The sequence below is a fragment of the Nelumbo nucifera genome, chromosome 8 (genome assembly GCF_055504915.1).
Source record: "Nelumbo nucifera cultivar China Antique chromosome 8, China Antique-T2T, whole genome shotgun sequence".
In the NCBI taxonomy this organism is placed as follows: domain Eukaryota; kingdom Viridiplantae; phylum Streptophyta; class Magnoliopsida; order Proteales; family Nelumbonaceae; genus Nelumbo; species Nelumbo nucifera.
The window spans coordinates 562631-633449 of NC_142656.1; the positions used below are offsets into that span (position 1 = coordinate 562631).

General features: G+C 40.5%; 4 protein-coding genes and 1 long non-coding RNA gene across 10 annotated transcripts; 2 read left to right on the plus strand and 3 right to left on the minus strand.

The window, feature by feature from the left end:
* Nucleotides 1–6274: 6274 nt before the first annotated feature.
* LOC104600451 (alanine aminotransferase 2-like) lies at nucleotides 6275–13710 on the plus strand. The gene is made up of 15 exons (XM_010263370.3): nucleotides 6275–6670; nucleotides 7579–7629; nucleotides 8110–8160; nucleotides 8530–8595; nucleotides 8687–8748; nucleotides 10022–10100; nucleotides 10179–10283; nucleotides 10379–10489; nucleotides 10663–10800; nucleotides 11196–11270; nucleotides 11537–11657; nucleotides 11761–11915; nucleotides 12112–12186; nucleotides 12940–13143; nucleotides 13356–13710. Exons 1-15 carry the CDS (start codon nucleotides 6494–6496, stop codon nucleotides 13470–13472), a joined length of 1587 nt encoding a protein of 528 aa, XP_010261672.1. The 5' UTR covers nucleotides 6275–6493; the 3' UTR covers nucleotides 13473–13710.
* Nucleotides 13711–16872: 3162 nt separating this feature from the next.
* Nucleotides 16873–17401, minus strand: LOC148789554 (uncharacterized). Its single transcript, XR_016079652.1, has 3 exons — nucleotides 17265–17401; nucleotides 17088–17160; nucleotides 16873–17001 (listed from the first exon to the last, which is right to left on the minus strand). It is a non-coding gene; the product is annotated as an uncharacterized LOC148789554 (long non-coding RNA).
* Nucleotides 17402–20026: 2625 nt separating this feature from the next.
* LOC104600453 (proteasome subunit alpha type-5) lies at nucleotides 20027–39004 on the minus strand. Its single transcript, XM_010263371.3, has 10 exons — nucleotides 38837–39004; nucleotides 38597–38636; nucleotides 38419–38500; nucleotides 38243–38323; nucleotides 37112–37225; nucleotides 36931–37032; nucleotides 22776–22834; nucleotides 21942–22044; nucleotides 20504–20569; nucleotides 20027–20378 (listed from the first exon to the last, which is right to left on the minus strand). The coding sequence occupies exons 2-10, from the start codon at nucleotides 38608–38610 to the stop codon at nucleotides 20286–20288; spliced, it is 714 nt and encodes a 237-aa protein (XP_010261673.1). The 5' UTR covers nucleotides 38611–38636; nucleotides 38837–39004; the 3' UTR covers nucleotides 20027–20285.
* A 12121-nt stretch (nucleotides 39005–51125) lies between these two features.
* Nucleotides 51126–53163, minus strand: LOC104600782 (heat shock cognate 70 kDa protein-like). The gene has a single exon (XM_088893735.1). It carries the CDS (start codon nucleotides 52303–52305, stop codon nucleotides 51628–51630), a length of 678 nt encoding a protein of 225 aa, XP_088749861.1. The 5' UTR covers nucleotides 52306–53163; the 3' UTR covers nucleotides 51126–51627.
* A 6032-nt stretch (nucleotides 53164–59195) lies between these two features.
* On the plus strand, nucleotides 59196–66622 carry RAD51 (RAS associated with diabetes protein 51). 6 transcript variants are annotated; one of them, XM_010263373.3, is made up of 10 exons: nucleotides 59196–59354; nucleotides 60833–60977; nucleotides 61117–61227; nucleotides 61756–61847; nucleotides 63193–63287; nucleotides 63362–63475; nucleotides 63820–63949; nucleotides 64137–64258; nucleotides 64335–64472; nucleotides 66216–66622. In XM_010263373.3, the coding sequence occupies exons 1-9, from the start codon at nucleotides 59250–59252 to the stop codon at nucleotides 64456–64458; spliced, it is 1038 nt and encodes a 345-aa protein (XP_010261675.1). In that variant the 5' UTR covers nucleotides 59196–59249; the 3' UTR covers nucleotides 64459–64472; nucleotides 66216–66622. The 6 variants fall into 6 exon arrangements, with proteins under 6 accessions (XP_010261675.1, XP_088750175.1, XP_010261679.1 ...); XM_088894049.1 differs by having other exon boundaries at nucleotides 64335–64435; XM_010263377.3 differs by having other exon boundaries at nucleotides 64403–64472.
* Nucleotides 66623–70819: the final 4197 nt, after the last annotated feature.

Below are 70819 nucleotides of genomic sequence, written 5' to 3' on the forward strand. Positions count from 1 at the left end.
CTTCAGTACCGCAGTCCCTGAATTAATTGAGCCAAAGCACCGAGAGGAAGCTTCAACCAGTGTGGCACCAGTCCCGATTAGAGCAAGGCCAACCTTGGACGAGGAGCCCTGGATCCTTCATGTAGATGGCTCATCTAATCAGCAAGGAAGCAGAGTCGGCATCATTTTGTACGGGCCAAGCGGGGTGAAGCAGGAGTACGCACTTCAATTCGAGTTCGTAGCATCCAATAACGAAGCGGAGTACGAAGCACTAATAGCCAGGCTCGATCTAGCAAACGAAGTGCAAGCAAAGCATGTCGTCATCTACAGCGACTCCCATCTCGTGGTCAACCAGGTCACCGGCGATTACGAAGCTCGCGACCCCACCATGATTGCTTATCTAGCCAAGGTCAGGGAAGTCCTACGCAGCTTCCAATCGTACTTCATCAAGTAGAAACTAAGGTCCGAGAAAACTGAGGCCGATACCTTGTCCCGGTTAGCCAGCACGAGTGACAACACCATGAGGACCGTGTACAAAGAGAACCTGCCTCAGCCTAGCATTCTCGGGGGGGCAGAAGAGGTCACTCCTGTTGCACAAGCAGAGCCGAGCTGGATTGACCCACTTGCGAGCTACCTGCTTCACGGGACTCTCCCTGCAGATCGCAATGCGGCCAGAAGGGTAGAGCGACAAGCAGCCAAGTACGTCATGATAGACGGACGGCTGTACCGAAAATCCTACACGCTCCCCTACTTGCGCTGCTTGCGATCCTCAGAGGCCGAACTCATTTTCCGTGACACTCATGAAGGCCTGTGTGGCGGACACTTGGGGGGTAGGGCCCTCGCCCAGAAAGCGCTATGACAAGGGTACTATTGGCCCACAATGAAGGCAGACGTGCTTGAGCTTGTCAAGAAGTGCGATAAAAGCCAAAGGCATGCCAACATCCACCACCAACCTGTTGCCGACCTAAAGTACCTCACTAGCCCATGGCCCTTCGCACAGTGGGGAATCGACATTCTTAGACCATTCCCGCTAGCGATAGGACAAAGCAGATTCTTAGTGGTAGTAGTGGATTACTTCACAAAGTATGTGGAGGCGGAACCCCTAGCGACAATTACAGCACGAAGTGTACAAAACTTCTTTTGGAGGAGTATAGTATGCCGCTTCGGTCTACCTCGGGTGTTTATCTCTGACAACGGTAAGTAATTCGAAGATATCAAGTTTCAGAACTGGTGTGCCGAGATGGGCATACAGCAGAATTTCACTTCGGTGGCTCACCCCCAAGCAAACGGGCAGGTGGAGGTCACAAACAGGGCTATACTCCGTGGACTAAAAGCCCGCTTAGCCCGAGCTAAGGGACTATGGGTAGACGAGCTGCCCATTGTACTATGGGCTTACCAAACTACCGTGAAGACCGCCACGGGTGAAACCCCCTTCAACCTCACCTATGGCACAGAAGCGGTAATCCTAGCCGAGATCGAGGTGCCTACATTACGCCTGGAGGCATACGACGAAGAGGCAAATGATGATGAGATCCGTACCAACCTCAACCTGGTGGAAGAAGTACGGAACCTCGCATGTATCCGGATCGCAGCCTACCAACAAAGAGTGACTCGGTACTATAACACCCGGGTCAAGAAGCGGCACTTCCGTGTCAAAGACCTGGTCCTTCGGAAAGTTATGGTAACTGAGCCTGGTGTCGGTAAGCTTAGACCAAACTAGGAAGGTCCCTACCGAGTAAAGCAGGTACTCGGGGAAGGTACGCACGAGCTTGAAACCTTAGAAGGAAGACAAGTACCTCGAGCGTGGAACATCAGCAATTTAAGGCGATACTACCTGTGATCGTCGAATTGGAGAGCGGACTGCGAGTCACTCCCAGAAGTCTAAGGACTAAAAGTGTCGAGCTGATAAAAGACCTCGGCATCATATAAGTCCCAGTTGCCTCTTCATCTTGGGTGAACTAGTCCCAGTCGCCTCTTCGGCATGGGTGATCAACAAGTCCCAGTCGCCTCTTCGGCATGGGCACATAAGTCCTAATCACCTCCTCGGCATGGGCATATAAGTCCTAGTCGCCTCTTCGGCATAGGCAAAGTACTTCTAATGCCTAAAGTGTAGACAACTCGGGTGTGAGCCCTACGATGTATAGCCCACTTCAGCATATATCAACAAGTTGGGCCTGTTAGGGACAACCGACATTCAAATGAGTAGCCTGTGCGCGGACAGGTCGGGTATATACCCTGCAATGTCGCTCACCTTGGCGTTCACTATGTAAAGTTGCCCCTACTAATAGTCCAAGTAGACAGTTCAGGGTAACAAACACTTAGATAAATTTTTAGTTTGGTTATCCTTACTTGTTGTCCAGCTCGGTAGCTTGACAATTCGGGTAACCTATACACTTGTTGCCTAGATCAGGAGTCATTTATACTTAGAATATTTTTGCACAAGAACTGCTCAGAAAAATTTATATTTCATTGAAAAAGTGTGAGTACAGAGATTTCGTTGAAACCCGAGCTCGGTGGCCTTGGGGCATACATCCAAAACACAAAAAGAAGAAAAAGCCAGAATCACTCGTGAGGACTGTCATCCGGGTCGGTTTCCATGTGCTCTTCCATGTCCTCCTGACCCGAGGGGCCCGCCTCTTCGACCTCGTCGTCGCTTTCCTCCTCTGACGGGCTTGGCTCTTCGTTCGCCGCCTCTACCACCTCGGGAGTAAGGCCAGACATAGTGATGACTCCAAGATCAAGATCGGGGAACTTCTGCTGCACCAAGTACCTGCGCAACTTGAAGCCGGAACGATAGGAGCTCGATCCATATTCGACTTGGAGATCTTGGAACTCCGAGGATTCCTTGAAGCGTTCGATGGCGTGGCTTCTTTCTTCAACCCGCGCCTCCTGGATAGCAGTCTCGAAGATCTTAGTCCGCTCTTGGATCGTCGCTTCGAGACTCTTGTTCTCTCGTTGAAGCTTCGCCTTCTCCTCGGTCAACATCGAGATCTGCTCCTATTGCTTCATTTTCTCCTCGGTCAGTGGGAGATTAGTTACTACTGCTTCTCCTTCTCCTCAGTCATAGCCAAGATCAGCTCCTGCTGACTTTGAGCTCCATTCTTGGCCCGAAGTATCTCGCCCCGAGCTAGGTCCAATTCGCGATGAAGCTGTCGTGCCTTTTCTTCGGCATCTCGAGCCTGCTTCAGACGGATCTCGGACTAACACATCAACGAATGAATGGCAGAGTTCACCTAGCAATTAAAACCGAGGTAAGTACATTTGAAATGACAAAGAAATAAAATGTAAAGTAAAGTACTTACCACCATGCAATAATCAGCAGCTCGGCTTCCGAGCATGGTTGTAGACATGTCAGCCCACTCCGCGACCTCATCAGGAAAGACGGCGTCCTTGTTCTTACGCATTCTGAGCTGAAGAGTCATTATGCTATGCTTGGAGGGCTTGAGCCTCGGTGCAGAAATGCTCTCCGGCCTGTGAGGTTGGATGCTTTCCTGCTCGGGTACAGAAGTGCTCCCCGGTTCATGAGGCTGAGCATCCTCCTCCTGGTCATCATCCAGGTCCACTACGGGGGGTCGAGGACGAACCTCCTCCTTGGGGAGCTCGGTAGAGATCGGCTCCACGGCAAGGGCTTCGGATGGGACAGGAGCTGAAGGACTAGCCTCCTGGCGAGGCTTCTTCAAAGCCTTCCTCTTCTTCCCTCTCTGGACGCTTTTGAGAAGGTTCTTGGCATTGACGTCCAGCATGGTAACTACAAGAGCAAAAGGTTAGCCGCGAACTAAAAAGAACCTTAAAGTAAAAAACCAAGGTGGAAACCTACCAGGAGGGCTCAGACCAGCTCACACAAGCTTCTCCTCGGCCAAGAAATCTTTCATCTCAAGGACGAGGTCCCTCCACGAGTTGATGATTGCCCTAGTTTCTGCATCCAAGCTCACCCCGGGATCCTTGATAGCTACCCTCCAGTGAGTTGGAAAAGACCACCCTTCAGGATTTTGGACAATGAAATACCTCCTCTTCCAGGCTGGAACCTTGTTCGGGCAGCCAAACAAGATTTTGAACCCAGGCCGAGGTGAAATATAATAGCTTTGTCTGACGTCCCCGCGTAGACAAGCAGAATTCGCTTGATCGCATAGATCGAGCTGAAAGTATCTAGGGACAGAGGCTGATTATATGTGTGAAACAAAGAGATAGTACCAACTATATTCCGAATAGAATTCAGGTGTAGTTGGTCGATGGTAATATTAAAGAACTTGACTACCTCTATAATGAAAGGGTGAAGCGGGAAGCGCAGCCCGGCCGCGAACTGCTTCTCAAAGACCGCGAGCTCATGGTGATCATGAGCCTAAGGATATTGACCTAGGGGAAGGCTAAAAACCAAGCTATCGGGAAGACGATAGCGAGCTACTAGGTACATTAACCTATCCGAGGTCAGAGTAGAAGGACCGAAGTCATCTGTATCCCGACCACGGGAAGAAGACGAGGCCTCCGTTCTAGAGGACGGACCCTCTTTTCGAACCTCGGTCTCCCTGAGCCGAGATGACTCAACTTCGGGAACGGAAGTTTCCTCTAAAGACTGAAGAGGGGAGTAACCCAGCGGCGAGCTGCCCTCCCCAGCAGGGGTCGCAGATTGCACCACGGCACCCTCAACCTCACTAGAACTACCTAAAAGCCTATCTACGCTAGAACTAGACATGATTAGAAGGCAAAGGAAAAACAAACGAAGGAAAACACAGACTCACCGAAAAGAAGGACGACCTCGGAACACAAAGAGAAGAGCGAGCTGAAAGACTCCGATGCGACCTCGGGAGAGCTCTATCGCAGAATTTGTGGCGAGAAAAATGAGTCACAGACCCCCTATTTATAGCCGCTATGTCCGAGAAGTAACAGTCGAGATCGAAGCGATCCGACGGCTCCTAGGAAAACTAGCTGCGCAACCCCCGAGGATAAAATCGGTTTAGCGCATTTTTTTATGTCCGCGGAGTTTATAGATCATGTGACATTCGCGCGTAGGCCAGACGCGACCTAGGTTTTCCTAGTTGAGCCGGGTAGCCAAACAAGTCCGACCCGTGACTCATTTGGCTAGCTGCCTGGACTTCGGACCAAATCCACTTGGCTCGTCATGAACTCCCTGCACCGGGTTGGGACCCCTGGCTCGGGGAGTGGGGGACAATTGATGTAGGGTGATTTGGCCCGACCTAGTAATAGGGGGACACGTGGACACGACCTAACTTGCAGGGTGACAGCTCATTTCGACGCATCAAGTCCGCAATGAATCGAGCTCAGATAACCGAACCACCTCGGGGCAAGTCGACCTCGGGACAAGTTCACCTCGGGGCACGATCGCATCAGGACCACCTCGGTCCCAAGGCACTTCGGCATTCGTACCAGGTCGGATTCAAAGGGCGCTAGCTCGAGTAATATTGACCAACCACCGCTTGGCAACCTCGAGGATCTCGCCACCAAATTCCACGCCTTACGGGATCACACCTCGTAACAGATAGCATTATCTCCCCTGTCCGATTCGGGCGAAAGTGATAAATCTTATCAGCTGGCACCGTTATCCCCAATTAACGCGAAAACGGACCTCATCGTAACGAGGATCCTGGAACCACTCGCGTAATCTTTGCTCACCAGCTCTCTTGCTTTCTAAGCTACTATCAGCTCGCAACATATTATTGACTTAAGCATCGGAGCAACCTCGTCGGGTAAGCACCCCTGGATTCTCTGATTCACCTTTTGCAAATCAACTGAATTCGTCGTCTACTTGGAGCCAGATCACCTCCAACTAGGAAGAATCGGATTGCGCAACATCAAAAAGTAATAGCGAATCAGGTGTTATTTGTCAAAATCCACCCATGGATTTTGATTGATCAAAACTCTTTCCACACTATATATATCTTTAAGGCATCATAGATTTTCCCAACGTGGCTAAGTAATTTACTGTCTTATGTTCTGTTATAGATCGCTTCTTAAGAAGCAAAGAAAGCAAAGCTAACGTTATGCCGTTATGGCGGATACGTGGCGTGTTGACCACGGAGAAGGAGGAGTATTTTCAACTGAAACAAACCTCAAGGAGAAATAGAAGAATCTCGTTAGTCATAACTCATAACATGCACTTTCACATGCGTAATTTCGCCTTCGGAAAAACGTCTAATGTCTACGTGGCAAATTAAGAAGCGGCAACACTACCAGGGTGTGCGACAGAACTGCGGGCGCGTGGAGGTGGAGGTGGCGGCCGTCGTCACCCCTCAAATCTCAAAAGTCAGTATATATTTGAGCAGTTTTCTTCTATATTTTCTATAGAAAAAAGTAAGGAGTTTTGAAAGATACTCCTCCATTTGACGTTTCAATCGAGAGGAGAGAAAGAGGAGCATCACCCTAGACGCACAATTTCCTGTGGGCGTGATTCTCTGTTTTGCCTTTTTTTTTTCTAGTTTTCTGACGTCCCAGCTGATCACGGTTCAACTCACAAGTTGTTTGGTTTCGGCCTGAGTCAAGACAACACCTTTATAAGTCCATGATGCGGAGATTTGTCGCAGGCCGGGCGAGAAATCTGATCGCTTCCCTTCAGCGTTCACTCTCTTCTCAATCTCCTCGAAACTTTTCCTCTGCTGCCGCTGCCGCTGATATTGATCCTTCCATCATGTCTTCCTCTTCAACTACTCCTGTTACAGCTGAAACACTAAACCCAAAGGTCTACCCTTCTTTTCTTTTTGCCCTTTGAGTTTGTTAGATTGGTTAGATGGGTGTGTTGATTATTGTGCTTCCGCACCTGGCTTCATCTTCTTTGTATGTTTTCATAAGTATCGTCGATCGTATTCGGTCTTCATCCCTTCATGATCTCGTATTCTATGCTTTGACATATAAATGATAAATGCCTATGCTTGATGTTGTTTGTATTTCTGCTTGAGGATTTCACTTCATTTACTTATTCATTTTTGTTTCTTTCCTGTTTTTTTTCTGTCGGCATATCTATCTAAGAGGGAGTTCTTCCTTTTCTTATTTTCTGGTTTTCGGCTCTTCGCTTTGATGACTCTGTTTCATTGACCTGTTATCTCCCTTTTCTCGTTACGACTTTTTCGATTTCAGCAATCTGTTTTATTCTTGTATGCTGTTTTAGATGGGATTTGTACCTACATGTAAAGCATCTCAGTTTTTTTTGAGTTTTGAGTTTGACTGGAGATGTGGGAATGACTACATTTGAAGTCTCTAAATGCTACACCAGGAATAGTCCCTTGAGTCACAGTTTCTTGGGGCTTGGTTCTAGTTTATATCCAGCTAGCATGACTGGATTAGGATTCTATCAAGCCATTGAGTGTTAAATGAATTCTTTATGATTACTTAACACAAAGTCTGAAAACAGATTTTATACTCATAAAATAAGCAAAATCAGTTATAATTCTGATTTACAATTAACACATCCGAACAAATTTGAAGAGGGAAAGTCTTATGGGTGCTTTAGAGCTTGCAAGCTTTGTGTGGAATTACAGATATAGCTTGTAGATATAATTTAAGTACTCATGCCATGTGAGCTAGGTGCATCTTTTTTCGACCATCTATGTGCTGATAATCTAAGATGGCATTCTTTTTATCCATTTCCAGGTTCTAAAATGTCAATATGCTGTTCGTGGAGAGATTGTTACACATGCCCAGGTACTGTACCAAATTCTAGAGCATGGTTTGTAAATAATCTTTCCTTGGGATTATTTCTCTTTGTTTACAATGCACTTGTAAATTAATGTTAATAAAAAACCTGCAACTTGGGAAACAACACTTATTTTCTACCATCTCCTGGTCTGTGGAAATCTAGATCATCTACCAATAACATGGAGGTACATATTCAGGTGTGAATGTTGGATAGGTGCAAAATAGGAGGCCTTTTGGACCATTTTTCAACTTAACATTTTTTCCTTGATGACACAGATAATGCTTCAAAAATTTGTTGAATCATTGAATGTTATGTGAAAACCAACTTCTTATTGAACATGTGTTCCTGCATTTGAGCCATATTCCTTTGTGAATCACTTCTGAATGCAGATTTAAGATTAATGAGTTATCTATTACATGTGAATGCATGGTCTTATGGAATCATGTATATCTTATGTGGAGTTTCTCTACTATCCTAATTTGCAGCGTTTGCAACAAGAACTGCAATCAAAGCCCAGTTCTCATCCCTTCAATGAGGTATCTCTCTAACTTCTTTTTCTGTACTTTTTTGAACATGTCAAACTGATTTTATGACTAAGACAAGCTTAGGATGAAAGGTTAGTTTCCATATGTTAACCATAAACCATTGTCTGAGCATTTGGTTTTGCATGTTAAACAACCTGCATTTTATGAGCAATTACCTTCATTGGAAGAAGAAAAGAAATTACTAGAAATGTAAGTAGTAAAGGCCCAGGATCATATGGGCCCTTAGAACTCTCTCTAGCCAGAAAATTTGTGACTGCCTCACCACAGAACTATGTAAATTTTTTAATTAACCCATGTTTGTGACTCATGTTAAATTTCATGCCAAGTTGTTCTTCTATACTGAAATTTCCTCTTCTACAGATACTTTACTGCAATATTGGAAATCCTCAATCTCTTGGTCAACAACCAATTACCTTTTTCAGAGAGGTTTGCAAAAATTAACTATTCATAGAAAGTGTGACCAAGGGTGGTCAACTTTAGCAGTTCTTGATTGTTGTCATGTTTTTTTATCCCCCAGGTTCTTGCACTTTGTGATCATCCAGCACTTTTGAACAAAAGTGAAACACAAGGCTTGTTCAGGTATGCTGGAACTGTTGTTTTCTAAAAAGATTGCTAGTTTGTAAATTGTAAAGATGAACTACTAGACTTTCTACAGGGATTATTGATTTTGTAAGTCAATACTACACCAGGACTTTTCCCTAGATATAGACAAGATTTCCTTATCAAAAACTTGTGATCCTGAAAGTTCTCAATGTCAAGAAATTTTTAGTTATAGACTTATAGTTAATCATCTTCACAGTCTTGGTTGGTAAAATCAGAAATTACTTTGCATATTATTCAAAAAGAAAAACATTGGTAAATATGCATATCTAGAGAGAGAGAAGGGATATTTTAGTATTTTCAAGAAGGAAACCACAGACCATTGTTAATTACTTCTATCAAGTCTGTACTTATCCTTTTCATATCTTCTTCTACATTTCAAACCTCGTTTATACTGAATGAATTCCAACAAGTGTCCAAGCCTGTATTCTAAATCTTTTTCTATATTCTAAACCTGCGCTTCACTAATTTAACTTTTACTAAAAGCTTTTCAATCTCAAATACTTGACTGAGTTCTTCCTTATAAGCTGTCTCTTCTCAGACCTAATTGTGTTGTTTATTTTAACCTTCAAGCCTTTGTCCATATGAAATAGTATCAATTATCCTTTTCAATTTCTATTAAACTCCGTTGATGGCCTAGTCCTTTCCTAGCCCCTATTCCACTCACTTTGCCATTTCCAGGTTTCCTCCTTGAATGGCTTGTAGAAAGTGACAGGAGCCAAAAACTCCAAATGGGATCTTAATTAGTGGCAATTTGATTTGAATAACATTTTTTTTAATTATTTTAACCTGAGATAGTCAGGAAAGTGGTGTTAGCAACTCTTTTTAGAGCCAACTCCTGGTCTTTCTCAAAGGGGCTCATCCTTCAGAACCAATTCTAAACCAAAGGATTGGAGGGAAGGAGGTGATTTGCAGGTCGTTTTCAGAACCAATTCCTTGGAGATTAGGCATTATGTCAAGAGGCAAGTCAGATTGAATACCTCATTCTGATAGGTGCTAAGATTCACTAGTCCAGTTGTCGACACTTCTCCAGTGGTGGAGCTGGGAGGCATTAGAAGACTGACCTTCCAGTGTAGTAGTGGATGTAGTCTGGTTTTTGTCTTTCAGTTTATTTTTCCTCCTGGAGGATCTTTTCTGCATATTCAATTTTTGTTGTGGGGATCGTCAACTTCCTATCTTCCTCTCTTGGTTTTATTTTTCTCATTATTGTTTAAAAGATTTCTGTTCTTAATTTTACCATGGTTTGATCCAGTGCGGATGCTATACAACGAGCTCAGCAGATTCTAGATCAGATACCAGGGAGGGCAACAGGTGCATATAGTCATAGTCAGGTAGTTATCAGACTGCAACCCCCTCCTACTACCATTTAAAAATTACATTAACATTGCCTCCTGTTCACACCATTTCAGGGTATCAAGGGTTTACGTGATGCAATTGCTGCCGGAATTGCAGCTCGTGATGGTTTCCCTGCTGATCCAAATGATATTTTCTTAACTGATGGTGCAAGCCCCGGGGTAACCTTTAATTTCACTTCCTTGTTTCTCTTAGTTTTCACATAAGAGGTGAGATAAAAGGAATGATCACATGATGTTTTATGTTTTCTTCTTAGGTTCATATGATGATGCAATTGCTCATAAGGTCAGAGAAGGATGGCATCCTTTGCCCTATTCCTCAGTACCCATTATACTCTGCCTCAATTGCTCTCCATGGTGGTGCTCTTGTATGTTTAGATTTTTAAGACAGCATTTATATATTACATTTTTTACTGTTTTTAATGGCTTCTTTTGTCTCGTCCAATTTTAAATTTTAACTAAAAACTGGAAAAGTAATTTCTTTCTGAATCCATATGCAACATCTATGATGGTAACCAGAGAACTTGATCGGTTTCTGTAGGTGCCATACTATCTTGATGAAGCTGCAGGCTGGGGGTTGGAGATTTCCGAGCTTAAGAAACAACTACTAGATGCCAAATCCAAGGGAATTGTTGTTAGGGCCTTAGTAGTGATCAATCCAGGCAACCCAACTGGACAGGTAAATAAGCTTTTTCTTTCCTTTTATTTTTAAATGCCAACTTTGTTATGACATGCAAATACATTTGGTCCATCATTTCCCTCTTGTACATTTGCTTTGACTGGTATCTTCGTTCTTTATGTTGGAAAAACTTTGGCTGTTAGCGCTGTTGAGAACATTTTTTGGAATGCCCCGTTACCATAGAGTAGGGTAAAATAGTAAGTGCCCCCTATTTCTTTTTAAGCATAAATATAGACATGGGCGTCAATTGGTGAACATATCCAGCCTAAAAACACTCTCAACAGCATAGGCTGTTGACCCCCAACAGCCGAAGTTAACTCCTTTATGTTAGTGCTGTTCTTGGCTTCACCACATAGATTCCTCCTCCTCATTTTTGTAATGTTTTATTCCTTTAGGTTCTTGCCGAGGGCAATCAACGAGAGATAGTGGAATTCTGCAAGAAAGAAGGTCTTGTCCTCCTTGCAGATGAGGTATGCTGCTTGATCCATAGCAACTTGAATACAATTTGCTTGAGTACTCTTAAGTAATCTGAACACAATGTGCTTCTGTTGGGCCACTTGAATGAATCAATTATTGAATTGTCTCACCATTTATAGTATTGGATTTTAACCAAGTCCAAATAAAGAATTTCTTTATCTTACAAAACTGCTGCCAACCCCATATAGTTGGGATTAGGCTTGGATGATGATGAGTTGCAACAGTCACTAATGCAAATCAGTTGAACTTGAACATACAGGTATACCAAGAAAATGTTTATGTTGCAGACAAGAAGTTTCACTCGTTCAAGAAGATTTCCAGGTCAATGGGATATGGAGAAGCAGATATCTCTCTAGTATCTTTTCAATCTATCTCTAAAGGTAGGTTGCTTGTGATATTGATACTGACTAGAAGAACTAAAATTAGAGTTTTTTTAATAGCTCTACAACTAAAAGAGACATGATTTTGTTTCCTGAATTTCAGGATTTTATGGAGAATGTGGAAAAAGAGGAGGTTACATGGAAGTTACAGGTTTCAGTGCCGATGTGAGGGAACAAATTTACAAAGTGGCATCCGTAAACCTTTGTTCAAACATCTCAGGCCAGATTCTTGCAAGCCTTGTTATGAACCCACCTAAGGTAAAATCATTTTTCCTCCCCCCAAGTGTCAACTTTTTCTCTCAAAAATAAATTAAAAAAAAAGTTTGCTATAAAAAACCAATACATGTTGATACTATGTTACCAAGTCAGAATCACTTGGGACTTGGTAACATAGTTTTATAGTTTTATTGCCTAATTTCAGTTGCAACATACATGCTGAAAAGAGCTTTTGCAGGTTGGAGACAAATCGTTTGAATCTTTTTCTTCTGAGAAAAATGGAATTCTCTTGTCCCTAGCAAGGCGTGCAAAGGTGAGTTTAATAAATGAATCTCATTTTAGATTGAATGAAACAAGGCTCATTTTGTAGATGCATATTTTATGTATGCACTGACAAATGAGTGAGAATTAACTGGGAACCCTCCACGAGAATTTACCCGAAGACATCATCAACAACAGTATAATTTTGCTGATGTAGCAGTTGTAGGAACCCTCCACATCATCAAAAAGAGTATAATTTTGCTGATGTGGCAGTTGTAGTTGTATTAAAAAAACAAAAACAATCATGTTGTGGAACACTCCTTTTATGATCGAAATCATACCAAGCTGAAAAATAATTGAGTAGCTCGAGTCCTTGTAAATATGCAGATTGCAGACAACTCTGCCCATAACCAGTTTATGGGGGGGGACCCAAGAAACCCAATAGAATGTTATCATTGTGGTTTCTAGATTCTCCTCCCACCCCGTTTTCCAAGGAATACCAGCGGCACATCCATCAAAACTCCACGAGTGCTTGTAGAAAACCTTTTTCTTGGCCTCATTCAAGAAATAGGTCTACTTAGATGAATTCCAAGTCAGTATTTGAGCACTATTTTATTTTATATTTTTTGGGAGGGGAGGGGATTCAAAAGATTCTTGTTTATATTTCAAGTAATTAACAATAATTCCGAAGTGATTGACTATTGGAGGATCTCAGTACTCTAATGTCCTTGTTGATTTATATTTTGTTTGCAAAATAATTCATTCTACATCTAAATATGCTCCTTCCTGTTTATCCGCCACCCAGATATTAGAAGATGCTTTTAACAATTTAGAAGGTGTCACATGCAACAAAGCAGAGGGAGCAATGTATCTATTTCCCCGTATCCGTTTGCCTCGGAAAGCAATTGAAGCTGCAGAGGCTGCAAAAACAGCTCCAGATGCATTCTATGCTCACCACCTCCTTGATGCTACTGGGATTGTTGTTGTTCCCGGAACAGGCTTTGGACAGGTAGTATTCCTGATACCATTTGGTTGCATGACTTTTTGAGCTTTTATAGAGGAATGTGGCTTCATCCATTATCCATTGGTTGATGGATACTTGCTCCATATATCTATGGTTAAATGGTTATGCTGTTTTAGAGAATTTTGCAGAAGCAGAATTATCTTCACTCTTCAGGGCATCATTCTGACTACCTGCTTGTGCCTTGCTTTTTCTACTAGGTTCCGGGTACCTGGCATTTCAGGTGCACAATACTGCCACAGGAAGATAAGATTCCAGCTGTTGTCTCCCGCCTGACGGCCTTCCACCAAGCGTTTATGGCAGAATTCCGTGACTAAAAAACTGGTTTTCATAATGCACGTTTGCCCTCCCCTCCAAATAAAAGTTTTGCACCCATCCATATTTTCAACCAAATGGATGGTTTTTGTTTTGAAGAATAACGTGTAATTATTGTTGCACCATTACCTTGTTTTTAATATAATATTTAGGTTAGTTTAGTTTAGATGTTTGCAAATGAAAACTTTGTAGCCAAGGGTTGTTATTCATCTTAGATAGATATCTTGTTAGCTGATTCAATTCCATGGTCAAGCTAAAGTTGTTATTTGACTTATTGCGAGGATTATTCGATGGCCTTGAACCATGAAAATTTTCAAATATCCATTGAAACATTCACATGTTAAACGTCGTTAATGATGAGAGTTATATGGCCATATTGATATTAATTACCTGTTGCACAAGTAAGTAATCCTTTCAAGTTTCGTGAGTAATCTGATATTGGAGTGTGGAGAGAGTAAGAATGTCAACCTGCCACCATCCAGTTCACATTGTTACCTCTCTGTTCGCTACAATAATTAGTACCATTCTCATACTTCGGAGTGTGCAGAGAGAAAGAGTTCTGAGAGAAATCCCCTTCAATTAGACACTAACGTTTGTGTCTACATTCTGTTGATGAAAGTGTTATTCATATCGATATTTTGCTTGTCCAAACCATAGTAGCATGTTCATCGGAAGGATCACCATTCTTAAGGGCAAGAGGCGGTTTTGGAGCGGAAGATGCACAGGAATTGTTTTCGTTTTCGCTGGGAACGCTGGAGCCTGGAGTAGAGTCCTTACTCCTTAGGTGTGCGCCTTGCAAGATCACCAGTGATGAGGGTGGTGCTGGGAGCAAATACGCTTCACATCATACTTGCTAATGTTAAATGTTCGTCAGTCTCTACTTGTTCCCCTGTACTTCATTGCTGCAATATCATACGCTTCGGCTGTTTCTTATTGCCTTATTGGGTGCTGATCAATGTTCCAAGGTACAACTCCTTTCCTGCAACCCTTCCTATCCGACGAGCTTGCCACTATATTGGGATGCTCTTTGTACAAATGCATTGAGAAGGTAAGAGGCAGCTGGTTGGCTACAAAAGAATGAACGAGACGTACCTTATCTTTAGCATGTGATTATGTGAAGGATCTTTGTCTTTCCAGCATCATCAAGCCCTAGAAACATCTTGTCCTCTGTCTCCCAAAGGCCAAGCAATGCAAGAACGCTGTAGAACCAATTGAAAAGAAACATGAATAGTTGAATACCAACAACTCCGGTACAAATCACACAAAAATCTTAGGGGGTGTTCTGTAACATAGATGAGAAATTGAGTGGTGTGTTTCCATTCACACCACATGAGAACGCTCCAAACCCAATGTGGTAGTTCTAAACCGTGGACAAAGAAGTGTGGATTGAACCACACTACAGTACTACACCACCATAGGCGTTCTATAAGGTGTGGTGCATTTCAGTCCACACCCTATGTTTTGATCCCATGCATCTCACCTACAACATGTAGGGTAGTAATCGGATTGAAATTGGATTGGATGCAGCAAAATCCGCATCTGATCTGACTAATGAAAACCTACATCCAAATCCAATCGGATTTAAAGGCTCGGATTAGAATTCGAATCCTAACAGACTTGGATCAGATTCAGATTTAACCTGACTCTGCTTTAAATTTTTTTAAATACTAGAAAATTTTAAATTTAATTATTTTTCATATAGAATATATTTTATAATTTTAAATATAATTATATAAAATTTATATATTAAAATTAATAAATATTATAATATAATCTGATTCAGATGGGGTCAAATCTGAATCCAATCAGATTTCATAAATACATCATCCGAATTTGAGATAATCGGATTGAATGTCGGATGGGCCTCTGATTTTTGGGTATCGGTGACAGGCCTAACAACATCTAAGGTGATCTATGTTGTTAATAAGAAAAAGCAATATTTATTTTTGCCAAGAGTACTAATTTTATATAATAGTAATAATTAATAAAATATATACATATTTAATTAAAAAGTAATAAGAATTAAAAAATGCACATAACATTAAATACTATATAAAAAGAAAGAAGTAATATTTATTTTTTAATAATATACATAATAAAAATGTGGGATAGATTGGGTAAAACATACCATGGAAAGCATGGGATCAATCTTAGTAAAAAATTTCACAGTAGCATGGATCAATCCATGATAAAAACCTATGGATGAGAATTTGGCTTGTTGGTGGACCAACCAACGAGATAGTGTGGATCAATCCACACCACACGCCAACCGAATACCTTAAGAGATCGTGGTGCATTTCAAAACGCAATATATTGTGGTCTGACCATGATACTGAACACCCACTTAGTTGGAAAAAAATAAACAAAAACAAAGCAAATCAACCAACCAAAAAACTTTCAGAGCTCATATCCCCCACTCGGTTAGCTAGAAAATCTTTGAGATAGTAACAAATGGAGATGGAGAAAGAGAGTAAAACAAAGATGGACAAAGCCAAGGAGGAGGGAAACACTGAAAAAAGAGGGACTAGATGACAATAAAGCATGATTTATATGATGAATTAAAAAAAATTGAATTAGTGATAAAGTGACACATTGAATCTTTAATATTATTTAAGTCTTTAATGGTAAACGCATCTTGTAAAACATGAAAGTGCGTCTTATGAAATGAAATGTGAACCAATAAAAAGTAAATAGACCATGTGACATCTTTAACATGAATGTGACTAAAATTTTTAATGTGTAACAATTATTCAAAATGCACCATAGTTGTACCCTTAAAAATGAATAAATAAAAAATCACATAATATGCATGGGAACATTTTCCATATTAGGGGAGGTATTATCTGAGTGACATGTGAAAGTGGGGGGCATATGCAATTTTTTATAGCTTAGGTAGTAAAGTGACACACCCTCATACTTTGACTCTGCTAAAACTTCCCTTTAGCTGGATTTATCTTAGTAAAGTTTTAGTCATGGTTTTTAAAACCGAACCGGTGACCGAATCGATCAGGGCACCATTTTTCGGTTCGGCGATTCAACCGTCCGAGTTGAACAATTCGACTCGTGATGTCATAAATAAATAAAAACAAAAAATATTTATATAAAATAAAAAATACCATAAAAATTTAAATAAAATACAAAAAATACAGGAAAAAGAACAACATATAAAAAATAAAAATAATAAAATACAGAAAATACAAAACAATATAGAAAAAAATTCCAAAAAATATAGAAAAAATATGTAAGCAAGAATATGTAATGAGCTTCCCTCTATAATTCTATCAGTATAGAATAAGATCAAGAGGTATCCCACTTTGAATACAATCAAACTTATTCAAACACTCTCTACCCATCTCTTGCCATTCATATCTCTATGTATGGTGGCTCTAGCAGTGTTTGATGAGGGCAATGTGACCTCTACATTGTTTTCTATACAATACAAACTGAATTAGCAGAGTGTGTATTCACAGTCGAGCAAGCACGAGAGAATCTCTTCACAGCTTGGTCATTCATCCGGTTCTGGCCAACAATCTACAGTCAAGATTCTACAAGGTGAGCTTCCCATTCAATTGTCACCAACGATAAATCCGGCATCAAATTTGTAATCTAATACATACCTGCAATCAACTTGCCCAGGGGACCTTCACGAATTTCTAGCCATGATCCCTCATTAGCAACCGCATAGACTACCTGAATCATTGCACAAAGCAAAATGATGAACCAAATGAAGAACAAACAGGGGCTGATGAACCAAATGAACCAAAAAAATCAATTAAATCACAAAAAAATTATACCTTCAAGGTTTCACTACCAAGTGCCAATAATGGTGGTGTGACAGTGGATTCGCCGTCGGTGGGCTCAGGTAGTTGGGCTTGGTCGCAGGCAAGTTGCCGCTGCAAGCCTGCAAGTGGTGCTCCAAGAAGTTGACACTGAACTTACTCGCCAATGCCCAATGCCCAATGCCAAGTGTCGAGTGCCGAGTGCTGCTGCAAGCTCGCCATCCGCCGCTGCAAGTGCTGGTGAGGGTGACTCTTTTCACCGCTACGAGCTCACTGGTCGCTGTCAGATGCCGAAGGTGATGGCTGTCGCAGGTGGTCGGTCGATAGGGTGTGAGAGTTGAGAGGACTGAGGAGGGAACTCAGAAGGGTTAGAATTCTAACCCTGAAGCTAAAGGGAATAAGGGATTGGGATCGAACATGGTTGGGATATAATAGGAATTTTATTTTTCATTTTTTTATTTAAAACATTAAAAATAAAAATAATAACCTGTGAACCGCTACCCGGGTCGAACGGTTTAGCGGTCCGACCGCCCGGGTCAATAGTTTTCTGACATTTTCAACGTTTTTTAACAAATTCTGGTTTTTAGTAAAATCAGACCCGGGGGCTGACCGGTTACCAATTTTTCCGGTCCAGTCCGGTTTTGAAAACCATGGTTTTAGTAGCTTTTCAAAGTGGTTCAGTTTAGGGGTGTCAATTGGAATGGATTTGGTCCAATCTGATCCAGTCCAATGTGAGTCCATTACAAATGGACCATGTCCATTCCAATCCAATGAATATTTGGGATCATTTTGGACCAGTCCTATTAAATGTTTGGACCATCCAATCTGTTCAAATTTGTTTTAATTTAGATTTATTCTGACCCAAACCTGGTCATTATATTCTTATCTTCTATCAATGGGCCAGATATTGGCTCAGTCCATTATGGATGGACCAGGTCCAATCCAATCCAATAAATACTTTGGACCATTAAGTCCTGGTTGGTCCAATTCAATGTCTTGTCAGTCCATCCAACAAGACATGTTGAATTGGATCGGTCCAAACTTAATAGTCCAAAGTATTTATTGGATTAAGAATATAATGACCAGGTTTGGGTTAGAATTATCTAAATTGAAATAAATTTGAACAGATTGGACGGTCCATACATTTTATTGGACCAGTCCAAAATGGTCCAAAACATTCATTGGATTGGATTGAGCCTGATCCATCTATAATGGACTCACACTGGACCAATTTCAGTCCATTGACACCCCTAGAAACAAGGTGTAACATAGATACTAAACTCAATCAGAAATAGGGGTGCAAGTCGGGTGGGTTGGGCCGGGCTCAGGCTCGGGCCCGGGTTGGTCAATGAACCCACTCTAAAATTATACATATATAAATGTATTTATGCAAATATATATACATATGTTTATGTATGTATGCAAAATACCTATACAAATATTATATATACAAATATGTATATATATGTAAATATGTATGCAACATTTACATATATATATATATGTATATGTATAAATGTATATAATTGGGCCGGGCTCAGGCTACCTAAGAGCTAGGCCCGAGCCTGACCCGAATAATAAAAAAACCCGACTTCTTGGGCCCAAGCCCAGCCCATGTAAATTTCTAAGTTGGGCCGGTTCAGGCTCGGGCTGAGCCCACCCAAGTTGCACCCCTAATCAGAAATGAACACCGCCAACGATCAACATTGTTATCTGGGCGAAGTCTGAAAATATTGGGCCGACGGCCGACCTGCATGGGTGAAGGATCATGGTGGAGAGTCTGGGGATGGAAAAGCGATGGTATTACTGTGGTTCACACTTTTTTGTAAGTTCACATGTGCATAAGCTCGCATATGCCCATCACAGGCGAAGTCTGAAAATATGTTATCTGGGCGAATCTTTTCCATGTTACAAAGAAATATTTTGCTGCTGATTCAGAGTTTTCTAGAAGAATTCAAGTATTTGCCAGATCAGGACAGGGAACTGTTCTGGGTCTGGTTCCCAGGTCGAACGGTCTGAATGGACAATCTGTTCTAACTAAAAAAAATGTAAAAATTTAAAATATATATATTAAAAAATAAAAAAAGACCAAAAACCATTGTCCAGATTGATAGTTTAATCGCCCGAGTCAGTGGTTTGCTGACCAAATCAACAGTTTTGGGGTGAAACGAAACCGGTCAGGTGACCAGTTCCCGATTTTTCCGGTCCCATCCGGTTTTAAAAACACTGTTCCAAAGGTAAAAAAAAAAAAAGAATGGAAATGGAGTCCATCGTTAATTCAGAAAGCATTGAAGAGGAAATTTAGTATTTGCAGCATGAAATCCATCAAGAGGACCTTCAAAATCAAAGAGGAAGGTGAAGGACAAGACCTGCCAGCTGGAGTTCCTGCAGAACTCTGAGACTGACTGAGGCTCAGAAGGAAGAAGAGGAGCTTCTAGACTTGACCAATGACCACCCACTGCAAAAACAATTTTGACTACAGCATTTATGGCATATGCTGTGACAGGACGTCAATCGATGCATTTTTTATTTTCTTTCAAGTTTTTCCTTGAACATTGACCTTTTTATAGGATCAAAATTTTACATGTGACCGAAAAACAAAGACACCCCTCCATTATTATGTTTAAAAAAAAAAAAAGACTAAACTAAAGGAGGGTCTTCCATTACATGCAAGTTGTTAACACAGTTGCCGGATGAGTCACACACTGATTGTGTGTACACCTTGTGTAGCAGATCCAGACTCCATAACCCCCACCCCCACCCAATTGTTTCAGGCATTAAGGAGAAACATCTTTACCATTAAGTCCAGATAAAGATTTTTAACATTGACCTTTTTATCTCAAACTAAGAAGCCATAACGCTGCAGTTCCACAATCAAGAAACCAAAGTCCGAATTAGCTTTGGACATACTCAGCCCCTAAAATGAGGGGGGAACGGAAGCAAATGAGGAATCCTACTAAACAATACAGTACAAAATGTATGCATGTGTTGCAAAGGAAAAGAAATCAGCCACAGGCATGGATTTGGAAGAAATCTTCATAGGCGACTAATGACAGCCTCCACTTCAGACGGGGAGTAGAGATGATATGTTGGAGCCACCTTTGCAATATCAACATTGTTTGGAGTCACCTAAGAACAAAGATCACAAACACAACCCAAAGCAACAGATAAGCATGCGCAACTCTCCCATGTAGGTGTGGGTGCTTGTGGACAAACCCAAATAACAGATAGGAGCATAATTGTGGAAAACCTACCTTTTCTTCCATCACCTGCTTCAATATGGAAAGAGCTATCGTTTCAGCTTCCTGAAGCGTTATATCCTGCACATCCAGGGAAACAACTAATTAGATTCACCACAGAGCTTTCCTAGGTTCATCATTGTTAAATGAGAAATAAAACGTACAATCAAATATTGGAATCTGGAAATGTGATCCAGTAAAGTTAAGCAATTTGACCATGAGGTGAGTAAAAGAGCCCTAAAGAACTCTTTCTTACTAAAAAAAAGTCCTGAAATATTTTGTTCAAACTCTTATTATTTTCTTTTCCCTTTTTTCACTTTTTGTTTGAAAACAACAGGCAAGTGCTACTTTAAAAAGTCAACGCCCTGACCAAGTTAATGAATCCACGAATTTGGATCTAATTCACCTCTGAGCATTGACTAATTTTATCAAATTTCAGAATTATTGACAAAGTTGATGAATATCTAAATTTGTTTCTAATTCCCATTTGAGTATAAAATAGCAAATTCAGATTTTGTGTCCACCACCCATAGATGTAAATTTATATAGACCAGGATAAGGGAGATGAGAAAAAGTAATACGTGAAACTTTTTATTCCACAGTGAAAAAAAGAAATATTCCTTAAATTGTTTACTACATATCTTCTGCGTTCTTGTTTTCAGAGTACTTAAACTAGTTTTCTATTAGGGGCATGTTCGTTTTTTGGTAAATGTTGCATGTTGGGGCGGGGGGGAGTTGGTCAATGGGTTCCCATTGACCAACAATCCCACATTCTTTTTGCCGATTCATGTGGGACCCATGGAAAAATTACAGTGATACCCTTCTCCCAGCGCATGATGGAACAACATTGTCCCTTCTAATTTTGTCTTTCTAAGGATAAAATGATCATTATCTCACTAATAAAAGAACACAGGTAAATATACTTACCCGAGTAAAGGCCAAAAGAAAAAACGAACAGGGTCTAGGAGTTTCTTGGGATTGATGCCACAGTACCCATGCACCCATGTTCAAAAGGGGGTGGTATCTCATCACAGCTTAAGGACCACCCTTGCATGTCCCTAAGGCACTTTCCATGGTTGGTTATTCCTCAAGTGTTCTTTTTTTTCCGATACAAAGGTTAATTCATTGGTTATTATTGAGGAATGTTTCAAAAGATCCTTTCTGCAACCAAAGCCACTTCCACAAGAGAATTCAACCATCCAATCATTTTTATGTTGTTACTATTGTGTAAACCTACTTTTATTCTTTTCCCCTTATTCTATTGGCCAGGTAAAATTGTCAAACTTTACTCAGATTTCCATCTCCAGATATTGACCATACTCTAGAACTTTTTGGATGTTTCAAATACCAGCTAAACAGAAAGATAGATATCTAAAAAGACTCACCAACCATTCCAAACATATAGGAAGCCTACTAAGAAAAAGAATAGTAGAAAACCAGAAGATGCAAATACCTTGTTATATTGCTCCTGCAAAGAGCTGTCTGCTCCTTCAGAACCTGAACCTATTGCTTTTGCATTGCACTGCCAGAATGTTCCAGATGGATCTGTGTAGTATCTGCATATTATGTGCATATTCTTAAGACGCTCACCCAAATTCTAAGGTATATAAATATAGTTTAGAAGTATTCTTATATCCTGTCCTCACCCATATCATAATAACTTTGATATTCCAATGAATTTCGTTTATTCATGTTATCAGATATTACTTCTAGCTTTCTTTCTACATTTGCTTTAGCAATGACCTCATTTTTCTGGGCATTTCTTATGACCAAGATCAAAAGCCTAGCAAAATCAACTAGATATTTTAAATTAGAGATTAGCCATCAAAAGACTCGAAAGTGTTAAAAAGATGGGCATTACCATTAGTCTCAAATTTTTGGTTGAGTTGTCCAGCCTTGAGATGTTGTATAGCACATACACCCCCAAAAAATAATAGATAGAAATAACATATATATGTTGTGTCCCATGATGGAAAGCAAGGCCACCCTCACCCTATGAAGGTACCTCTATGCTGAGGATTTACTATTGCCTTGTTGAAGACAGCTACAAATATTCAACCAAGGTTATCTGATTGCAGGGATGGCTTACAAATTAATAAGGGAATCTCATTTTTAAAGTAATTGCTTCTAGCTTTTCTTTATATATAAATAGAAAACATTAAAATCTTCTCCAGAACTTCCATTATTAAACACTACCTTAGTAGGTCCAATCTAATTGCAGCTAGAGAACGGTAATCATAGTCTAGATCATACAAAAATATATGAATTCAGTGGAGAGGGTACTTACAAACTAGGGCCATTCTCATCATGACCAGCAATCAGAAGAGATACCCCAAAAGGCCGAGACTGTACAAGACAAAATTACAAGTCATTAGGGAGTGTTCAAGTATTTTAACAAATAGAAGCTACTCCACATCCATAGTGCCACCATTCCAAATTTTTTATTTTCAAAAGCAAGAAGGCAACTATTAAAAAGTCATGTCATGATGATGAAGATGGATATGAACCAAGGCTGGAGAGATAGGCAACTTAAAAAGAAATTTATGTTTTTTGTGGACTTAGGTTAGGGTTTGGGTTTGTGAGGATAAGGGTGTGGATACAGATTTGTCTTAGGTAATACGGCAGTTAATTTGATTTGAAACTTCCAAAGCCAAAGCTGGAGTGGTAGGGAAACTTAAAAAGAAATTAATGTTTTTTTGTGGATTTAGGTCAAGGTTTGGGTTTGTGAGGATAGGGGTGTGGATAAAGATTTATCTTGGGTAATACCACGATTAATTTGATTTGAAACTTCTAAAGCCATTGATTTTAGAGGATGCTGAGATGTTTCGAAATAATATAACATTAACTCCCAAAAATTACAAAGATTTTATTGGGTATTAAGGGGGCTGTTGCTTGGTGCAATGATAAAATTTTGGGCAGATGACCATGAGAAAACAAGTTTGAGTCTAAGAGTGGCTATTGGGTAATAGCCTTATTTTAATGGAATTTCTGAAAATTGTTCTAATGATTTAACCAAACATGGTTTTCACCAAGCTTTGACAGGGCTGATTTAGAGAGAAGTGTTTCTCTCCCTATAGAAAGAGTTGTAAATCACACCTGCAATAATCTGAATTAAAAGAAAAGAAACAGGAGAAAAGAAAGAGATTGAAGAGAGAGAAGTGATGGAGGAAGAAGATGGAAGAAAAGGAAGAAGAAGAGAGAGTAATTCAAAATCTCTCTTCAGCCCCCAATGATTTCTTTTATTCTTTTGTTGTAAAAATAAGGACAATTACATGAGTGCCCTTAGTAGCGCATCCATCACTAAAAACAGCAATAAAAAACACTAAAAAAAAAGAGAGAGAAAACAGGCCTATAACTAAAGCCCACTACCTACTAACACAAATCATAAACCTAACTTACAGAAAAACAAATAAACTAAGGCCCATCCAGCCCAATATCTCTACAGAAAGTTTGTGAAGGCTGAAAGTAGAAGGAACTTGAAAGAAGAAGGCTTACCAAGAATGACCTTTTCATGTGTATTTGATGGCTGTTAGTGGTTGAACTGAGAGAACTTGCAAGAGAAGACAAAAGAATAGAGAAATGGGAAAAAACCCAAGAATCATTCAAGGGCTCTGGTTTCATTCACCGAAAAGTCAAATATTGCAGAAAAAAAATCTCCAAATTCATTGGCCATGTTTTGGCAACTTAAATACATATGTAGACCATCTAGGATCAGCCAGAGTACCTCCTAACCTACGAAAATTGAAAACAACTCCAGCACTCAAACCCAAGTCAACAATAACCAACTCATAAGCTACTTCGTCAATGATAAAATTTTAAACATATATACAAACCAAACTAACATGGCATCTAACCATCTCAATAGATTAAAATACTCTGACTAAGGACTCCTTAAGTAACCTGAATAGAAAATTGATGGCAAAGCATTTTTGGTTGTCTATACAAGATTGATATATCAATAACCATTTAAACTCTTAATAAACATCTAAGTAGATAAGTCATACAAGTTATTCTGACCTTCCTACAACATTTCTGTGTTTCGAATCCCAGCTGAATGCAAAATCATACCAAGTAACTGCAAAGAAACTTCCTTGGAGAGGGAAACAGGCCAGGTCCTACTGCATCCACCGCAAACCTCAATGAATTTTTCCCTTCAAGCTTTTCTCCACATATGTTGGGTTGGGGCATAGAGCAGGCTGCAACAAGAATTCAAGGCACAACACAACAAATCTCCACCTTGTCTTGAATTCCATCAAGCCACATAAGAATAGTAAACTCTCTCCACCTTCACCACATAAGCCCCAAAGGGCACGTCTCAGAAATGTAAATACCAATCAAGTCCAGCCAACTGATGGTGGCTCAGTCGGTAGGTTCTCTGACTCGTCGGAGTAGAGACCTGAGATCAAATTCCGCGCCACCAGGGGTTGGGGGGGTTAAGGGAAAAGGGATGAGCTACCCCCTGTTGTGTAGCCCCATGAAGCGAAAAAAAAATACCAATCAAGTCCAAGCAATGCCACAAGGATAGGTTTTGTCAACATATCAGCAAGATTCTCAGTTGCAGCAATCTTCATCACTAAAACAACGACCTGAAACATGATTCCCCAAATGAAGTGATATTTGACATCAATGTGTTTGGTCTTCTCATGGAACATTTGATTTTTAATCAAATGTATGGCACTCTTGCTGTCACAATACACAACTGTCAACTCCTGCTGCAAGCCAAGGTCACCAACCAAACCTCTTAGCCATAACACTTCCTTCACCACCTCTGTCACTACCATGTACTCTATCTATGTAGAAGACAAGGCAACTCAGATAAGAAAACTCCTTTCCAACTAATGCCACACCCAGAGATAGTGAAAACATAACCAGTCAAAGATCTCCCATCTAAGACCACCTACATAATCTGAATCCACAAAACCAACAACACTACCACTGGTGTCAGTGTCACAATCCATGTCATAAACCAAGCCAACATTTGCGGTGCCTCTGAGATATTGAAGAATCCATTTCACTACATACCAGTGACCTTTTTCCAAGATATCCTATAAACCAACTCACAACACTAACAGCATGTGAAATACCTAACAAGGGCAAACCATAGCATACATAAGACTACCACTAATGTTAGCATAAGGAACAAGAGGCATATGTTCCTATGCCTCCTCAATATGTGGCGACAAAGCAAAATTAACCTAAAGTGGACTATGAGTGGAGTGCTCACTGGCTTACATTTCTCCATACCAAAACGCTCAACCACCCTCTCTATGTACTACTTCTGGTACAAGAACAATAATGCAAACGCTTTGGTCCCTGTAAATCTCCAAACCCAGTATTTTCTTGGTTGCACCAAGATCCTTCATCTCAAACTCACTGCTCAACTACTTCAAACTGTTGATCTCAGGCATGCCTCTAGCAACAACCAGCCAACCAATATGTCATCAACATACAACAACAAATACATAAATGAACCATCTAAGCTTCATGTGATACACACAGCTATCATAATCACTCCTAAAGTAACCATATCCAATCATAAAAGTGTCAAACCGCTTATACCACTACCTAGGTGAATGTTTTAAACCATATAAAGATTTTTTCAACAAGCACACATGGAAACCCTCTAGTTGATGCATGTAAATTTTCTTTCTCCTTAAGCTCATCATGTAAGAAAGTTGTCTTGACATCAAGCTGAAAGGTCCAAATCAAATAAAGCAACCATGGCAAGCAACACACAAATAGAACTATGTTTCACAACTGGTAAAAACACTAAAGCCCTTGTACCCTTGCATCTTCAACCCTGTGGCGGTTTTACAAGCTCCCAAGTTTGATTCTTATGGACAGGCCCAATCTCCTCATTCATAGCAGTCATCCATTGAGAAGATTCATCACAAGAAATAGCCTCCCTATAAAAACATGGCTCATGACCATCAAGGTCCTTTGCAACAAACAAAGCAAAAGCAATCAAACGCACATAATCATACCTTTGAGGTGGTCTTGTCTACCTCCTCTATCTAGAGGGCGCAAGTCAGGTACCCAATTTTAAGATTTTAAACTACATTGAGATTGGGTTTTCAGTCCAAGCCCATTGATATTTTGACAAAACCTCAACCTGAGCCCACTGAAGTTGCACTCCTACCTCTGTCTACTTGTAGCAATATGGCATCATTGCTCCTCAGGTGCCTCTTCATTTGAGGAATCATGCACCTCATCCTGAACTCAAGTGTCTTCTCACACTGTCCAGAGTCCCCACATTAACACCACCTGCTTACCAACTCCCTTGCCCCCATCAACATCAACAAACCCCTTACTTTGACTGAACATAGCAGACTCAGGTTACATCCTTGCTAATAATAAACTTAGGTGACTTTGGATCAGCACACCACAACCTATATCCCTTCACCCCAGATGCATAACCTAGGAATATGCATTTCTAGGCCCTTGGCCAAAGCTTATCTTCTTTCACATGAGCATATGCAAGATAACCAAATATTTGCAAATCAAAGTAGTTACCAGGAGAACCAAACCACACCTCTTCAAGAGACTTTAACTCAATGGCAGTTGAAGGAGATCTATTCACCAAGTAGTAACCATACTGACAATTTCAGCCCTAAAGTCCATCAATAAATCAGCATGTAAGAGCATGCAACATGCTCTCTCCAAGAGTGTTCTGTTCATCCGTTCTGCAACCCCATTCCGCTGTGGTGTTTTTCTAACAGTGGCAATGTCTAGCAATTCCTTCTTTTTTTTTGAAGATTAATAAAGATAAAATTTTATTGCCAAAAGGAAAATAGTACAAACATAACTAGGTGACAAGATGTGACCACCACCAGAAAACAAAAAGACTCGTTACAACATCACTTCAAAACAAAACAATCACTTAAAGACAACACAAAACGTCATCACTCTTTTATGCATTCAAAGAAATCCGGAAATCAGCACCAAAATCTTCCTTCCTCAATCCTTGAAACTCAGGAAGCCGCAGCACCCAACCAATAACTGTTGAACTGATAACAGCCACTGTCTCTTCCATACTTCTCTTTTTCTCCTCAAATAGTCTTCGGTTTCTTTCCTTCCAGATCTCCCAGCACACAGCAAAGGGAATACAGGTCCATAAAATCTTAGATTTAATGCCACCACAGATCTTTGCCAGCAACTAAAGATTTCAGCCGGATCTGCATCTGTTCATCTTAAATAGCTTGAAGAAATAGGACCAAACTGGAAATGTGAATTTGCAGTGCAGTAGTAAGTGAGAAACACCTTCCTCTTCAGAAAAACACAGCACACACCTACTTGGAAACTGAATGCCTCTGAGCTTCAGATTATCCTGGATTAAAATGCATCCTCTCACAATCAAGCAAAAGTTTCAGCCCTTGGAGGCACTGGTTTCCCCCAAACACCCCTAACTGGATCAGCCTCCACCTGATTTCTTCTCAAAGCCGAGTACACTCCATACACTCCATGCACTCCTCCACCTCCCAATCGAACAGGGGTCTTCTGAGATTTGGGTTCCAGATCACAGCACCATTAACTACTTCATAACACTCTCAAATAGGCACTCCTTTCCTGCTCAAATTGTATAGCGTTGGGCATATTTCACAGAATTTCCCAACCCCGGACCAATTATCTTCCCAAAACCAAATACTCGATCCACTCCCCACTTTCCAAGAATAAAAGGGGATCATCAAAGAGTTAAAGCTCATGATTCCTTTGCATACACTAACACCATATGAGTGCCACACCTCCCTTGAGTCCCACCCAAAATTCATCACCCCATACTTACAGGCCACCACTCTCCTCCAAAGGGCCTCTCTTTCTCTTCCAAACCTCCAAACCCACTTTTTTTTATATCTAACCTCCAAAACCACTTACCCAACAAAGCTCTGTTGAAAACTCCTATCCTTTTCAATTCCTTCAATTTTGCAGAACTCATCAAACTCGCCAACACAATATTATAAACCAATATCAATTTTCAAATGCTTGATTTTCTTAGCAATCTGCTTTTCAATCAAGGCTTTCCACCATTTGAATGTGACAAACATATCACTCTTGCACTTCAGGAAATATACCAGACCTTTCATGAATGGTCATCAATGGAAGATGGAGGTATTCAGGAAAGTTGCGAAGCTAGGTGGAGGCAAGATGGTTTCCTTTGATGCTTCCAACCTGAGTGCCGTGCAGATTAATGTAGCTGGAACAAAGCCAAAGCTTATCCCAAGGTCTTTGGAATTAACTTCAGATAATGTAGAACTCAGGGTTTGGATTGCAACATCTACAGAAGCTAGATGGTGGAGATTGGGGAGGAGTGGGGAAGACGAAGATGACGTAGCCTCCAAGGTTCAAGTTAACACTGGGAAGGAAACTGTAAAAGCAAGGGATAGGAAAGCAGTACCCCAGTCTTCCACTTTAATTAGCAAATCAGAGTATCGGACTAGGACTTTTGCCCAGGTAGTAACGTCCAAAGGTGGAGAAAGTCTGTCAAAAGACTTTTTGAATTTGAACAAGTGTCCAAAGGTGGGGACAGGTGGAGGTAGATTGGAACAGCAACCAGGTGGATTGTCATTTGATATGGCCCAGGCCTGCAGTCAGGGAACCAATACTAAACTTTTAAAAAGACTGGGTCAGGTTCAAAATTATAAGGATGGGCCAACGGTAGAAGTGAGGGGTACTGGTGGGCCAAGTCTTAAACTTCAAGTGGATGGGCCTGGAAATAAGACTCTAACAGCAAGTAAGCCCATAGATAAATCAGGTGACCACTTAAATAGGCACGTGAGGTGGAACAAGGTTCAAAAGACTATGGACATTTGCTGTGGTATATCTTCGTCCTCTTCAGATTGGTCTGCAACTGCCTCAAAAGAAAAACGTTTGTCTGGTCCGACCTTAGCGTGGCAGCCAAGACTGGTCTCTTACTCCACTAGCCCAGATAAACCTAATCCGAGATATAAACGCACGAGGTTAGAAGAGGAGGATTCTGCTTCAGACTGGGTAAGTGTAGATAATGAGTCCCTGAAAGAAGAGTTGTATGTTGAAGAGTCCAGCTATGGTAGTATACAAAATGACGTTCAAGGTTTGGGGAGGAAGATGACCCAGGATTGAAGTTACTGTTCGAAGAAGAGGCTTGTACACTTCCAGGAGAGTTGGTTCGGCCTAGAAAGTTGGAAAAAAAGAAAACAGGCTCGGGTGAGGAGAAAACCGAAACAGGGAGAAAAGGGGATTCAATCCTTTGTAAAGACCAGGGAATGGGTGCTTGTACGGTGTGTGATGGCAATCTGATTCCTCCAAGCAGAGCTATAAACTGCCCGCTTCCCACTGCAATCAATCCAGATCTTGATTTCGAGGGTCCTAATCCCAGCGAAAGTCAAACAAAAGGGGTTCAGGCTATTCCAGCAACTCATATTGCGTCTTCTTCCTCTCAAGGTTTGGATTGTTTTCAGGTTCAGTTTTTGGTTACTAACTCTGTTTCCCCAAGTCCTGTGTGTGTCTGGCCTACAGGTGATTCCAGCCCAGCCTTAAAGTCTGCCAATTCGTTTCATTCGGGACAAGTGACAGAGGTAGTGGGGGAGATAAATTCAGAAAAAGAAGAGAGAGAACTAGGGGACAAAATTTGGGAGTTGATCTTGGAACTATTTAGAATCCGAATGGAAGAGGAGCTGAATGTGAAAGAGGGTAGGGTTGAGGAGGAGATTATTCAATTTCCAAATGCAGTGGAGAAAAGTGGATACAGTGGAAAATCAAAAGGACAATGGAAAAAGAAGAGGAAGGGGTCAGGTAAGAACTAGAAGGAAATGAGAAGGTGGAAGAGTCTAGTAAGAAGGTAGGAGGGCTTTCTAAGAAGAGGAAGAAAAAGCTGAGTGAGGTGGAGAGGTTGAAGAGTGGGGTGGTTTATGATAAAGTGAGTGGGGGTAGGAAGGATAGAAAAAAGGTGTAAAGAGGGTGGTTTGGTTGGGGCTACCTGAAATGTTTGTCCATGAAGTTAATAAGCTGGAACGTAAGAGGTTTGGGGAGTTCAAAGAAAAGGCAAGTGATCAAAGACTTCTTGAGAAGAGAAAAGCCAGATGTGGTCTTAATACAAGAATCAAAATTGTCTGAGGTGGACAAGAAATGGGTGAGGAGCATCTGGTCAACAAGAAATTTGAGTTGGGCCTTTGCACAATCGTGGGGAGCTTCAGGGGGAATTATTACTTTATGAAGAAATAAAGACTGGGAGTGTGAAGAAGAATTAATTGGGAACTTCTCGATGTCAATAAAATTGAAGAGAAAGGGAAATGGGTGGGCTTGGGTGCTAACTAATGTCTATGGTTCCACCTCTTACAAGGAAAGGGAAGCTTTCTGGGAAGAACTAACAGCTGTTAGGGGTTTGTGGGATGGCCCTTGGTGTTTGGGTGGGGATTTCAACGTAATAAGATTCTTAAACGAGTCCAATAACCCCAATCGTAGGATTGCATCTGGCATGAGGAAGTTTAATCTCTTTGTGGAGAATTTTGCATTGCGGGACCTCCCTCTTCAGCAAGCAAATTTTACCTGGTCAAAGTTCCAAGAAAACCCTACCTGTTGTCGATTGGATAGGTTCCTCTTTACAGTGGATTGGGAAGATGAATGGGGGATTTTAGGTGTTACAGCATTGCCAAGACCTATTTCAGATCATTGCCCAATCAGGTTGTCTCAAGAAAGACTAGATGGAGGCCCATGCCCTTTTAGGTTTGAAAACATGTGGTTACTTCATCCAGAGTTTCTAGCGAAGGTAAAAGAATGGTGGGAAGTGGACCAAGTGGAATTCCGATGGAAGGGGTATAGGTTTTACAAGAAACTACAACTCTTGAAAGCTAGACTCAAGATTTGGAATAAAGAGGTTTTTGGTAGATTAGAGCAAAGGAAAGTGGAAATCAGTCAGAGAGTGCAGGAGCTAGATGGACTAGAAGCTGAAAGAAGATTGGGGGAAGAGGGTAGGATGGAAAGATGGAATTTGAAACAGGAACTGGAAGATCTTCTTAGGAAAGAGGAGATAAGTTGGAGGCAAAAATTCAGGTGCAAATGGCTAAAGGAAGGGAACATCAATACAAGGTTTTTTCATTCGTTGGCAAATGGGAGGAGAAGGAAGAATTATGTTTCAAAATTAGAGTGGGATGGGCAATTGCTGACAAGGGAAGATGATATAGCTCAAGCTTTGGTTAATCACTTCAAATTAGTGTATGACAACCCAGGGAGACCTAGTGAGAGCTTAGAGGACTTGGAGTGGAGGGTGGAAGATAGCGTCTTATTGGAGTCTTTGGAAAGAAGATTTTGAGGCCCAAAAAGTGAGAAATGCGATCTTCTCCATGGATCGAGATAAAGCTCCTGGGCCTGGTGGTTTTTCAATGGCCTTCTATCAAGATTGTTGGGAGATAATTAGAAAAGATTTGTTGGAGGTTTTTGAAGAGTTATGAAAGAGGCAAATTTAACTCGGGAACAAATGCAACTTTTATTGCCTTGGTTCCTAAGAAGAAGGGCGCTCTCCAACCAAAGGATTTCAGACCTATAAGCCTGGTGGGAAGCATGTATAAGATCATCTCTAAGGTCCTAGCGCTAAGATTAAAAAAGATCCTCCCGTCTCTAATCTCATCGTATCAAGGGGCCTTTGTAGAAGGAAGACAAATTGTGATCAAATACTAATTGCCAATGAATGTGTTGAGGGGAAGAGGAGGAGAAAGGAAAAGGGGTTGGCTTGCAAATTGGATCTTGAAAAGGCATATGACATGGTGGACTGGGATTTTTTACTAGAGGTTCTCAAGCGGAGAGGGTTTGGGGAGAGATGGTACAGTTGGGTAAAGGGATGCATTTCTTCATGTCATTTCTCAATATTGGTGAATGGTGTAGCTAGGGGTTTATTTCCTGCAAAGAGGGGTATTAGGCAAGGAGATCCATTGTCCCCATTCCTCTTTACCCTAGTAGCTAATGTGTTGAGTGCCATGATTTCGAGGGCCGATGCTAACAATTTGATAAGAGGTTGGAGGATTGGTAGGGAGGAGGTGGTGGTCACACACTTACAATTTGCAGATGACATCATCTTCTTTTGTGAAGGGGAATTACGAAACTTAAAGAGTCTAGTGCTTCAGTTTGAAAGGAAGTCCAATCTTAAAGTGAACTGGGGAAAAAGTTGTGTGGCAGGGCTCAATTTAGGAGGAGAGGTGGATTCCTTAGCTAGGATTTTGGGTGTGAAGTGGGGGGCTGGCCTTTACAATATTTGGAGCTACCACTGGGAGGGAACCCAATGGTTGAGAGTTTTTGGTACCTTGTAATTGAAAGATTCTTCAAGAGGTTAGCAAATTGGAAGAGGAATTACATCTCGTTAGGGGGTACGATAACCTTAATCAAGTCAACCTTAGCCAACCTGCCAGTTTATTTCCTGTTTACCTTTAGAGTACCATGAAAGTAGCTAACCAGTTAGAGAAGATAATGAGGGATTTCTTGTGGGAACCAAGGGATACTAAGAAGGATCACTTAGTGAAGTGGGAGGTGGTTTCTAGGAGTAGGGATGATGGAGGCCTTGGGTTAGGAAATATAAGATTAAGAAACATGGCTTTGCTGGGGAAATGGATTTGGAGACTACCGATGGAATAGGACAGACTTTGGTATAGAGTGATTGTTAGTATTCATGGATTGGCAGATAACAGTTGGGATGCAGGACTCGACCCTGGGGCTTCTCAGTGTTTTCCTTGGAAAGCTATTCAAGGTATTTTGCCTTTTATGCTTCCTTATTTCAAATATAATGTTTGCATTGGAAATAAAGTCTTGTTTTGGGAAGATGTTTGGGTTGGTGAAAACTCCCTTAGAGATAGATTTCCTTCTATTTACTCATCGTTTGAAAACAAAAGAAAAGTGATTTCTTCAGTGTTTGTTGATAACTCCTAGGATTTGTGCTTCAGAAGAAGTCTAAGGGATTCTGAAATGGGGATGGTTGATGATTTGATCACTCAGTTAGGGGAAGTCTTTCTTGATCAGTCCTGTAGAGATAGCAGAATTTGGAAACCTTCCCCTTCTGGTTTTTTCAATTGCTCTTCTTTCTATAACATTTTGCTTCAGACCTCTAACCTTGTAGGGAACTTTCCTTCAAAGGAGGTGTGGGGTAGCCCTGTACCCCCTAAAATTCAGGCCTTTTGTTGGGAAGTGGTACTCCAAAAAATCAGCACCTTGGATTTATTGCAGATAAAGAGGCCAAATATGTGACTCTCCCCCCATGTTTGTTGCCTCTGTTTGGGTTCCGGTGAGACAATTTCACATTTACTAATCTCATGTCCCTTTGTGTTCTTTATTTGGTCTTGGTTCTCTTCTCTCTTTGGCTGCAGGTGGACTCCCTCCTCAAGCGTGGTGAACCTCTTTGATCCAACTTTTTACAGGCAACCAACGGTTCGTGGAAGGATTATGTGGAGAGCCACTAGAGTGTTGTATTGTAGTCAGTGTGGGAGGAAAGAAACAATAGGATCTTTAAAGGCAGATGTAGATCCAAGGAAGAGGTTGTGGAAGGAATAACTACTAAGGTTATCCATTGGTTGAAATCTTGTGATCTTTTTAAGGATTTCTCAGTTCAAGACATTTATAGAAGTTGGGGTATTGTGGCATCTACTACTACTTCCAAAGCTATGATACAGGAAGTTTAGTCCCCACCGGCACAACAAAGGGTGAATCTGAACTTTGATGGAAGCTCTATAGGTAATCCAGGCCCATCTGGTATAGGAGGTGCTTTCAGAGATAATGAAGGCAAGGTAATGGCTTTGTTTTCAGGTCCAATAGGAGTTGGAGATTCCTTAAGAGCGGAAATCTTGGCACTACATCAAGGTGTAAAACTGGCCAAACAATTGGGGCTACAGCAGATTGAGATAGAGGGAGACTCCAAGTTGGTAATTGGGTGAATGCAATCAGGGCAGCTGGGAATTTGGCAATATAGACAGCTGATAAGGGAAATTCTTAGCATAACAAGGGAGGTGGGTGTTTGGTTCAAGTGGGTAAGGAGATCAGCAAATGGTTTTGCTGACGCCCTAGCAAAACAAGGGACTGTAAGGGAGAGTCTTTATTGGGCAGTGCTGTAATGTTTGATGTTTATTGGATCAACCTTTTCTAATAAAGGTTGAATTCTGTTTTTCAGGTTAATTTATCTCTAATGAAAATTATCATTTCTGATAAAAAAAAAATGAATGGTCATCAATGAATGTCAACAAGTATTGTGAACCACCCTTACATGTAACTAAAAGAGGACCCCAAAGATCAAAATGTCCTTTGGTTCTATGAACAAGTGTACTGAAATTCCCTCTGCTTTGTTTACTGAAAACACAATTTTCATAGAAATTTAGATTACCAATCCTCTGACCATACAACAAACCCCATTTGCTCAACTTTGTCATGCCCCTCACTCATACACCCCAGATGCATGCCATAACTGAGTGGAAACAAATCATAATCAGAAAGGCACATCAAAACTGCCAATAACTGTGCTTCCCAAGAGATGATAAAGGCCATTAACTTCCCTTCCATTACAACCAGAACACCTTTAAAAACCTTCAAGACTCCACCTTCAGCTAAAAATTGATAACCATGGAAATCTATAATGCCTAAAGATATTAGGTTTTCCTTCAATTCTAGAACATGTTGAACCTCCAATGTTCTAACAATACCATCATACATCTAACCCAAATTGTGCCCACACCAACAACAGAAAGCCCCTTATTGTTCCCCAACAAAATTGTACCACCACTAATTGCCTTGTATGTGGAAAACCAATTTTTATCTGGGCACATGTGAAAAGTACAACCTGAATCAAGAATCCACTCATCACTTGAGCTACAAGCAAACACTGTCAAAATATCCTAAAAATATCAGAACTTCCCCCTCCACTAGCAACATTTGTAGCTATAGAATTGTTTTCAACTTCTTTTTCCCCTTATCTTTGTGCTTTGGACAGTTTTTCCTGATGTGCCAACCACATGACATTAATAGTGTTTAACTTTCCAAGACTTAGACTTTGATCTGGATTTCCCCCAACTACCTAACCCTTCTTGTTTTGTTCTGCCTTTCACAATTAAGCCATCTACCTAATCCTCAAGCTGACTCTCCGACACCTGCTTTTTTTTATAGGAAGACACCCGCTTTTTCAACTTTTTAGAGTTCAAATATGCTTAACACTTCATTGGACAAGCATAACTGGATAGCACTAAGTGCACACTCTAGAAGATCATCTTTATTCTCTTCAGACATTGTTGTCGATAAAGCTTCCTTCCCTTTCAACACCTTGAGCAACCCCTACTACACCACCGCGGTACACACCTTGATACGCCACAAATTGAAATAGTTCCTTCCATCAAACTTCTCTTTGTCATATGTCATTGTTGACACTGCTCTTGCCACCATCACAAAACCCAGTCACAAACCAAAAGGCTCTGATACAAATTTGTTGCGAAACTACAAACCTAAGACCTTTAACTTATTGGAAAATAGAAAAACAAACAGGAACAAACGAACTCAATAGAACACAGAGAGTTAACATGGTTGGCCATGTGCCTACATCCACGGGAGGATGAGCAGAAATCCACTATAACAGCAAAACAATGGAGTATGAGAGGTTGCTCAGCTTCTCACAAACACTAGCACCCTATACACCTGAAAAACACACTTTCCTCTAAATCTATCTGTGTTGAAAAGCCCCATATAAAGTGGGAACCACCAACTTGAACTTCGATGGGTGCAATACAACTAACCGTAGAAATTCATGTATTTGATGTATGTTTAGGGGCGGGCTGTCATCACATGATTGTTACCATCTACTTTAGGCCTATAGCCTTTGGCAACTCAACTAGAGAGATGGTGTTAACAGTACTGCAAGGTTTAAGAATGGAAAATTCCCTCAAATAGTCAAATATAATAAACTTGTGGTGGAGGGAGATTTTAAGGTGGTGGCAGGGGTAGTGGTGGAATGGATTAAAAACAAGAAGGACCTTGGATTTCTGGGCACAGCATATAACAGAGGTGATATAGCTAGGGATATAAGAACATCATTCAATTGGGTAGAGAGATCAGCTAATTGACTAGATGATGCCTTAGCTAGGCAAGGGACTAATAGACAGGAGTTATACTAAGGTAGTGTTTCCAATGGAGATTGAATGTACATTAAGAGATCAAAGGCTAGATATAGATACTCGCCTACTCAGGGCAAGTCTACCAAAGAAGGGTTCACTGTTTCAGTCAGTGACTCTTTAATCAAATATTCATGTTACAAAATCAATAACTTTCTATTGCTTATCAAGAAAACAAAAACTTTGGATATGACCATTTTGGGGAAGGGATACAACAATCTTGCACAGATTAAATATGATGAAATCATACAGAAACTATTCGCACGCAAAACATCTTAACTAAGTTGCCACTTGCTCATTACAATAGAAACAATTAACATCCAAAAGAGAAGCAGGTATAACCATGGATTCTTCATCTCCTTCACCAAACCGCAAGGCAAGGTCACAGAGAGCTTGAGTGGTAGACTCCACAGTCATTGGCTCCCCATATGAGAACCTGTGGTTCTGGAAAATGATACGTAAAATGAGTTATTTGTCAACATTAACAATTCCTATGAGAGTGAAAAGTGAATAACAACAGCACCTGAGTTTCAACTCTTGCGTGTTCAACAAGTGTACGAGCATCAGCTATCAATCCACTCATTGCACACCCTATGTGTTCATCAATTTCCATAATTTTCTCCACGCTGCTGGGCTCCTGCAACAGAAATTGAAAATGAAATAAATGCAGCCATACCTGAACACTAAAAACCATTAAATTACCAGTATGAATACAAGTATTGGCAAAAAAGATAGATACATAGCCCAATAAGCAAGCCATGGATTGCTTGTAAATATGCTCTAAACAAGGAATGCTGACAGTCATAGTTGTCAAGGCCACGCCTAGGCGACAAGGCACCCTTTGAGGCTCGGCTCGCCTAATCGGCAAGCAGTTTTGTACTATGTATTATAAAATACTTTTTATTCTTTATTTTTTGACATTATAATTATAAAATAGGCACTATTAAACTAAAATATTCATTTTGTGTGTTTATATACTAATTTCTTTTTATTATTTTCTTATTTGTTAGGGTTTAATCAATACAAACATTGATAAATGCTGTATTGAATCCTCAAAGACTTTAAAACCAGAACCAATAAGTAAGGAAAAACTTAAAATTTTGTCTAATCAACACATTTTTACTTTTCTTCTTTTCCTATAACAAAAATAAGGGTTCAGCCCCTATTTTTTTATTTTTCTTTTCCTTCTTTTTCTTCTCATTAATATGTTGGTTTTCTATACTTTAACATGAACTCTATACTTTTCTTATTAAATTATGAATAAGTAATAAAGAAATATGGTTATGGTACCTAGCCACCTAGGGAACTACCCTAGGATCTATGTTTTCTACATAAAAAAATCCATTGCCTAGGTGACGCCTAGTCACTTGGGCAACAAGGTGCCCCCCTGTCGCCTAGCCTCGCCTTGGCACCTTGAAAACTATGCTGACAGTGTAAAAGTAGTACAACCATGTCTGACCGGCTCGTGGAGGAGGGGGCTTTAGAGAGGAGAATGATTCACAAAACCAACCTTCCACCATAATTAGCAACTACTGTACTCCACTCAACTAGGCCTTGTCCAAATAACTAGCAACTATTAAAATAAAACAATAAACATAAGAAACTAAGAAAAATAAATAAATGAACACAAATGAAATTAGTAAAAGTGTCTAACCAGCAATGGGGAAGTAATGCGCTTCTCGACTGCGAGCACAACTCCTTCCTTCGTCTTCAACCCAATTGCAGTCGAACCCAACTGCAAGAAACACGAGTTCCCTATATAAAGCACCCTCTTTTCACTCAGTATAAGATAACCCAAACACCCACCCATTTACACGCGTGTTAGATTACCTTGATCGCCTCGATGGCATATTCGACCTGAAACAACCGCCCCTCCGGAGAGAATGTGTTGACACCCCTATCGTATTCAGTCCTTCGACCACGGAAAAGGATGCCTCAGCGGTAAAAATAAATAAAGAATTATAACAAATAGACAGCAGCCCTGTAATTGGCATCGAAGTGTTCTCACCTGGTAAGAAACATCTTCAATTCGATTGAGCCCCGGCAATCTACATATGCATGGAAGAACGAACAGAAAATATCGCAAATCAGGAGGAAATGCTGAAATTATCTAAAATTTCATAGATCTCAGGCTATTCCAACAGGGTAAAGTAGAATATCTAGATGAAGATCTAAAAAACATGACACAAATCATTGAATCAAAAGCTTTTATATAAGGGGGTTTTTAGGGATATACTTGTATAAGTACCTTGTTTATGCCAATTATGCGATAGAGGAATTCGTCGTACTTTTGGAGCTCAGCTTGGAACCTTGAAAGTTTAGAGTGAAAGAGGTTTCATTAGAGCTTCAAGCTCCTTAAAGCTTGCCAAGCAAGGCAGCAAAGCAGCAAGGTAGACCGGCAGGGTGGTTCGCCGAGGGAGAGAGATTGGGCCACAAACCCTATGCAAGAGCTTTTAGGCCTGCTAGGGTGAAGGTGATCAGGTGATATTGGGCCGGACCTGGGCCGATGTTAACACCCATCCTAAGGACTATTAATTTGTTATATATAGTAATTTATAAATAAAAATATAAAATCTATAATGCGAAAAATACACGATATGGGAAGAGCTTTGAACAATGAAAACCCCATGTACATTTTGATACATACCACCTGAATGATTATCACAATTATGATATCGATTGACTGGTCACAAGTTTTTAACATTATCAGGTCTTTCTAGTATTATACTCAAATCCATCTATACATTTATTATATAGAGAACTAGCGGGGATTCGTGACAAAATCTGAAAGATTGAATAATTTTATTTATTATTAATAATTAAATTTTACTATTAATTAATTAAAAGTATTCAAAATTACTATTAATATTTAAAATTTTAATAATTACATTTTTCATTTAATGTTGATTTACAGAAAAAAAAATTATTGTTAATTTAATATAAATAAATATTTTTTAATAAATTTAATTTTATTTATCATTCATATTAATTTTAATAATTGTTATTGTTTCTAATATTTTTAAATTAAATTTTTATTAACTTCAAATAAATAAAAATAATTATAAAAGCTAATATTTTTATTAATTTCATTAATAATTAACAATTATATAGGAATGGCAACGGGGTGAGTTCGGGGTGGGACACCCCATCCTTGTACCCGCTCCTTATTCAAGACACTCTACCCCATCCTCACCCCAATCCCAATAGTAGGCATGTTTAGGGCAAGGCACCCACTCCCCATTAGGGATAGGAAACCCTCGAATTTCCCCACCTCTAAAAGAGATTCCTTAGGATAAAGATTTTAGAATATTTTTATGTAGCTAGATTGGGAATTGTGACATGGCTTAATAGGAGTGGTGAGAATGGGAGAGAAAAGAGAGTAAAGGAGAGTGGATGGTGGGGTAATGGATCAAGGAGAATGCATGCTAATGAATTAAGAATGTTGGTTTTAAGAATGAGTGATTGCCCTTCTCCGACCCTTACTGCCCAACCTGAGAGCAGACAGCTAATGCGTTCCACTTATTGAACAGGGTTCTATGGTCGGTCTGTGACCCCTGGATGTCGAAGGCATCCTTGGGGATGATCTCGTAGTTCCTACGGGGTGGAGATGATGGGGTCGTTCCATGGATTTTTCTTCATTTTGTCGCATTTCGCTCAAAGGGTTGAAGGGAGATAGTGCATCAAGTTGTTCGCAAGGGCCAACTTGATCCTCTTCCCCAATGATCCCAAATGTATACAGCGGGACTCTGCGATCCATGGGCTATGTTAAGCGAAAACCAAATAATATAAATACATAAGAGTATATAATTGTTTTATATTTAGACTTTTTAATAACCAATCCAATCGAACTTGACTCGAGTTTGTTGGTTTTCAAATATTTCCGATTGGCTTTGGTTTTAGCAATTTTTCAACCCAACCAACTTAGGTTAGTTTTAGTTTAGCCATTTGTAAATTGACAAGAATTGAACCGACCCGACCATAGATATTATTATTATTATTATTATTATTATATAAATTTTTTAATATGGTAAAGTGTGAAAATCCCATATTTCTTAGTCTAAACTATTTCATATCATAAATCCAAGTTTTTAGATTTGTTTTTTAATAATACCACTATAATTTATTAAATTTTTAAATTTTAAATCTTTTGATTAGACAAACCAAACCAAAAATAGATCCAAATCAATACAACCCGAGTTGGCATGTTTAACAAATGGTTAGTCGGTTTCAAATGACAAACTCCCGACCTGACCATGTCAATTTGGTTGGCGAAACAACCTACAACCAAACTGAACCAATCCTTGAACACTTCTAATTCCAACTAAATTAATAATCTAATATCAAATAAAAAACAATAGTTTGATCTCCAACAATTATTGATATTTTATAGTAAAAATACATAATTATTGAAATAATTTTATAATAAAATAAAATAGATATCTAATAAAAATACAATAATTGAAAGTATGTAATAAATATGAAAAATAACAAATTAGTCAATAAATAGTTCAATCTCAAATAATAGTTTAATCTCTAATAAATATTAATCAGTAAATTAAAAATACATAATTACTAAAAATAAATTTATAAAAAAATACAATAAACTAAATTTCAAAGTTAAATAATAGTTTTTTAATCTCCAATAACTATAGACAAATTTCTATTAAATGACAAAATAAAAATAGATTTATAAATAATTAATGATAATATATTTATCAAAAATATAATAAATAATTACTAAAAATACAATAAATATTAATTTTAGTATATATAACTATATAATGAATATACACTATTGTTGTAAAATTAATAAATATTATTTGTTTTCATTTTTTCTATTTTATTAATTTATATAAGTGAAAATAATTATTTACAACATTATAAATATTAATTATTTATTGAAATTAATCATTCATAAAGTTATAATCAGTAGGCGCTTTAGGTAAGCCAACAGCACGTCGACACGCGGCTGGGTGCGGTGTGCAGCACGGGACCAATGGCGCAGCCACGCGCGGTGACCTCGGATGGTAGTCTCAAGTATTAGGTGTTACCCCCCTTAAGGTAATCACCTAAGACCTAGGTTGGAAACCCGCTACTCCAAGCTCTCTAGCTCCTAAGCAACCTCATCTGAGCTACTATACTCAGGTCTCGTCCACCCTTTCTCCTACACCCTCACTAACTTGACCGTCGAAGTCCTCGCCACGGGCTAGCGCTCGGGGCCTCTAATGTCCCTTTCTTTGCAGGTCCTCGGCCTCGGCACTCCTCCGACCCCACTAGTCCTCAGCCTCAACCATAATGGACTCTTCCATATGCCAGCTTGTCCAAGAAGCGAAGCTACAGAGTTGTCCTCAGCCCATTCTAAGGGCTGTTGAGGCCAAGGACCTGTGAAGTCCGAGCTACTATACTCAGGCCTCGTCCGCCCTCCCTCCTACGCCCTCACCAACTTGACCGTCATAGTCCCCCGCCTTGAGCTAGCGCTTGGGGCCTCTAACGTCCCTTTCTTTGCAGGTTCTCGGACCCCACTGGTCCTCAGCCTCGGCTCTCCTCGGATCCCATTGGTACTCGGCCTCAGCCGACCTTAACCACAATGGACTCTTCCATATGCCAGCTCGTCCGAGAAGTGAAGCTACAGAGTTGTCCTCAGCCCATTATGAGCATCAACAAATACTATTAATACATAATTCTTTATTGAATATTATGAAATCTATTATAACTATTTTTCAACTTTTAAGAACTTTTTAAAATTCATGATAGCTATGATTATATAACCCTAGCAAGTGCACTAGTTATCAAGTAGTATAAAGATATCGTTCCCATGATGATTTAACAAAATAACTTTTAGAACTATAGCTTCCCTCAATTATTTGAACAACTGAATTCTAACAATAGGAACTACTGAAAATTAAAGATAGAAAAAGAAAGAACAAAATTAAAAACAAAGGCAATCAACGACTGAACTTGCAACGATTTAATTGAAAGCGCTAGAACTATTGGTCCACCTAACCATCCCAATGAACATCAATTTATTAAATTAACCAAGATGATTTATTACTTTCATAAGCTGAAGTCTTTCCTAATTTATCTGATATTCCCTCCCAGGATATATCAGACCTACTTCTATCAAATAACCCTTCGATCCCTTGATTAGAGTTCTCGAGATAGAAAGTGCAATAAGTTCTATGAAAAACCTATGTCATCAGATGAATCATGTATATATATTCCTAAATACCATTCAATTCACACTATGAATTATTTAGTCTTTTATATGAATTCCCCTCCCGGTTCATTCATATAAACCAATCAACTAGGAGGTGGCCAAGCTCCTAATTGCATTACGCATAATAACTCATAGACAATATGAAAATAAAAACAACTTGGCTGAACTAAATAAAAATCAATCCATGGTCATGGTTAAGCTTTCCACAGCCCCAGCTACAAATAGATTAGTTCATTATAAAGGAAATTAAACAAACAAGGTATAAGAAATAACTCATAATGTCGCCCCTTGAGGTTGAGATCGATGAACTTCTTCTCCTTGCCGCCGCCTTCCTCCTTTTCTCCTCCTGCGTTGCCGACTGCCTTCTTGAAGGCTGAATCTCTCTTGGAGGATTTCTCCTTGATTGCTCCAGTGGTTGATTGATGCCCTGCTACTAGTCCGCCCTCCCTTTATATAGCTTTAGGAGGAGGGGTTGTTTCCAACTCCTTCTTGGAGTTCTTCCTCAAAAATAGAAAGTCCTAATCTAATCCTATTCTTACCTCTTATTTACTAATCTCAATCTCCTTTATCTTTCTAGAATTACATCAGAAAATTAAATCTGATAGGACACTTTGCAGTTTCTTATTCTTGCATTCGTATTAGGCTGCCTCAACGAATTGGGTCGCTACAAGGCTTCTCTGCGAGTTGGGTTTCTGCTGCGAACTGGGCTTCCCTACGAATTTTCTCAAACTTCGGGCCCGATTTTGACTTTGATGTAGCCCGAATCTATCAAAACTCAAAACAAGAAAGTTGTAAAGTTCTTCCCTATCTTTCCAATGCATCTTGAATAATCTCAATCAGAGTCCGGATGGGAGAGTTATACCCAGATTACTAAGCGGCGCCGAAACTGTGCAAAATTAACTGATTAGCCTTATTTTTCTTCTGACGCCTTCTTCCGTGCCCTAAATCGAAATACAAGAATAATGAGTCCAATTAAGTACTAATTAAGTATAAAAGACTGAATATTTAGGGATAAAAATATGATAATTCTTATTCTCATCAATTCATTACATAAATTTGTTATTTTAACTATTTAAAATTTAGTCATGTTAAATATTTTGTTATTTAAATATTTAAATGATATATAAAACATTTACAAATTTTTATTACTTGAATTTTATTTATTTTGTTATATAATCATTTATCTATTTTTAATAGGGATTTTTACAAACAAAAAAATAAAGTTTTACAATTAACAAAATCATATATGTTTGAAAACAAATTGCAAAAATAGATGGCAGGACAAAAGTCAAACTTTTTTTACTAAACTACCCCTTGTTAAAAGCCCACCAATCAAGGTCATTCTCACCCATTACACCATCTCTCTCTCTAGCAATTGAACATTTCCTCTAAATCTCTGATGGTTGGAGTGATGGTGACAGAAAAATGAGAATGAGAAGCGCCAAAAGAGAAGAAGAAAAAAATAAAACAAAATAAAAACTTGAGAAGCATATATAACAATGTATAGAGAATTGTTCGGGCCATGGCTGAGTTGGCCCTATGAGACACGTGGCCCTACCACATCATCCTAGCTCGGCCATGTCGGCATAGCTCGGCCACGTCGGCCTAGCTCGGCCGAGCTATGCTATTACTATGGCCCCCATCTTATCCTTCCAGCCACGTGAACTAGACGTCATATGGATGAGCACAACTACAGATAAGGAGGAATAAGGAAAGACGACTCTGCAGGGGAATGGGACTCTATCCCGAATACCTCGGCGGCTAACCTCATCCAGACAACCCCGGAAGCCCAATCCAACCAGAACACGAATCTTTGGCTATAAAAAGGTACTCCATGCTCGAGGTAAGGGATCCCCGAACTTCTAACGCCCATACTACTAATTAGTTGGACCAACATCCCTATAGCTCGGCCCCCGACCATCCATCACGTCCTACTGACATGAGCGTTGGAGTCCTTACCCGGGGATAACTCCTCGGGCCTCTGTCTTCTGTTACCTTGATCGCAGGTCTTGAAGCATGGCCTCGTCCTTGTAGCTCGGCCCTGCCCTGCCAACAAGGACTATCTGGTTGCTCTCCTCAATTCGTGCACCACCTCGGATTGAGCAGCATCAGATTGACGCTGTCTGTGGGAAACACACAAAAAGCTCTTCCCAAAAATATTTCCATACCACGCAATCAGGAAAGCGATCAAAATGCCCAAGAACTAGCCTGAGCGTTCAACAAGCTAATTCCCATCTCGGGAATCTTGCCACCACAATCCTCCCCATCATGAAACTCCATAGCCTCCAGCCACGGTTGATCCTGAGTAGTTCCGAGTAATGCAAGAAAAGGTCAACAAGATCTTCAAAATGATGCAAAACCTAGGACCCGCACCACCGCCTAGCAAGACAGTCCCCCCTTATGCACCGACGCGCACGAAGGATGATCCTCGTCCCAAGGATCCCAAAGCAAGCAGAGCAGACAAGGGCATAGCGCGAACCAACCAAGAAAAGTAGGATACAACAAGAAGATCGGCCCCCTCCATCCGCTCTCATAGCAGGACGCACCAAACCACGCGGATCCCGGCCAAGGAAAGGCTCGGCAGACGAACGCCACCTCACGTGGTCTCCGTTGCTGAATCCAGTTCCGTGAAGGACCGCACAGCGCGCCCCAAGAAGGAAAGAGCAACGCACACTGCGACTTCGGACCAAAGGGATGACGAGATTCAAGAACTCCGCCAGCACTTAGAAGAGCTAGAGCGCAGGATGGCTGGCCCTCACCCAAGAACCACCCTTCACCTAGGAAATTGTGGACGAGGTACCTCCTACAGGATGGCGGGCACCTCAGCTTGACAAGTACGCTTGAAACACGAATCCCACGACCATATCAAAGCATTGAAGGCTCAGCTAATTATGCATGGATCCTTTGAGGGCTTGATGTGCAAAACCTTAGTAGCAACTCTCACAGGTCCAACCCTAACCTAGTATTCCTCCCTGCCTCCACGCTCAATAGCGTCATGGGAGCAGCTGGAGACCCAGTTCCGTGCTCAGTTCATAGCGAGTCAAAATCATTGGAAGACCTCGGCCAGCCTCATGCAAGTGCGATAGAGGAAAAACGAGTCCCTCAGGGACTATATGGCCAGATTCAGCAAGGAAGCACTACAGGCCAGTAACCTGAACCAACCTGTGGCTGTCACCGCTATCCAGCACGACCTCCACCCATCCCCATTCAACTTTTCCATCTCCAAGAACCCCCCTCAAACCCTGGTTGCGTTGATGAGCCATGCATAGAAGTATATCAACGCAGAAGAAGCGCAGACACATCTATGGGATGAGGAAGAGAGACCTGACAAAAGGAGGAGAGATACTGAGGAGCAAAAGTCAGAAAGATCAGATCGGGACCATAAGAGGCAAGACCGCCGACCCGACCATAGACCACGGACACCCCCACCGACCTATTAGAACTTCAAACCGCTCGATATGCCACAGTCTGAAGTCCTGATGCAAATCTGTGACCGTAACTACGTTCGTTGGCCCGAGAATATGAGAACGCAAAGCAATAAGAGGAATTGCGATAAATATTGCGAGTTCCATAGAGATCATGGCCACGACACGGAGAACTGCTTCGACCTATGCAACCACATTGAAGACCTGATTAGGCGCGGATACCTCGGCGGGTTCATTAAGAGCGAGAAGCCAGCATAGGAAGAATGTGCGAGCTCCCCCTACTGGTGTGATCCACGTCATATTAGGTGGAATCGCCACAGGAGGGGAGAGTAGCTCGGGGCGCAAGAAGTATGCGCGACTGTGTGAAATTGACAATCGGGGGCACAAGAAGAAGTGCGGCCAGACCATCACATTCACTGATGATGACCTCCGGGGGGTTCAGACCCTGCATGACGACGCCTTGGTAATTACAACCGAGGTGGCCAACCTCGAGATAAGACGAATCCTCGAGGTAATTACAACATGTTAGTGAAGAGTAATAAGGCCGAGCAACACCTTGCCGACCTAAAGGAAGTCTTTCATACCCTCATGAAGTATAAGATGAAGTTGAACCTGACCAAATGTGCTTTCGGGGTCGGCTCGGGTAATTTCCTGGGGTTCATGGTGACACAAAGGGGGATTGAGGCAAATCCAGAGAAGATACAAGCCATCTTTGACAAGCAATCGCCCCAAACACACAAAGATGTACAACGGCTCACCGGTAGAATAGCCACCCTTAATAGGTTCGTATCCAAATCCGTGGACCGGTGTCTGCCCTTCTTGAAAGCCCTCAAACGACCAAAAGACTTCTAATGGGCTGAGGAATGTGAACAATCCTTTCAAGAACTGAAGCAATACCTAAGCTCGCCGCCTCTCCTCACAAAACCCAGCCTAGGGGATGAGCTATTACTCTACCTCTTGGCTGGAGATGAGATCGTCAACTCGGTACTAGTCAAGGAGGAAGACCGGGTATAGAGGCCAATTTACTACACCAGTAAAGTTCTTGGTGGCGTGAAAACTCGATACTCCAACTTGGAGAAAATGGTTGGCTCTAGTCACTTTGGCCAGAAAGCTCAGACCATACTTTCAGGCCCACAACATTTGAGTGCTCACCGACCAGTTGCTTAAGCAAGTCCTCCAAAGGCCGGAAGCATCTGGCCGCCTGATCAAATGGAGGGTGAAGTTGAGTGAGTTCGACATCGAATATGCACCCCGACCCGCGATCAAAGCACAGTCCCTAGCCGACTTCATTGTCGAATGCACATTCACCACCGAGGATCTTGTCCTACAGCCGCAAATTTGGACCATGCACGTGGATGGCTCATCCAATCAGCAAGGCAGCGGAGCTGGTCTCATTCTCCTCGGCCCGGATGACACGATGTTAGAGCATGACCTCAGGTTCGAGTTTGAAGCGTCCAACAATGAAGCTGAGTATGAGGTTTTGATCGCTGGGCTACGCCTCACCCTAGACCTGGGAGCTCGGAGAGTAGAAGCCTTCAATGATTCTTAGCTAGTGGTCAACCAGATCCGCGGACAATTTGAGACGAGAACGCCCACAATGGAAAGTTACCTACAGAAGGTGCAGAAGCTCATCCACCGACTTTAGCACTTCAACATCCAGCAGATTCCTCGAGCCGAGAACATACGAGTTGACGCGCTATCCAAGTTAGCCATCTCCCCGAGAACCGACCTCAGCAAAACAGCATGGTTGGACACTCTGGCCCAGCTAAGCATCACGCAGACAACTCTCCTCATCCTCCCAATACAACACGACCCATCCTGAATGGACCCCATAGCACAGTACCTCCGCGAAGGCACACTTCCAGAAAATTGGACAAAAACAAAGAAACTCCAGCACAGATAAACCCGGTATTGCCTTATCCAGGGTCAGCTCTACTGCCGCTCACATACTCTCCCCTACGTGAAATGTCTCTCCCCATCTGAGGCAGACTACGTCCTCAGAGAGATCCATGAGGGTATTTGTGGAGACCATCTTGGCGTACGTACATGGCCACACAAGGCACTCCGGCAAGGCTATTTCTGGCCGATGATGAAGCAGGCTGCAACTCAATTAGTTCGAAGATGCGACAGTTGTTAGCGACACTCCAATCTCCACCACTAGCCTGCTGTCCCCCTGAAGCTAATCACCACCCCATGGCTATTCGCATAATGGGGGATGGACATCCTCAGCCCCTTCCTCACTACGGTTGCTCAAAAAAAGTTCCTCCTAATGGCGGTGAATTACTTCACCATACCCAGGGTCAACTCGATATCACGGAAGGCGCAATAGGATAGAAGGCCGACCAAAAACCTAAAGGAGTTCGGCATCGGTTGCACCAACAGTACTCGGTACCATGCAAGTACCTCGGCAACCCCTTCGTTCAGAGGAAAACCCAGTCTGGCCTCCAGACTGTTCTCGTACACAGAAAGTTCACCGGGCCGAGCATCGGTTGCTATTTCACCGGGCTGTGGGCACCTCATTCGGAAATCCTCGGGGATGTCATACATTTCTCAGATCCAAGCCATATCCTCAAGGCCCAACGCACAGGGTGTGGTGCCAAATCGGCTACCAACCCGTAACGGAAGCTCAACTTCTACGCTAGAGGGCCCGACCTCGGCCACCTCAACCTCGGCATCCTCAAAAACCCCAACCTCAAACTCGTAATCAGACCCACTAGAACCAGAAGAGCTAGAAGCGGAAGAAGAATGGGAAGATGAGGAAGACATCTTACCGAACTTGAAGCCGAGGAATAAAAATAAAGTGCCAAGTAACGATGACAACACCCCGCCGAGCTATCCTAGCAACTCCTCTCACAAATTGCGAAGGGAGAATGGCCTTCACCCCTTATTATAGCCCATAGGGACACAAATTGATGCCAGATCTACGGCAGAGATCAAGCGCCGCCCTGACAAAGCTCGGGTAGACCAATCGACGTGATTGTTACCGCATGTGTGAAACCTCAGAAATTGAAGCGGTGACCTTGACAAGCAATGGCCAGGGCATTAATTGCTCCGGCCCACCCCACAACAACAGTCCAACCACCAATGTGCGTGCTAGAGGTTTGCCCAGACCCACCGGGTCAACCAGCTACCCTGATTTCCTCGGGTCACCCAACAGCAAAGAAGGCCTCACATTGTCCCAGCCGAGCTTCCCACTGTTTGACTTTGGAACTGGGGGAGTGGTGCTGGGATCCCGAAATTTCAAGAACAAGTTCCTCAGCCGAAGAGCATACCCTCAACTTCGAAGCTCGGCAAACCACAACCGAATTTCACAATAGCTCGGTACCTGCGAAGCCCCCAACTTCGAAGCTCGACAGACCACAACCGAGCATCATAATAGCTCGGCACCGGCGATGCCCTCAGCTTCGAAGATCGGCATGCCACAATCGAACATCACAAAAGCTCGGCACTTGGGGGGCCCTCAGCTTCGGAGCTTGGCAAATCATAACCGAGCATCGCAGCGACCTCGGTCCCACAACCCGGTAACTCCAAAGGAACCCGTCTCCGCAGCTCGACGCCCAGTGGCCGAGCATCACAACCTCAATTCCAGAGCTCGACCTCCAACGGGAAGCAAAAGGCCTTTCCTCGGCATATGGCCGAGCTAAGCCCTGACTTCGTAAGCTCGACACATCATAGTCGAGCATTACAACAACCTCAACTCCAAGATACTGACCCAACTGGTTGAGCATCACCACAACATAGAAACTCGACTTCCACTTCGAATTAGAGCCGTTCCTCGGCTCCACCAAGACGAACTTGGAAGCTTAGTTCGACACCTCGACTTCCTGCCGAGCTACGCAACCGTGCAACACTTCAGGCCAAGCACTCCCCATCCTCGGCGCCAGAACTGGGGGAGTGGTGTTTGGATTCCGAAGTTAGAGCTCTTAGAGTTCTGCAGCCGACAATGGGAAGATTCTTTGACCAATTTCCATATTGCCCAATTCTCAAGATTGCGACAGGCACCGAGGAACACCAAAGGGGCCAGACGCCCATCCAGACATCAACTTGAAGTTCTTCAGTTGAAGAACGAATTGGACTACTTCATTCCTCGACTTCAGAACTGGGGGAGTGGTGTTCGGGTCATGGCTGAGCTGGCCGTGCGAGATGCATGGCTGCCCAGCTATTGCCCTACTACGTCATCCTAACTCGGCCACGTCGGCCTAGCTCAGCCGAACTATGCTATAACTATGGCCCCCCATCTTATCCTTCCAACCACGTAAACTATACGTCATATGGATGAGCACAACTATAGATAAGGAGGAATAAGGAAAGACGACTCCACTGGGGAATGGGGCTCTATCTCGAATACCTCGGCGACTAACCTTATCCCGACAACCCCGGAAGCCCAATCCGACCAAGACACGGATCTTCGGCTATAAAAGGTACTCCATGCTCGAGGTAAGGGATCCCCCTAACTTCTAACACCCATACTACCAATTAGCTCAGGCCAATAACCCTATAGCTCGGCTCAGCCATCCATCACGTCCTATTGACTTGAGCGTTGGAGTCGTTACCCAGGGATAACTCCTCGGGCCTCTGACTTCTGTTTCCTTGATCACAGGTCTTGAAGCGTGGCCTCGTCCTTGTAGTTCGGCCCCGCCCTGCCAGCAAGGACTATCTGGTTGCTCTCCTCAGTTCGTGCACCACCTCACATTGAGAAACATCAAGAATAAAAGTTGGAACGAATTTATTAGTTTGAACCATGGTTCAAAGTATCAATATCGGACGTATCGTATCGTATATTTTAAAAACTATACGGTCCGAAACGCCTTTTCCCATGTGTTTTGGACCCCTTTTTTTTTTAATAATAAAAAGCAGCCTATAAACCTTCCAAAAAACCAAAATTTGAAAAAAAAAAAAAGTATTTCGGCCGTTTCTAAGTACCAAAACACGTATAGTATCGATACTTTGAACCTTGGTTAGAACGGGAACTTTGGACAATCCGGATTTCCTACTAACACCATTCTGCTGCCTTTCCTACTAACTAAATTACTCGGTGACAGTCGTCCCATTTTTATGTGATTCCCCTCCCCCCCCCTTCTAGGGCTACTGAACAGCACCACCGTCCCCTCATCAATTCCTTTTTCTCTTGAATAGGCAGCTTTTGTTATATATTTTATCTTCTATGTCTGAGTAAACAGATTCCATTTCCATTGAAGAAATCCTGCAGAAATTGTTGCACCATCGGAATTCTGGTTGACCCACCAACGAGAACGATGTCATCAACCTAGCTCTTGTCGATCTTCGAGTCTTGGAGGCACTTCTCGACTAGTTCCATGCACTTTCTGAACAAATCCATGTTCAATTCGTCAAACCGGGCTCGAGTAATTGTCGATGCCTTCGTAGAGGGAATCAATTTCAATGCTTGTCTACGTCGTAGAAGATAGTGTCCGCTTTGCCCTCTCGCAAGCAGTCCTCAACCGCCGCAGAGCCCTGGCGTTGCCACTGATATCCTTCTTGTGCTTTCGCATGAACTCTACAACGAAGTAGGTTGACAAGGCAGTTGTCAAAGTCTTCCCCGCCGAGATGGGTGTCTCCAGCGGTAGCCTTCACCTCGAAGATCCCTTCTTCGATAGTCAGAAGAGAAACGTCAAACGTACCACCACCGAGATCGAAGATGGGAACATTCTTCTCGCCAAATCTCGGCGCCTTCTTATCCAATCCGTAAGCAATTGCAGCAACAGTGGGTTCGTTGATAATCCACAGAACGTTCAGTCCAGCAATCGAACCGGCGTCCTTCGCTGCCTGCCTCTGCGAATCATTGAAGTACGCCGGTATAGTGATGACCGCATTCTTGATCGCATGACCTAGAAACACTTCTGCAATTTCTTTCATCTTAGTCAACACCATGGACGAGATCTCTTCGGCAGAGAAGTGCTTCTCTTCCCCTTTGTAGTGAACAACGATCATGGGCTTGTCGCCGGGTCCAGCTATAACCTTGAAGGGCCAGAGTTTCATGTTGCTTTGGACAGACGGATCAGAGAATCGCCGCCCAATGAGCCGCTTAGCGTTGAAGACGGTATTGGCCGGGTTCATGGCCACTTGGTTCTTCGCTGCATAACCGATCAATCTCTCTGTATCAGTGAATTGAAAGCGACATAGGAGGGAGTGGTCCGATTGTCTTGGTCGTTGCTTTTGTGTAGAATTGTATTTGTTTCCTTTTATTGTCGAAGTATCAGCAGCGCTAAGGGGGGGTGGGAGGGGAAGATATCTCACGTGTAAATTATTGCACGTAATATTGAGGTCACATGAAAATGGGACAACTGTCACCAAGTGATTGAGTTAATAGGAAAGGCAACATAATGGGGTTAGTAGGAAATCCGGATTGAACTTTGGATGGGGTTCATGGAATTTGTTAGTTGAGAAGCATATAATAAGAATTTACCGGATGTATGTCGACTTAATCACGGTTGTTGGAACAGGGGAACTTCAACTGGGGTTCCGATCTAAAGTAGATGTTGCAATAGGGGTGTGCTTCCGCGTTCAGATCGCTTCTCTTGAACATCAAAGGCGAGACAAATTTGTAACTGAGAGACTGAAGAGATGATTGACTTTCTAATGCGATTCTCGTCCAAATACGAGGGATGGATGCTTCGGGCAACAACTACTACCATTGTTTCTGCTCAGCCAGAGAAGGTAGAGAACAGGGGGTCTGCAACTGGTTTGGGGAGCGGAGAATATTGGAGGAGAGAAAGGGGAATGACGGGGAAGTAATGTTTTAAAAATCGACCTGGAGGCTAAACCGTTTTTTTCTTTGGGTCGTGGGTCACCGGTTTGACCGGCTGGGTTGAACGGTTCAGATCGTGCTGACAAGTATTTTTATATATGTCATATGTATTATTTTATATTTAATATATATTTTTAAATTCAGTTTTTTATCTTGTTATTTATAAAAAATATTAAATATTGCAATTTGAGTCCAAAAAAGGGTTTTTTTTCCGCAAAAATAGCATGGCTAGGCACCTCTTGCTCCTTAGGAGATAGATATTGAAAAGTTACTCAACATAAAAAAAAAAGCACCACAATCAGACAAAGGGGTGCAAAGTTATGGCATCTAAAAGTTTGCACGCATTGAGTGTGCAACTCACGATATGGTTACCGGGTTGAGCGGGTCAATAGTCAAACCAGATGGGTCAAACAGTTTTTGACTATCTGATGGGTCTTGACTGAATTGGACCCAAACTAGGTGATGGTTCAAACAATTCAACTGGCGAGGTCGACGATGGGTTGAAAACATTGGAGAAAGATATCGAATTGGAGAGAAGATGGTCGTTGTCACGCCTGGTTTGGTGTTGTTAGATAGAAGAAGGTGAATAGTATTCCGACAATTTTTTAGTCGAGGGAAATTGTCTTAAAAAATTAAAAATCTTTCCATGCTCATTGTTTTTGTCATGATTTAAAAACATAACTGATTTTGTCAAATGACCAAACTTGTTCATTTATTTTGTAAAAAGTCATTTTTAGTATTTTGTTATTTAAGATATTTAGTTATTGAAATAATTATTTTTTTAATTTATATTTTTATTAATTGAATAACATTTAAATTGTATAATTCGTAAAATTATAATTTACATTGCTACGATATAATTTCATGATGAATTTTGTTAAAATATAGAATTACTAATAATATGAAGATTATTAAATCTATTATAATTAATTTGTATATTTTGAATAAATATTTTAAACTTTCTTTAGATAATTTCGTTATAATATTTAAATAATTTTGAATTTTGTTAATTTAAACTTTCTTTAGATAAATATAAATACAAAATGGGGAGAGGATAAATGGGAATTAAAGATATTATAGGAGATAAACTCTCTATTAAATTATGAATATTTTAGGAGATAAATAAGAGTTATATATAATGATAAATAGAAATTAGAGAAAATTTAGACGAATGGGGGGGGGAAATGATGTCAATTGGCTAAACATTAGAAAAACAAATCCATATAATTTTCATTAAGTTTTTTGGTAATGGACAATATCCTCCCTTAGCATTACAAACCATTTGTATGTGATGTCACATGACCCATGTAATTTTCATTAATTCCAAAACTACCCTATTGTTGCTAAATTTACCTTCCAATGATTTTAAAAAATTCAAAATAAACCTAATGGCATTCCCCCCCTCTCTCTCAAATCTTCCACACCTCTCCTTGCTACAACGACAATAGATTTGCCATGAGGTCGTTGACAAGGATTTGGTTGTCTTCACTTAGGTATAGGCACGGCAATTGGGTTGGGTTGGTCATGTTCAAATTGGGTCAAGACACTGCGGGTTGATTTCGGGTCTGGATGAATTTCGGATTGAGTCAGTAAATGTTAGACCCTAACCCTAAAAGTTTGAGTTAGGGTTGACCCATGGGTCAATTTGGATCATTCCTAAAAATAACAGAAATTTTATAAGAATAAAGAAAAAAATACATGAAAAATGTCAAAATTAAAAGGAATTAACTTTAAAATTCTAAACATAAGATAAAAAAATTTGAGCATTCAACAATCCAAAGAGTAAGAGATAAAGAATAAAGACTCAATAGTAAAGATGAAAGAGAGAAAGCTTATAAGCATACATAAACAATCCCCATTAGACCTAACAATCAGATCAATGGGTTGACCCATAATCCAACCCAACTCTTTTTTTTTATTGGGTCGGATCGGGTCATTCTCTAATTCAGGTAGCAAAGGGTTCGACTATGATACGAAAAACATATGGTATCTGAAAAATAACTGGTATGGAAAGAGTTTTGACCAATCAAAATCCACCCATGAATTTTGATTAATAAATCATGTTTTCTATCATGTTTATGATTCTGGTTTATTTGTCAGTATACCATATGTGCAAAAAGATACTGGTTTGTTCAAGCATTCTTAGGTGGATCTTCATGAACTTTTCTCCAATACATTGTAAAAATTAAAAAATTTGGAACGAGAAACTCGAGGTTTCCAGAATTCCAGCTAGACCTCCTCCGTTTAAGTTGAATGTGGCTTCTTAAGGGGTCAAAACTCAAAACAACTATTCATCAAAACGGAACAAGTAAAAAGCAAATCTCAATATCTTCCATAATAATGGCGTCTGGTAACAGTACCTAGGCCACACTTCGTTTTTCAGGAAAAGTGGTTTTCTAAGATACACTCTTACCTTTAATTTGGATATAACGACCTCTAATGGGCCTGCCTGTTGGAATTTCGATCATGGTTTGGGACAACCCTCCCTGCAGTAGCCATCACAGCGCACATATCATGCTCTACATTTGTAACCATATGTTTCTTTTGACTCCAAATCTTGTGATCTTCTGTGGTTGTAATTAAGGTTAGGTTTTTCTTTTTCTTTTTTTTTTTAAATCTGATTTTGAGTGACCAATTTAAGGTCCGTCCGTTCACTGAATCGGTTAAAACCCCGATATACTTTATGTAAAGGTGATGATGCACAATCTGGCCGGTCTTAGCTGTTGATGATCTTGTCTCTGAAATGAGTAATAGGGACCTGAAACGGGAGGAGAAGAGAAGCTCCGGGGAGAACCCGACGTAAGGGCTTCGAAGCTCAAGTTAGAATCCTTCAAAGGCAAGAATAACCAGATAGCGCGAAAGTTAGCATACCTCCTCCCTAGGGGGGGGTAGAAGCCTTTTATAACCACCTCGCGCACTCACTTCCAGGCCTCCGTCAGGTCGGGCATGATTACTTCTAAATTCCTGCCAGTTCGGGTGTCATTTCCTTTGGTCGGATAGAACCGCCACTGTTCCTTTTGTCGGAGCCGTCTCTGCGGCTAGTGACGACGGTTGCAGGTGGCGGTGGCAGGAAGCCGTTTGAAATGCGGCTGTCAGGCGTCAGATCCCAAATCAGTCAGGTACGCCGCCCTTGGATAAAGACGTCTTTGGTATCGGGTACGTCTGGCTGGCCTGGTGCTTTGGAAGTGAAGTGTTGGAGTAGCGAGCGAGGTGCCTTGAGTTTGGTTTGGAGTGTTCCGAGCTGCCACGGGTCAGCTCGGGTCAGCTTTGTGAGGCTTGGGGCCCAGTACAGTTCGTGCTCCTCGCAGGGAGCTCGCCCTTATCAGGGAGCTCGGGCTCCTAGTAGGGAGCTCGGATTTAGGAAGCTCAGGTTCTTTAGGGAGCTCGGGTTCTTTAGGGAGCTCGGGCTCCTAGTACCGAGCTAGGACTTAGGGAGCTCGGGTTTTAGGGAGCTCGGATCTTTAACAGGGAGTTCGCTCTTAACAAGGAGCTCGGACTAAGTACAGCGGTCTGGAGTTCGGGCTCGGTAGTGAGTTTAGACTTGCTTCCGATGTTCGCTTTGGGTGCTCTACTGTCCCGAGCTGCTTGCCTTTGCCACGTGTCGGGCGATCGCGAGGTCGGGCCAAATTTCCCTTCATCAATTGCCCCCCACTCCCTGTGACAACGGTTCCGTCTTGGCGTGGGGAGTTTGCAAGGTAGTGGGAAGGTTTTGGTCCGTGCTGAGCGCGCTTGCTCTAATTTGATTTTCAAAAAAAAAGGGCGCGCGTTCGGAAGTCGTGACGGCAGTTGTTCGGGAGTTGCGCTGCAGACGCTTTTATTGCGAGGGGACGTGCGCCGTTACCCCGTCAGTTTCGGGAAGACGCGTGCCGACACCTGTCCTCTGACAATACGTGCGCGACGTTCCGTCAGTCTCTGAAAGACGTGCGCTGATTGGTCTTGGAAGACGTGCGGCTTAGCGCGGCTGTGGGCCGTTGGATTGGCTTCGATCTGGGCCGTCGCTTTTCGTACGCTGTGGATATAAATAGTGCGCGGGGGGGGGGGGGGGGGCTGTCCTTGCTTGGAAGTGAAGTGTTGGAGTGGCGAGCGAGGTGCCTTGAGTTCGGTTTGGAGTGTTCCGAGCTGCCACGGGTCAGCTCGAGTCAGCTTTGTGAGGCTTGGGGCCCAGTACAGTTCGTGCTCCTCGCAGGGAGCTCGGGTTCTCAGGAGGGAGCTCGCTCTTATCAGGGAGCTCGGGCTCCTAGTAGGGAGCTCGGATTTAGGAAGCTCAGGTTCTTTAGGGAGCTCGGGTTCTTTTGGGAGCTCGGGCTCCTAGTACCAAGCTAGGACTTAGGGAGCTCGGGTTTTAGGGAGCTCGGATCTTTAACAGGGAGTTCGCTCTTAACAAGGAGCTCAGGCTAAGTACAGCGGTCTGGAGTTCGGGCTCGGTAGTGAGTTTAGACTTGCTTCCGATGTTCGCTTTGGGTGCTCTACTGTCCCGAGCTGCTTGCCTTTGCCACGTGTCGGGCGATCGCGAGGTCGGACCAAATTTTCCTTCATCAAAAGGCATATTGGGAAGCTCCCGAATAATATGTATCAATCAATACGAGCCAATGGGATTGATACTTTGAACCTTGGTCATAATATATCTTCCCAAGGTACCATAATTATCCAACTACTGTGAAAAAAAACATGCTCTGCCATTGAGAATTCTTACTCTTTCTTCATAATCTTCAAAGCGAAATTCTCACAATGCCTTCCACATGTCGAACACTTGCTTCTTTCTTTGGATTCTAAACACCCATCACAAAAACTTCAACATTTGATAGAGAAATCTGCACTATTGGGAAAATTCTTCCATGTACCAGTCCTGTGGCTATCTCCCCAGCTTCATGATTTGGAGGTTCGTGTTTTACCAGATGAGAATTAATAAAAGTATAAAACTCAAGCATTGTATCAATTCGTCCTCGGCCTCGGCTTCTTGATTTATTTACTAGTTGGGTTTGTTTTGAAAAGTTGAGAAATAAATGGTTAACCCTAAAATGATTATAGGTGATGGCAGGTGGATTGCTCTTAGTCTTAGTGGTGCAAGCCTACTATGCCAACACTCAAATAAGAGGAATCGAAATGTAATTGCTTACGTTGAAAGTCTTTTTCTTTTTTTTGTTGGTAAAGCACAAAATTAATTCATTAACAAAACCTACTATGCCAACACTCAAATGAGAGTAATCAAGATATAATTGACTGCTTATGTTAAAAGTAATTTATTTTGTTGGTAAAAGTAAAACACGAACTTAATTCATTAAACTGGAAATAAGGTTCTTACAAACAGAATTCCAAAGGACCAGCTTAGAGGCTAACCAACTCGGTGGGGTAAAAATCCACAGGCTGGTTGGCGAGCCTCTACTAGTAAGATCATGAACTACACAATTAACAATGCTACTTACACAAAGTTAGTTCACAGAAACAAAATAAAATACCTGGATATAGCCTGAACATCTTTAATCACAAAGCAGATGTCCATAGACTCCGCTGACGCAAGACCTTCCAAGATGCTAATCAAAGAGGAGCAGAAACAACATGGCTTATGTTGAAAGTCTTGATCCATAGGTTTTACTTTTTGCATTTCTATCACACTACTATATTCGTAGCTTCTTATCTTTACCATATGTATCCTTAGCCTCCTCGATGTTTCACTTTAACAAAAACTTCCCTATAGTTTCACAAAAATCTGCAGCTACTTTCTTTGCATATTTGTCTCACTAATGAAGATTTGTAAGTTATTAAATTACCCTTAACAACTTTTAAGGACATCTTTTAATATAATTCAAAATACCATATTTGCCTTTATAGACATCATTGGATGTAGTTTTCAGAGTAAAACCACTCTATTATTTTTCAAATTGATTTAAGGAATTTTTTAATTATAAATGAAAAGTTTTTTTTTTTTTGGGATATGAATTGATAGATTTAAGGGTAAAATGGATATTTTGGAAAAACTAATGCATTATACCAAAATTTCCGTCCAAGACTAACAAAAGGGAGGTAGTGCAGGTATTGAATCAACACTAAAGGGTGGTTTTTATGAAAGTAAAATTTCAGGGGAGGTCTTTAGGATCGTCATAAATCTAAGGGGAGATTTTTATATTTTATCAAAAAAAAAAAAAAAAAAAAAACAAAAACGCGGTTTGGCGCCTAAAACTAAAAGCAAGTTTTCCCCTAAAAATAAAAGAACTCCTCACCAACTCTATCGAGTTATCGACAGATCCATATCTAGATGCCAGTGGCCATGGAGCAGCAGCAGAGACACCAAAAGATGGCAGAAGAACACGAAGAAGTCGAAGAGATACAGCACGGTCCTTTTCCGATCGAACAGCTTCAGGTAATTGTGCCATTTTAATTTTCATTTTGCAGAACCTCATATTTAGTTGTCAAACTCGAATCATTCTTGATCTTTCATCCTTTCTTCTTGCTTAAGGAAAATGGGTTCGATTAATTTTCCATGTTTGGGTTGGATTTTCATCATAAGTCGCGAAGAAAGTCTTCCTTATTTCTTTATTTATCATCATGTTCTAGGCCTGGAAATTCAAATGTTTCTTGGCTTCAGGGTTCTACGGGTTGCGAGCAAACGAGTATTAGATTTACTAGTAGGTGCTGATTTTTTGGAACCAGAAAGCAAAACCTGGAGACCTGTGGAATTGAGGGCAAAAGCCCTAACCTAAATGGGTATTCCATTTATTGGACTTACATGGATTGCGCATCTTGTTCTATACGAAACTTGGCTTATTAGCCGTAGAATCGTATTCCTCGTATTTTATGCTTGGTCTAGGTCGTTCTTTCTCTGTTGAGAAAAGTTTTTTACTTTAAGCTGTCCCGTTTATTTCCTCGAGAGTCGAGATATAGCCATATAGGTTATTTGATAATTAGTAATTGGTATCCGAGGTCACTCATAATAATCACTTTGGCGGGTTCCTGTTCGAGTCTAATCTTCACACTATGCCATATTTTAAGGGGACTAATACCCATTTAGACTGGGCGTTCATTGTCCAGAACAGGAACCCGGTAGGGCTTTTGCCCTCAATTCCACAGGTTTCCATATTTTGCATTTTGTTTCCAAAAAGGATGGCACATGTAATCAGAAAGCTTGCAGATTTCTCAGAAGATTTTATGCCATACCTATCTTTTTTCTTTATAGCATTATAACAACTAACAACTAACTCTATTGGCAAAATCTGTTATTATAATCGTTTGTATTAAGCAAACATTTGTTGCTTTCATCTTTATTATGTTTTTTTTTAATAAATTACTACCTCTTTCTTTCTTTACTACAATTGTGATATATACAATTGGGTGGCTCAGATAGTCAGTTTTACATAATTATGTGTAATATTTTCCGTCCTGAGAAAACTGTTTCATTTTGCCTTCGACAATAGAAATGTGGGCTGCCTAATTTCCCTTAACTTTTATGCCCAAGATTGGCTTATACGTTCATTCCATTACCAGGGAAGACCATGGGATTGGGGATAATCTCCATTTCCTGAATGCCTACATACGGTTGTTGGCTTGTTGCTTATTCTAATATTCTTATATGCCACTTGAGTGTTCAGTTGTTCTTATGTCCACGCCCCATATGCCAGAACAGATCATACTGATGTGGTCCTTTTCCTGCTTTATTCACGCTGCTCCTTTGATAAGTTTGCCAGTGGTCTTTCCTTTTGAAATGCTTTATTCATTGTCTTAAATTGACCTAAATTGGACGATGTTTGGGTTTTTATTTTCCATTTTTTCTTTTAAACCATTCTAAGGAACCTATATCCACGATGTGATATTGATCACTATTTTGTTTGTTTTTCATAAAAGGCATCTGGCATAGCTTCCATTGATGTGAAAAAGCTTAAGGATGCAGGCCTATGCACAGTTGAATCTGTTGCTTACTCTCCCAGGAAAGATCTTCTGCAAATTAAAGGAATTAGTGAGGCTAAAGTTGATAAAATCATAGAAGCAGGCATTCTACAACTTCTTTTCTCCCTCTTTTTCTTGTTTTGATATGATGATCATTTGCAGATTTTTTTTTTCTTGATTTACTGACCCTTTTATCAGGAAAAGAAAAATAGTCATGTTTCAATTATGTTGTTTACTTACAGCCTCCAAGTTGGTTCCTTTGGGTTTTACTAGTGCTAGCCAACTCCATGCACAGAGGCTTGAAATCATCCAAATAACATCAGGATCAAGAGAACTTGACAAAATTCTAGAGGGTAAGTTTTGAGTTTATGTTGACTAGATATTTATTCTAGCAATACATCCATAATAAGGGCGTGGCTTTGACAGCTGAGCATGTATTTGAGAGGAATGCGGTCTTACTGTCTTAGAGCTAGAAAGGATTAATGAGAATTATGGGGGGGTGAAAAGGATTAAGGGCGACAGTTTTGAAGGTTTTTGATAGATTGAGGGGAGGTCTATTTAGGGTTGGAATTAACAAAACGTTAAAGAATACAAGAAGGGATTTGAAGAGAAAAAAAGAGCTTACTCTTTCAACAGAGGTGAGAGGGAGGTCTCAATGAATGAGTCCTAATATTAGTCTTGGGAAAGGGAATCTGTTGGGGTGGTATTTAGGGACTTCGGTTGCATATCTTGTGGGTTTGGGTGACGTCTTATCACCCCTTGTAATTGTTCCCAATTTTCTTTCTAATACCTTTTTTTTATTTAGTTATCAGTTATCTTAAAAAAACAATTCTGATGCTCAGATATCGCTGTGTTCTTTTAATTTTGCATGCTTTATACAGGAGGCATTGAGACTGGATCCATAACTGAAATATACGGTGAATTCCGCTCTGGAAAGACACAATTGTGCCACACACTCTGCGTCACATGTCAAGTAAGAATTTGTCTTTCTCCATTATATCATTTGTATAAGTGCTGCATAAAAGGATCTGCAGTTTTGTTTTTTCACATGTGTACTAGACCTTGTCTTAGATGGAGAGATGAACTTGCTAAGAAACCTAGGTGAGTTCAACTGGTCATCATAGTTGTCAAGGCGTCGCCTAGGCGACTAGGCACCCTTTGGCTTGGTGCCTCGCCCAAACGCCTTGACTTTTAGGCGACCACCTAGGCGACAAAAATGACAAGGTGGGTGCCTTTTATAATATCATTTATATTGCTGTATCTAATTAATCTACGTGTTAATACATTTTATTATATGCTATATATATCAATATACTTTGTTTTAATGTTTTACTATTGACTTTTAGGGTTTTGAGTAAAGAAAAAGAAAGAAAGAAAGAAAGAAAGAGGAAAAAAGAATAGGATTATAAAGTGGTCCTGTTTTTTCTATTCTCTCTCTCTAATTAAATAAAACTGAAACTCCATCCTAAGGTTCAAAATATCGATACAGGGTGATACGCTGGTAGGGCGTATCAGTCTGTATCGGTACTGTTTTTTTATGTTTTTTTTTTCGAAACTGGTTCAGAGGGGCCGGTTTAAGGTTGGTCTACCCCCTGAACCACTTGCCAACCTGAAACACCCCCTGTAGGAGTGTATTGGGAAGGCTCCGATACGATACATATTGGTTGATACGGGCCGATACATGACGAAAGTTTGATCCTTGCTCCATCCTTGTTTTTCTATTTTACTTTCCATCTTGAATATTTATCATATAAAGTTAACCTTCTTTAGCTGCAAATTGATATGAATATTCTCTATTAAATCCTTATTATAGCAGTGTTGTTTTTGAAAATAATGAAATTAATATATGTAAAAGATTTTTATCTTTTAGATGTGATGATTTACCACATTCTTAGAGGAAATTTAATGTTCTTAATAAAGAGAATTGCTATTTTTTCAATTAATATACTTGCTGAATGGTATATAAAACTTGGGATTTAGCCAAAAGTTAGATTTTTATATTATAAAATTTTTATTGTCTAGGTATCGCCTTGACTAGGCGCCCCAGTGTCGCCTAGAATTGCCTAGGCGCCTTGAAAACTTTGCTGGTCATGTGTCACAAATAATTCAGTGAAGTCAAAGTTCCTCTTCAACTTTCTTTAAAAACTGACCAAGTTAATTACTTACTGACCCTATAAAAATTGCTGCTAGAGGCCAATGTATTCACATGGCTGGGTCTCCATTGACCGACATAGCTTCGTGTCTTATCTATCTATTCTTTTTTTATCAATATCTCTCTCTCAATTAGAACGGTGTCTAAAGTTGTCTTGGTGTTTCAGCTTCCACTGGATCAAGGGGGTGGAGAGGGAAAAGCAATGTATATTGATGCAGAGGGCACATTCAGGCCACAGAGACTCTTACAGATTGCGGACAGGTGTTACACAGTTATCATAAAAGGGGAAATGACAACCCTTTATAACTAGTGTTTAATGGTGCTTATGTTTGCAGGTTTGGACTGAATGGGGCTGATGTTTTGGAGAATGTGGCTTATGCAAGGGCTTACAACACTGATCATCAGTCAAGGCTTTTGCTGGAAGCAGCTTCTATGATGGTTGAGACCAGGTAGTGTTTTTTCTTTGTTGGGTTAATTTTCTCCTGGTTGATATTGTTGGGCCATTGTTAGTCGTTATATTCATGAACATTACTTTGGTTATATTTACATAGTCTTGTTCCTTTATTCCATTTACTTTTATGGCTTATGAAATTAATTGGATTGCTTATATAATGCAGTACTTTTATGTGGTAATGGTTTAACAATTTATTCTCAATCCTTAGAAATAAAAATCAAAACAATTCTCTGCAACTTTGACAAATAGATATTGTACTAAGGTGGACTATATTTATCCAAGATCCAGATTAGGCTTTCTCCTCCCCGAGTCAAACTAATGGTTCAATGGATTTTATAGGTTTGCGATTATGATAGTGGATAGTGCTACAGCCCTTTACAGAACTGATTTTTCTGGAAGAGGGGAGTTATCTGCCAGACAAATGCATCTTGCAAAGTTCCTAAGGAGTCTTCAGAAATTGGCAGATGAGGTAGCTTATATCTATTTTTCTTTGAGATATTGTAATTGGGCCTTCTTGGTTTATTTGATGGATAGAACAAATTTTTGTTAGTTAGAAATTATATAGAACAAAGTGGGTATGGAAATGTTTCTTTACCCTACAATCTAAGCTTCTCCCACAAGATGTTTTAATACTAATAGTACTACTGGAACTACAGTTTGGTGTTGCAGTTGTTATTACAAACCAGGTTGTTGCACAAGTGGATGGTTCTGCCATATTTGCTGGCCCCCAAATCAAACCTATTGGTGGAAACATCATGGCTCATGCTTCTACAACAAGGTTTGTCCAGCTTGATTCTTAAACTATTTTCTTTTTGTTCCTTTTTATTAATCTCCCCACTCCATATTTATGATAGACTCGCACTTCGCAAGGGAAGAGGGGAGGAACGCATATGTAAAGTAATAAGTTCTCCATGTTTGGCAGAAGCAGAAGCACGGTTTCAGATCTCAGCAGAAGGTGTTACTGATGTTAAGGACTGATGAAACTCAACTTGGTGGGAAATTGGGTTTAAACATGTGCTCTTGTATCTTTCACTAGCTTGTATCTTATGAAAGTTATCTATCTCTTGAAGAATGTTGTACAAGCATAGAAAATTTCCTACCATTTGTCTTCTGATTGAAGAGTGAGAATATGTTTTGCTATAGGTCTATCAAGATCAATGTTTTAAAACGCGGAGGCGTGATGCGAGGCGTTCCACTACCTAGAGGCATGAGGTGTAGTTCAGAACGCAAGAGGCATAAGCCTCCTCAAGAGGAGGGGGGTTAGGAGGAGGATGAAGAAGGGGGATCTCATTTTTTCTTTTTTTTTTTAACAAATTTTTTTATTAAGAAGAATAAAGATGCATAACATTAGTTAATAATACATAATATATATTATATAATAATAAAATTAGTAGTGAAAAAAAGCATTATATATTATAATATATAGAATATTATAAAATATTTAATATATGATTACTAATATATAATTAATATAATATAAAATGTCTAGATAAGGCTTCGAGCTTCGGGTGCTATGCAGGGCCAGACTCGGGTCAAGATCTAGGCCCGATGGTCAGGTCTGACTGAACCCGACCCAGCTTGTGAATAGCCCAGCCTGAACCAGATCCAGCCCAGCTTGTGAATAGGTCTAGTTGAGCCCATGCCCACATGACCAATTAGATTGAGAACTACTATATAACCTTTCAACCATTGGGATCATTGTTGTTGTTTGTTAAGAAGTCTCTGGGAGATTAAGAACTTAAAATTTGTTGATGCTCTTCTATCCTTCCTGGGTGGTATTTCTAAATGTTTCAAAAAAGGGTTTCCAAAGCTTGTCTTGCAGTTTCGTGCTGTTTTGATTTGCCTGCTGTAGAAGATATTTTATATATATATATATGCTTCTCTAGGATGTTGTATTGGTATACAACAATGCTTAATCATTTCATTTCACTTGACTTTAATTTACATGTCTAAATTAGTTGTCATTTTTCTTAATTACAGATCCTACAGTGGATTGTTTATCTGAGTCTTCTAGGTTCAGAAACAATGCATGCATTTTCCATGTAAACTAAAGTGCATTTTGTGTTCATTCAGATTTCTTCTCAATGACTGGCTTCCCTCACTAAAGGTCTATAGACCCATCACATCTCTCTTTTCTGGTACATAGAGCTTTTTTATGGACATATGTCAAAATGCTTTGTCATAGTTTCATCCTGTCAAATACAAGGTAACTAGAAAACAAACAGTTAGGGACTGGGTTAAGATGCGGTCTACAGTAATATTTCTGATGTGAATACCATATAGAAACCCCCCCCCCCCCCTTTATCAGCTTTAACAATCAAAAGCATTTTACTAGTGTAAATGCTCTTACCCAGTTAAATGTTTCCCAGGAAAAACTTACCTAGGTAATTGCATTTACCCAGATAAATAACTTACCAAAAAGCGAACGGGGCCTTAATGAAAGTTGTTAATCATTAAATATAAGGATCGTCAAGATGAGAATATACCTAGGTGAACATTCAAAACAAAGGCACAAAGCCACCTCCTTATTCCCGTGACAGTTTGGACAAAAAGTTATCATTTTCTTTTTATTTTTTTTGGTTTAATGCTGTGGTTATTCTTTAGCTTTTGATGAACAAATTATTCCCATAATTCCATTTGTTATCTTAATGTTCATGGGAGCATATAATTAGCATTGGTTTCAAACTCCTCGTATTCAAGATTTTAATATAGGCTTTCCTGAAATTGAGTTGCAGGGTTGAACAGATCGCAATCATCTTTCACTTGAATGAATATTAATTGCCAATCCTGTGGATGCTAAATCCTAATTTCATCAAGCACCATTAGACCTATTGCACATTTATGGGCTGTATATATATTGTAGTTCATGCAACATGTTGCTAAGCATGCAACTTTGTTTTATTTTGTGGTTTGTGAATGTAACATTTTGTTTTTGTTTTCCTTGGAGAGGCCAAAGACCATAAAGGTTTTTAGGAATCTATTCTTACATCTGCTATACACCAAATCACTGAGAGATTGTTGATGAAATAGTTTGGTTCCGAGCCCCAAACAAGAGCCTTGCCAGATAGCTTTATTAGTTAAAAGAAAACATTTTGCTTCCTATTTTTTGGGCAATGAAAAGTTGAATAACTTCTCTATTTTACTTATAGGGTGTCAATCTGAAATAGGATTTGAGTTTTTCTATTTCTTTGGATCACTCTTAAAAATTTCTTTTTAATTTCAGAACTGGAAATTTTCTTGTAATATATCTCATGAATTTGCTACTATGATATTTCTAATGATATATGCTACTGTTTACTTGATCCTCATTTCAGAAATCTATCTTGTTTTTAAGATATTTGTTAATTCTTATTTCAACTTCAGACCTGAAATTGTCTCCAGATTAAATCACGTTCTAGATGGAAAAGCATTACAACTTAGAGTATAGGTGAATGAGTGAGGCCTATAGGTGATAGTTGCATATGTCAAAAAGAAGTATTCTTGTTAAATTAATTGCATGTATTGAAATAGTTAATTGTTATGTGATGAACTATGTGAAGCCTATATTTATTTTTTGTATAGGTGAATGCATGAGGCGTATAGGTGAAAATCGCATATGTTAATATATAGATGGCTATTACATTGGTATCTTGTATAAGAAGATGCATGAATGGTAGTAAATAAATGTGTAAATGTGACCTACAATTACTATATGCATGTTTGAATATATTATTTAATTTCACACATGATATTTCAATTGTATGTAAGAGGGACCCATAATTATGTTTGTCAAATGTTTTTCGAGCTTTTGAGATCTTTGAAAGAAATTGCAATCAAGCGGTTTTTGATTTTTTAAAAGACATACTTGTGAAAACTCATTAGTCTTCTGAGTTCTTGAACTTTTAGAAGATTTTCTTAAAAAGATTTGTCAAATGGCATAAATCTTTGTATTTGGGAACTTTGTTTTTGTATTTCTTTGAAGCTACATTTATCTTTTGCTAAAAAATATAACATTTATATATACAAATAATAAGTAAAATTGGGTTCAGGTTGGATTGGATTGGCTAAGGCCTCAATCCCAACCTAAACTTCAACCCGACCCAACTTATATTGCACCCCTAGTCATCCTTCTCACGAGTGATGACCATATACCCTAGGCTGTCCAAGTATAAGCTCTTTTACTTTTCCCTTTTTGTCAACGGATTAGACAACCGAAAAGGGCAACAAGGTCAGTTCTGTAATTGCGTGTGAAATAAAGAATTGAAACGGCAACTCTCGAGCACGTGACTTACCTGGTTTATTCACCACCGCACCCGCCGTGCGAAGGTTTCTTTTCTCGCTACCCTCTTCGTTTTTTATTTTTTGATAAATCCAGATTGGGGCTACACACAATGGGGGTAGCACCTCCGGATGGAGCTAAGAGAAACATCGTTTGTGTGTGCATAGTTAGCTAGCCAGTCTGCAGCTATGTTTCCTTCTTTGTAGATGTGATTAAGGTTCAAAGTATCGGAAATTCAAGGTGTATTGGAAATGTAATTTTAAGAGACATATTGAGATATGTTTTTGAAATAGATAGATACAGATGAAAAATCAAGATATGCATGTATATACTAGAAAATCTAAAAAATCCTTAAAAATATGAATAATAATAAAAATGAGTTTTATGTGAGTATAACTAATTTATTTAAATATAAAAACCATTCTTTAATGATTTATATAAAGTATTGGGATATAATTAATAACCATTGAAAAGTAATAGAAGAACTAAAATGTTTGTATGTATATTAATATTTATTTGTTAATATTTTTTTGAAATCATTTATTAGTTATTATTTATTATATATAGAATTAGATAATATTTATTATGTATACAAGTTAATATATACCTTAATTTTTAATAAATCAATATATCTTGTATTCATCTTATTATTATATAAATATTAATAATCAAATTTATAGCATTTGTCGGGAAACATCTACCAAGGCAAGAAATATTATTTTAAGTATAAAAAACATGTCTTTCTAATAAGTAATTAATGTTGGAATAATGGTTAATTAATTATTGTTATAAGCAAATGACTTGGGTTCGAAACTTGTTACATTTGTTTTGTGATTTTTAACAAGTTATTTAACTTAAATAAAATTTAATGACATTATTAAATGCTGGAATCAAAGGAAACTTAAATGAGCATTTAATTAAATTATATTTGCATTTAGTGATGTTCCAAACTTTAAGACTTAATTAAAAATGATATTAATGAGAGAGAAGAGATAAATTAAATTTAAATTTAAATTTGATATTAATGAGAGAGAGAAGAGAAATTAAATTTAAATTTAAAAAGAGGTGGGAAATTAAATTTGACTGATACATAGTGTGTATCGGTCCGTTTTGGGTATGTATCAGGCATTGCACGGGCATGTTTCATTTAAATTCTTCAATCCTTTGCCCCTAAGATGGTAATTTTATTTTTGTCATATGCCCGTATCCTATTTCAAAATTTTGAAATGCTTTCATATTGTTAACCCAAGTTGGGGAAAGGAATGTGGGTTGTGTTTGGTTTAAAGAAAAGGTAGGGAAAACTTTTCAAACCATATGGATTTCTCTAGTTCCATAACGCTTTTCCCTACATTTTCCTTCAAGTTAAACATAGCCTTAGTGTTTGGTGATGGGGTAATAGTGTTGATGGTGCGTTATCTGAAAGCTTCCTTTTGGAAGACAATTTGGATGCCAGACTATGTAGTTTGTTTGGTTTAGTTGTAAAGAAAGAGAGGATCGGAGTATTTGGGTTATTTTATTTGGTGTGGGCACTTTGATGCTTAAGTCAACGAATTCATCTATTCGAGGAGAGGCGGAACAATCACTCTTAGGACATCTATCGTACTAGAGATGTAATTGTCAAGGAATTTTGTAATTTGGCCGAACACCTCAGGAGGGAAGTTTATCATGTCGTCCTCAAGAGGGGCATCAAATTACGCGATTGCCTCTTTAGGTCTCTCTGTTTACGTAGTCTTCAATACAATATCCCTCAAGTAAGTCTTTGAATGAGTAGTCGACAAGGCTGATGTGGAGCCTAAAACCAAGGTGGAGGACCACTGTGAAGAAGTCGGCCAAGTTTGTATGTCTATCGAGGTGTTGAAAGCGAATTGGTCTTTCTCTGAATCGAAGAACACTTAGGTTGTGGTGCTAAAAAGCGGATTGACCAATTGTGGTAGTGGCAAAGTCAAAATGTTGTCGAGACAGTTAGATGGGGGTTGACCTGCATAGATCAGTCAATGTGTCTCAACGTCGGCTTGAGGGGGCTGTAAAGCAAAAAAAGTGGTTTAGCTTCCCCCTTTTAATTTTGCTAGCCAAGGTACTTATAGTGTATATCAGCTTTATCTTAGTTGCTAAAGTGGGTGGTCGAGGTTTGTGTTTTACGTAGGTCGAGGTTGCACTTGATCCTTAAACGTAGTAATCTCGTAGATTGTCGATGTTCCATGCATGGGGTACCTTCTTCCCCTTTAGGGTTTCGAGCTCATACGTGCCATCGACGATAACCTTTAAGACTCTGTAGGGCTTTCTTAGTTCGGACCTAGCTTTTCTGTATCGGGCTCAAGTACCATAGCTTTCTTGAGTATTAGTTCGCCAATTTGAAATTGACGTCTGTTAATTCGGGCATTTTAGTATTGAGCTACCCGTTACTCGTATGCCACGGTTCAGATGTAGACCAAGTCGCAAACTTCCTCCACTAGGTCGAGGTTAGTTCGTAGCTTGTCCTCATTGTCTTCTTTGTCGTATGTTTTAAATTGTAAGGTCGTCACTTGGATCTCAGTTGGGATAACGACCTTCGTCCCATATGTCAAGTTGAGGGGAGTCTCACCGTTTACCGTCTTAATCGTAGTTTGGTAGGCCCAAAGAACACTAAGCAGCTTGTCCACCCATAGACCATTAGTTTGGGAGAGACGAGCTTTGAAGCCTCGCAAGATGGCTCTATTGGTCGCTTTGGCCTACACGTTGGCTTGAGGGTGAGTTATTGAGGTGAAATTTCCATCTCGCCGCACAAATTCTGGAACTTGATGTCTTTAGACTGCATATCGACCAAGCTTCTGGAGACAACCAGAATCCACTTTACCTCAAAGTCATTTATGACTAACTTGACTATGAGGGCGTTGTCATATGGATATTGGATCTCATGAATGTCATCCTTGGTGAAGTAAATCACTTCCTCCACACGATGGCGCTTCGGTTGGTTTTCGTCCTTATGCTCAAGCTCCAGAACCGAGTTCTTTTCTGTCTAGGTGTTGCATCTTGCCACTATGGACCTTCTCGCAATCATGTTGATACCATCATGGTTGGGCCGCTTTGCTGGTGGTGGGTCTC

Excerpts from the sequence above, each read along its gene's own strand:
- RAD51 (XM_088894049.1), top strand. The coding sequence starts at position 59,250 with ATGCCAGTGGCCATGGAGCAGCAGCAGAGACACCAAAAGATGGCAGAA. Across the intron at positions 63,476-63,819 it reads TCTATGATGGTTGAGACCAG|GTTTGCGATTATGATAGTGG; the intron begins GTAGTGTTTTTT and ends TGGATTTTATAG. Across the intron at positions 64,259-64,334 it reads GCTCATGCTTCTACAACAAG|ACTCGCACTTCGCAAGGGAA; the intron begins GTTTGTCCAGCT and ends TATTTATGATAG.
- LOC104600453 (XM_010263371.3), bottom strand. Across the intron at positions 37,033-37,111 it reads ACGCAAGAGTTGAAACTCAG|AACCACAGGTTCTCATATGG; the intron begins GTGCTGTTGTTA and ends ATCATTTTCCAG. Across the intron at positions 20,379-20,503 it reads AGCAGGTGATGGAAGAAAAG|GTGACTCCAAACAATGTTGA; the intron begins GTAGGTTTTCCA and ends CTTTGTTCTTAG.
- LOC104600782 (XM_088893735.1), bottom strand. The coding sequence starts at position 52,305 with ATGAACCCGGCCAATACCGTCTTCAACGCTAAGCGGCTCATTGGGCGG.
- LOC104600451 (XM_010263370.3), top strand. The coding sequence starts at position 6,494 with ATGATGCGGAGATTTGTCGCAGGCCGGGCGAGAAATCTGATCGCTTCC. Across the intron at positions 8,749-10,021 it reads GAAACACAAGGCTTGTTCAG|TGCGGATGCTATACAACGAG; the intron begins GTATGCTGGAAC and ends GGTTTGATCCAG. Across the intron at positions 11,271-11,536 it reads TTGTCCTCCTTGCAGATGAG|GTATACCAAGAAAATGTTTA; the intron begins GTATGCTGCTTG and ends TTGAACATACAG.